The sequence below is a fragment of the Leuresthes tenuis genome, unplaced genomic scaffold (genome assembly GCF_036924035.1).
Source record: "Leuresthes tenuis unplaced genomic scaffold, fLeuTen1.0.hap1 SCAF_2, whole genome shotgun sequence".
Lineage (NCBI taxonomy): Eukaryota > Metazoa > Chordata > Actinopteri > Atheriniformes > Atherinopsidae > Leuresthes > Leuresthes tenuis.
This window is the reverse complement of record NW_027325356.1, coordinates 27,152,942-27,224,167: the sequence shown is the minus strand read 5'-3', so window position 1 is coordinate 27,224,167 and position 71,226 is coordinate 27,152,942. Positions and strand designations below refer to the sequence as shown.

At 39.9% G+C, this 71,226-nt stretch overlaps 5 protein-coding genes across 6 annotated transcripts in view; 3 read left to right on the top strand and 2 right to left on the bottom strand.

Annotated features, from left to right (window-relative positions):
- tnfaip8l3 (tumor necrosis factor, alpha-induced protein 8-like 3) overlaps positions 1-7,715 on the top strand; it is a 21,675-nt gene extending 13,960 nt beyond the window's left edge. Inside the window, exon 2 of the mRNA XM_072381280.1 lies at positions 6,585-7,715. Coding sequence (XP_072237381.1) covers positions 6,585-7,147 — 563 coding nt within the window. The 3' untranslated portion in view covers positions 7,148-7,715. The remainder of the gene's footprint in view (positions 1-6,584) is intronic.
- Positions 7,716-15,782: 8,067 nt separating this feature from the next.
- scg3 (secretogranin III) lies at positions 15,783-28,487 on the top strand. Of its 2 annotated transcripts, none has more exons than XM_072380896.1 (12): positions 15,783-16,350; positions 16,963-17,015; positions 17,187-17,229; positions 17,408-17,635; positions 18,848-18,990; positions 19,310-19,462; positions 19,545-19,767; positions 20,048-20,164; positions 23,670-23,753; positions 24,593-24,703; positions 25,812-25,901; positions 27,978-28,487. In XM_072380896.1, the coding sequence occupies exons 1-12, from the start codon at positions 16,248-16,250 to the stop codon at positions 28,094-28,096; spliced, it is 1,467 nt and encodes a 488-aa protein (XP_072236997.1). In that variant the 5' UTR covers positions 15,783-16,247; the 3' UTR covers positions 28,097-28,487. The 2 variants fall into 2 exon arrangements, with proteins under 2 accessions (XP_072236997.1, XP_072236998.1); XM_072380897.1 differs by having other exon boundaries at positions 15,795-16,350; positions 17,408-17,623.
- Positions 28,488-29,896: 1,409 nt separating this feature from the next.
- Positions 29,897-37,225, bottom strand: lysmd2 (LysM, putative peptidoglycan-binding, domain containing 2). Its single transcript, XM_072380895.1, has 3 exons — positions 36,577-37,225; positions 35,305-35,657; positions 29,897-30,582 (listed from the first exon to the last, which is right to left on the bottom strand). The coding sequence occupies exons 1-3, from the start codon at positions 36,820-36,822 to the stop codon at positions 30,531-30,533; spliced, it is 651 nt and encodes a 216-aa protein (XP_072236996.1). The 5' UTR covers positions 36,823-37,225; the 3' UTR covers positions 29,897-30,530.
- A 6,144-nt stretch (positions 37,226-43,369) lies between these two features.
- tmod2 (tropomodulin 2) lies at positions 43,370-58,227 on the bottom strand. The gene is made up of 10 exons (XM_072380894.1): positions 58,119-58,227; positions 53,791-54,006; positions 52,549-52,705; positions 48,699-48,821; positions 48,309-48,383; positions 48,098-48,228; positions 47,907-48,014; positions 47,678-47,821; positions 45,895-46,039; positions 43,370-45,284 (listed from the first exon to the last, which is right to left on the bottom strand). The coding sequence occupies exons 2-10, from the start codon at positions 53,914-53,916 to the stop codon at positions 45,253-45,255; spliced, it is 1,041 nt and encodes a 346-aa protein (XP_072236995.1). The 5' UTR covers positions 53,917-54,006; positions 58,119-58,227; the 3' UTR covers positions 43,370-45,252.
- A 2,103-nt stretch (positions 58,228-60,330) lies between these two features.
- On the top strand, positions 60,331-70,298 carry leo1 (LEO1 homolog, Paf1/RNA polymerase II complex component). Its single transcript, XM_072380893.1, has 14 exons — positions 60,331-60,425; positions 61,462-61,610; positions 62,788-63,077; positions 63,741-63,949; positions 64,218-64,322; positions 64,412-64,506; positions 64,691-64,839; positions 65,025-65,109; positions 65,227-65,321; positions 65,410-65,544; positions 66,943-67,078; positions 69,341-69,533; positions 69,628-69,725; positions 69,999-70,298. The coding sequence occupies exons 1-14, from the start codon at positions 60,368-60,370 to the stop codon at positions 70,110-70,112; spliced, it is 1,911 nt and encodes a 636-aa protein (XP_072236994.1). The 5' UTR covers positions 60,331-60,367; the 3' UTR covers positions 70,113-70,298.
- Positions 70,299-71,226: the final 928 nt, after the last annotated feature.

Sequence of the window (71,226 nt, the reverse complement as noted above, 5' to 3'; positions counted from 1 at the left end):
TTGTCTTTGTATTCTTATTTTATTTGTGTGTGTACCTGTTTCATGATTTAAACTTTTTTCCTCTGTGAAAGGTGCTATATTAATAAATTTGACTTACTGACTTACTTACTTACCTATTATATGTTTTCTGGTAAGACTGGGCTTGAAGTAGACTTAGACACTTGACAGTGTATGTGTACATGCTTGAGATACTTGTTGTGGTCAGGATGTTGATCACTGCAGAAGCTCTGAATAGTTCAGATTACGCAAAAAACTATCCACAAATTTGGAAAAACAGCTACAAAAAACAGTTCAAGTCAGTTACCGTGTATCATATGTATTTTTTCCTCTGGAAACCCACCCTTAGTCTAATTCTGCAAAAAAATGGTAAATGGTCTATAGTTATGTAATGCCTTTTAAACCCTGCCTAGGTTCTACAAAGAACTTTGCATGTGTTTGTCATCCGCCCATTTGCACAAACACTCAATAATGCATATATATATGTATATATACATATCCATATACACACATATACGCATTTGGAAGATGGCCGATCTACCAGCTGTGCCAGAGTCGCCCCCGATATCATAGATCATCACGTTAAATAAGAAGTCTTTCTTTGGCTGGTGATGATGGCTGTGCTCAACATTCAGTGAATTACATATTATTTTTTTCTGCTCTCAACTAAGAAACCTAACATACACAAAGAAATACACATGCTCGCACTGTTGCCTTAGTTAGGCATGTGCGCTCTGTAGCGTTCCGGCTGTTAGGTGCCTCCAGCGTTGACTCAGTAAAGACCAGTTTGTGTTAGCTGCTGGCCCCCGCTAAAGGCTCATTCTTCTGGTTACTCTGGAATAAGACCAGCACAAGCCTCTGGACCCTTGTCTCACAGTCAGTATGCCACATAAATGTCCAGATTAGTCAGTAATTTTTTGTTGAGCTTTATCACTTTACACAAATAAGAAGTCTGCCAAGGTGCCAGAATCAACTCACTTTATATCCAAAGAAAGCCTAGTTATTTTTGTGGATTAACTGCATAACTGATTGAGTGCATAGTACACAGAGGTTTTACTGAATGCTGACTCTTGCTTTCTTTGAAAGATCCAATTCTAAGACTGAGCAGCACAGAGCACAACATTGCTTCAAGAACGACACAGCAGTCACACTTTTTTGTCATTAAGTAACATTCATACAGATTTGCAGCGCAGTCATTACAACCACAAAGCAAAGCTGCAGCTCAGTCCATCCCCAAAGTCACTTTCACTATGAGGAATAAGCCTCAGGGTCAGTATGAAGAATAAGAACAATTGCAACTCATGGAGGCCCACATATGGACACACCAACAATAGTTTGAAACGAACTTGAAAAATCTGAAACGTATACATTTAGATTTAATTTTAGGTGCTTATTAAAGTGAAAGTTAGACTCTGATGTGACTTATTCATGAAGATATGCATAATTTTCATTGGCAGTTAGCTAAGCTTGGCACAAAACCTCTAAACCCACAAGTTAACAGTTTATGCAATTCTCATCACAAAACTCAACATGGGTAATTCTTCAGCCATTAGCAATAACATTTCTAAAATGGAAATTAATCAGAGCAGAGATTTTAAGCTGAACACCTCCTTCAGCAGAGTAGGTTTGGCTGGTCTCCATGTTCCATACTGGATGTATGTTCTGACGCAACGCAGCAGAAAATGTTGACTCAGCCCTCTAAAAACATCAGGCGGAACAAAGAGAGACTGTCTGGTCAACAGCCACAGCCAGAGAGCAGCAAGCACCTTACTAATCCTGATGTTAAAAGTAAACTTTACCAACTCCCAAAACACTCTTATGTAACCACTTTGATGGCCAGTGCTTCGGTGACTCGCCCTACATCGGTGGTTTGTTTTCAGTAAATTATTCTCCCCATGCCACACAGAGTACCCACTTTACTTTGTGAAAACATAACACTTGAAGACAAGTTAGGCGGAGAAAATAATGAGCAGGTAGCAGAGAAAGTGCAAGAGCAGGAGGAAGATGAAGATCGGGCTAGACAGTTTTCTGGCCATCTCTCTCCTGACAGCTTGAGTCTTCTCTAACTCATTCTGACAGTCTGGTTCATCCATGTCATTCATCACAGCCTCTGGGTGACAGGCTGTATGGAAGTGTGTGAGAAAGTTTGGACTTCTCAGTGCCTTTGTGTGCACTTCCCATAATCATCTACCCTCACTTACCCTGTGTGCTAATATTTCTTGCCAGACTCTGAATCACCCACCTCCTCTACCGATGGACTGACTCATACTTACTTGTCCCCCCCTACACACTCCTTAATTTTTGCTTAAATTCTTCATCCCTCTGGGATGTGCAAACAGACTTGAGTCGAGCTCAAAGCGAATAAGTCAATAGCCACCTGCTGGTCCTCAGAAACAGACCCGAGGCTGAGTGTTGAGGGTGGCAGGAGAAAAATTGGCCAGCTTATCTTCTGTACTTAAAATATAAAAGGTTCCATCCATTTCAATATTGGTTATAATAATTAAGGTAATTGGCTTTTTAAATGGACAATAGAAAAATTCATTTAGACAGTGAGTTGTAACACAAATTGGTCTAAATCCAAATTGTCTGCATGACCATTGGACTGACAAGGCCTGCTTTATGGAGCAAGCTGTCACCTTTATCAGTGTGCCAGGGTTTCAGAAATCCATCCAATTGGGTTTCTGAATATCAGAGGCTCAGTGGAACAAAGAGTTGCTTGAGAGAAACAGGAAATGACAGTGACAAAGAGAGCCTGTTGATGAGAGCTGCAGATCTGCCTAATGAAAACCAGTAATATATCCTGCTGCTGCTACTCAAATATAATGGAAACTATCATGTTTTTGTTGTGCCACTTATTTGCATGTGATCTACTAATACATTTCACCTAAACTTATATGAAATGTCCTTGAATTGTTTAAAGTAGTCTCATAAGCTGGCTGTGGATAAAAGCATATTATAAAACAGATTGTAAAACAGAATGCAAGGATTTGCAAATCTTAAACCTTGAAAGTGAGACATTTTACTATATCATGAAAAGTATTGGCCCATCTTGAATTTGATGGCAGAAACATGTCTCAGAAAAGCTGGTATGATGTCAACAAAAGCCTGGCAAAATAAGTGGTAGTGAAAAAATGCAACTGGAGAGACATCTTGCAGCTAACTACGTTAATTGAAAACAGATCAGTAACATGACTGGGTAGAAAAAGATGTAGTAAAAACAAGACACTACCATCCTGGATCCAAGATACTACAGTCATACAGCACTGTCAGAAAATCAGAAAAATTCAGAGATCGTGTGATATATAACATAAATGACATAGCTATTTTCGCAGTAAAGCAGAACATAGAATAATGTAGCATAAAGAAAATGTTTATAAAATGAGCATCTTGAAAGTGCATCTTGAAAGTGTTTCTACCTACCATGGAACACGGAACACAGCACAGTAACTTGGAGATATGTTTGCTTTTTTCGTAGGTGCTGTTATCTTCAGTAGTTAGATAACACTGACAACTTCTGCATGTGCGATATCTTCATACTATTTAATCACACTTTTATCTAACATAAAATAGGTCTCACCACTCCTCTCATGAAGCTGCATGAAAGGGGGAGAAACATTGGATTTTCTGTATCAGGGGAAAAACTGTAGACAAAGGAATTAGCCTTATTTGCTGTTAAATGTCATGTTGGGCTAATTATATTACATGAAATGTCATTTTGCTTCAGACCAACGCATGAAATGTCACTTCTCTACATTTATGCGAAATGCCACGGATTGAGTTTCCCCAGTTGTGACGCAGTATTCAAGCTCTTTGTGTGCGTGTATTTGAATAACAAACAACCAGATGAAGCGATGATGGTGTGAATTCTAAACAGTCAAATATCTGTCCATTTTAATGAAATTATAATGACAACACAGCAGGTGTTCTTCCCTGAATTTGGGCTCACTGCGGCTCTGTGCTAAACCCACTTGGTGATGACACCCCCTTCCACTGTCTTCCAACTCTTTCTGCATTTACATGAACATGTGGAGGAGGAGGAGGTTGACAGTGTGCCTGGGGAGCGGGAGGGAAAAATGAAGCCTCTTTCCTTTGCTTTATCATAATAGGACTTATCTGGTGTGTAATTTGAAGCTGGGTGGCACCTAAATAAAAAAACCTTGTCCACCCTCCCACTCCTCACATTCACAGAGGCGTATGTCATGTCAGGCTACTGGCTTCGCTGTATGAGGACACAAGGAGCCTTTCATGTTCGCCTCCATGATAAATTGTGACTTCAGTGGGACACAACATAAAACAGTGCTTATTCTGGACTTGTAGAGAGACAGTGTTTAAAGAGGTTCTTATCATAGTACAGCTGTTTGATGTTATCCAGAGGAGATATTAATTCCTCCCTTAGCCAACAAGCTGAGCTACAGTTAGCTCAAGGAAGGCCGTCGCCCTGCTATAGAATGTGCTTGCACTTCATTTTCAATACTCCTCAGCATTTGCATGTTCAGATTGTTCTGTGTTTGTTTTTTCAAGTCTGTTATTAACCATGGGTGCAGATCCCAGGGGGGACAGGGGGGCACATTTCACCCTCAATTTCTGAAAAACAGGAATTGTCCCCCACAATAAAAATACCCCAATTTATTCAAAATTGAACAAATGTCCCCCCCAGTCTTGACATCGGAGCCGCACCCCTGGTTATTTTACACCCCTGGTGAGTAAAATAAATAGTTGAATATCCAACACTATCCTGAAATTGATACGATTTTGCCTTCGTTTATGCCAAAATTTTAATCGTCCAAGAGGAGTTTGCCTCAGCGCTGTGTTGTCATATTTACTGAAACCACAATATTCTGCTACCAATTTTCCTGTTACACAACACTAAGTTGTGCAACGCAGACTGACAAAGACAGAAACAAAGACATAGGTCTGTGTCTTCACATAAACCACATAAACCTTTTTATCACATAGAGTTTTGAATGGAGGGCCAATGTCATGCTTGTGAAAACTGGGGAAGGGAAGGATGCTTGCATTGTTTTCATTACCGTGGCTCGACTGAGCTGCAAAAGCTTGTTTGTTCAGATTTGTCCAGCTGTTAAATGCAAATGTCCTGAACACTAAGGGCATTGGTTAAAGACCATAATGAAATCATGTCGATACAGAGATGCACTGTTAAACCTGTTGCATTTTTGCATTTTATTTTATTATTTTTCATATAGATATTATCAAAAAGCACCAGAGCTGATAAATTCACACGCAACCATCCTTCAAATGTGCCACGCCTTTTAATGTGATAATTCACATAAAATCTAAAGTCCCAAGCCCAGCAGCTATTACTTAACTAAAAACTCATCTTTGTTTTTCAAAATCATACCCTGAGAAAAATTGTTATGAGCTTAAATTGGCTCGGGTCTGGCTCTACACCTTTTTCCTTATTTAATGAATGGGAATCTATGAATACTGCATTTCCTTAAATAGAGGCCGAGGCAAACTGTTTAGGGTACCAGGCCTTTGATAGAGACAGGCCTTTTTCTAATTACTATGGTTATTTTTAGGACTTGTCATGTTTTTTTTTAAATGCCAGATTTGAATGCCTTAACTAATCTGGAACAGTGCACATAAAACCTTGCACTTCTTTCCAGATACCTTAGTGTTTATATGCCAGACCCATTATTCCATTAATTCCTCCGTAATCGCAGCAGATGTGCAAAAGCTACACAGTCAGTTTTTTCCTACTTTACAATTTGTCTTAAGTACAATGAAATAGTTTAAATTCTGCAGAGAGACATAGCATTCTGAATTTAATCAGATAGAAACCTTTTATTGTGCAACAGCTTACTGGATTGATCCAGAGTGGTTTGAGATGAAATAATTGAATGGTCACAAATGTTTAATCAATACAACAGACTGTTGAAAAAAATGTGACTATTTAATTGAACTGTTTAGAAAAAAGTGGTATGAAATTAAATTTGTCGTCTTTGATAGGCACATTGTAATGATAAGCATGTTTGGCCAGCCTCTGTTTATCTTTGTCAGTCTCACCCATGGCCATTATACGAGGCAAAGGTTGAAATTGAGTTCCAGTTTTCACTTAAGGAAATGTGGTATGCCAAGTTTTGGCTGCTTAATGGCTAGCGCTGGGACTGGTAGCAACCAGCGCAGACGGGCCTCGGCCCAGGACGAGTGGCTGCTAGTCCCTTGTTTACTCACAGTTCATGCAAATTAGCTGTATAGTCCCACACCACCAGAGCTTCATTCCAACAATCTATGTTGAATATACAGGCTGTGTGACCTTGCCAGCAATAGCACTGACTGATGATTTAGCTCGTGATATATTATATCTTAAAGCACAAAATAAATGGACATGTTAACATGGTTAAAAACTTGATTTTGGGGGGACAATTACAAGTTAATAATAAGTTGCAAAAGAATTGAGTTTAAATTTTGGATTGATTTTCCGTTTTCGCAGGATCCTCAACAACAGGATAAACTCAGAAATTAATTATCATTTTGTAAATGTGATGTTCTGTTCCTGTAATGTATGTTGCAGTGACCTTAAGGTCTGAGCTCACAATGTTTCCTTATATTTTCTCTTCCTTCAGGACAGGAGAGCTTTAACTCTCGCTCCCTGGCCCTGCAGGCCCAGAAGAAAATTCTGAGTAAAATGGCGACCATGGCAGTAGCCAACATGCTGACAGATGATACCAGCAGTGAGATCCTGGATGAGCTCTACAAGGTGAGCCGGGAGTTCACCAAGAGCAAGAAAGAAGCCCACAAGATCATCAAGGACGTCATCAAGATTGCCCTGAAGATTGGCATCTTATACCGCAACCACCAGTTCAGCCAGGACGAGCTGGACACAGTGGAGCGGTTCAAGAAGAAGATGAACCAGGCGGCCATGACAGCAGTGTCATTCTATGAGGTGGAGTACACCTTTGACAGGAATATTCTGTCAGAGCTCCTGCTGGAGTGCAGGGACCTGCTTCATACCCTGGTTGAGCAGCACCTGACCGCACGCTCACACGCACGCATTGATCATGTTTTCAACCATTTTGCCCATGGGGAGTTCTTGGCTGAGCTGTATGGGGATGGAGAGGAGTACAGACTCTCTCTGAGGAAGATCTGCAATGGCATAAACAAACTGCTGGATGAGGGTACGCTTTAACCTCTTGCACTTCACCTTTTTCACCTCTAGCTCCTTTTCTTGCTGGTGTCTCCTGTCTCCTTCCATTTCCTTTTCACTTGCTCACCCCTGACATCTACATCCTCTATCTTCTTATTGCTCTTGTCTTCCTGTTTCTTCCATATCCCTTTCCATGGAGGTTGTTGTGACATCCTGCTGCTGTGGTTAAATGAGGGATTTTTTTTAGACTGTCCTTCCACTCAGTGGATCATTGCTGCATACCAGGACTCCCTGTTTCACATTGTAAGCATTGTACAAACCCTTTGTGTGCAAAAGTGTACTGTACCAATGGCCAAAAAAATATAAAGTAGGATGTTTGGAAATGGAAGATAATCACTTATAGTAATCAGTCTATGTGTGTGTGTGTGTGTGTGTGTGTGTGTGCGCGCGCGTGTGTGTGCACATTTGTCTCTATGGGATTTGCTTGAATAATCTTGTGTAGTGTTCGTACATAAGACCAACAATGCCATGGTGAGTGTGTCATGTTTCTGTGTCAATCTGCTCAATAAAGGTGTAAGACCTGTCTTTTATTAAAGATTTCTTAAAATCATTTTTGTGCAGTTCTTCTGACGGCTCCATTTGAAATGGAAAATTCATAACACGAGGGATTTTCTTCCCTCTTGTTTGCTGTCGTAACAATCATTTTCTCCTATGATTATGATTTCCTTGTCAAAACAAAAAGGAAGACTTGTTTTTTTATCTTTAAATCCCATGAACACAGTGCTTAATCACAATTCTCAATCTGCCTCAAGGAAAAACAAAAAACAAGTTTTTTTGTGTTTTGTACATATACTTTCAGTATGGATGCATAGGGAAATACACATAAAACAGAAATAAGAAAGACAGCAGCCAAACAACAGTAGGCATGTTTTTAAAGAGTTGAAATTATATGACTGCCAGCTGATAATTTGAGACTTTGGTTCAACTGTGTTAGTATGCATGTGCTGCTAAATACTAACATTGGATTAACTGTGGTCCTGATTTCTCGCTTAAAAAGCCCCGCTCAGCAAGGTGATATGACTGGTTCCTTTGGTTAGATATACAGTATATGAAAACCTGGCAGTTGTATTCATGGTTTTGAGACTGGCGTCTTTATTCTGAGAGTTTCAAGGGAGAAAAACTCAGATGCATTGTTGACAAAACCGGTGATGTGAAAGATTTGGAAAATAAGTCACAAATGATGCATAAAGCTGCCTCTTTCCTGTTCATTTGACCCATATGCACAGGAAAAGATTTGCTAGCACATGTTTTGAAATGAGCAGGAAAATGAGTGATTTCTGGTTCATTAGATGCCCTCTGCTCTGCTCCCAGCTCCCAGAAAACATATTACTTTGGTTTGGTGAGACTCCAGCTGAATAACTTTGGCAGCCAGAAGAGAAGACGTCCAGTTTTATGTCTCTGTCTCATGTAGAAACACAGAACAGACAGACCACCCACTTTCTGAGCACCCATTAGAACACACAAACACACACATTAATACACATATTGAGTCAGTTACACAGATTAAATTTGTTAATGTTTCTAGACAATGACACTGATGTCATTAACCATTAGTTTAATTTACTTTCAACCACTAGTCTTCTTGTCTCCAACTTAATGAGACAGTCTGGATATCAGGGCAATAAAAGTATGTCAAAGACACAATATCTTCTTCATAACAACAACACTTTAAACTGCTTTGATCATGGATTTGATTGCATAGGATTTTTTTCCAGTTAATTATGTAAAAACATGATAGTGCAGTGGACAGTGAAACAATTATAGGTTTTATCTTTCTGTATGGAGTGTGCCTGTTCTCCCTTTGCTTTTGTGGGTTTTCTATAGGTGACTTGCATTCCTCCGACAATCCACAGGTATATTTCTTAGGTTATTTGGGGATTCTGAATTGGCTATGTGTTAATGTGAACATGAATATGTTTGAGTTTGGTGATGGATCACATGTCCAAGACGTACCGTGCCTCTAGACTGTCAGGATAGGCTCCAGCTTCCCTCTGCAGCATGAGGTAGGTATTACTACTGGATGCAAGTCACCAATGTTGTGGGAACGAATTGCTGCCTATGTCCAGAGTTCAAAACTGTCACCTCCAAAGCCCATTACCAACTGAAGCTTCATACTTAAAAATGCATCATGTGATATTGTTAATTTGGTATATGACTTGAAAATATATTAACAAATAAATAAATATCAATCATGATTAATGTTTTGCAGAGATCTCTTCTCCTGTTTGCATTGCTAACCATCAGGAAGTGGTAACCTAATACCACTCAAGATGGGATATGAGGCAATTAAACATCCAGTGAGTCTAATATGAGGTGAATAAGAAGTAGCTCTGCCCAACATTTTTTTTTTCTTTTTATATGTTCAGTGGTTCCCTCTTCTTGCCAATTTCATTTAAATTACACACAAACAATAACTGAAGCTACGTTTTGCGCAGAAGCCTGACATAGCTATAAAACTGTCTTGAGTAAGACTGCATTACCTCATCATATTTACGACGTCCCCTGCCTAAGGCCAAGAGCACTGGCAACAGCAGGCTCATCCCCTTGCTTGTTGATTTTTGGTAATTTTCTACTCATTCAAAAGCATTATTATTACACAAATATGTGTAAATTAACATGAAAGTGGTTCTAAAATCTTAGTGTACTTTAGAAGAAACAAAAGTAACCCCTTCCACCAACCATTTTTTACAAAAAGAAATAAATTGACAAGGATCGTCAAAACTGGAGCAGCACGGCCGGTTAGGGGCCTATGGGGTCAAGGTCAAAAAACATCAGATACCACAGTTCCCAGGTTGCAATCAATAATCAATTTCTTCAAACCAAACTGACACAAACTCAAATCTTATAAATTCCTTGGCCCCTAAATTTGTAACACAGGCTCATGCCAAGGCGAAAATAACCTGCACAACATCATTGGAGGTCATTTTCTCAGAGTTGACAAAGCTCCTCCCAAAGCCATTACATAACCGTTTCAGAATGCTTGTATCAAAAAGTTTGTTAAATCATTAAAATTTTCATTTGATTATCAATACCCCTCGAACCCACCAAGATATCATAAATGTATAAGGTAAAAATGACCAGAAGAAAACCTCAATGAGACCGAACACACAACCCACCAACAAAACTAATACATTATTTAGAAAAAGCATATTTCCATCATAGAGTAGGATTGGGTGTCTAAATTGCCCTGGAGCATTTTGAACTTCCAAAGCTACCCCCAAAGGATCAGAGAGTGAGGAAGAAGTCAGCAGTCATCGTTACTTAATGTCAGCTGATGAAAGAGAGGCTGGACTGTTTATAACACCCCTGTAAGGTCACATGTTGGATCTCCACTGCAGGACATGTGACCTTTCAAAATATTCAAGAATGCTGGCTCATTTACTGCAACAGCCTACAGGTGGTATAATATTTAAATAGTACAGCTAGCAAAACTTAAAAAGGTTATATTAATCCTTGATTGGGCTGTGTCATGTAATGTATGTACAGTGGCATTTCACCCACAATTAAGCCTCATTAAGAGAGGTTGGCTGAGATTTTTGCACTCTCTAACCTCTCTTTGTACCTCTACTGTGGACTTCTGTAGTTGAGAGGAAAGCCTTGGCATCTGGTGAAGTGAGTCAGTGTTTTACAGAGGATGAAATATTAAAAAAAAGCTAAACACAATTGATAATTAGAAATAAGTTGCTCATGAAATGGTGTAATCAGTGTGATTTTATAGTAGCGTAACAGTTTGCTCTGTCAAAACTGCTGTCAAAATGGTACAAAGAAAGCACTTCGGATGGAATGTGTTTGCACAGGCCTGCTGACCACAGATATGAATCTGACTGAAATAAATAAAGCCTGACCACACAATCGACTGTTTGTCCCAAATAACTGCAGGGTTTTTTTTCCTTTCTTACTGAATAAATTAAGTGTTTTCCAGCAAGCTGTCTAAAGAAAGTTTCAAATAGATGGCACATCAAAAGCACCCTCTTCCCTGAGGTTCTGCTGAAATGGAGTCTTTGAGGTCCAAACAGAATTCCCCAGAGTCTGCTATAAAGAGAAAACTCCTCTCCTTCCATTTCAGAGTTGTTCCCCAGAGAAGTCATCTCTTTTGGCCTTATCTAAAAAAGTTTTGGAAAGAAAAAGAAAAAAGACAAATAAATTCCATGTTGCTGGTTTGCCCCAATGCCCCTCCGCTGAAACACAAGTTCGGTTCACATGCACAAACAGCAACAATGATTCTCATATTTTGGTTTGAGTTTCTCATGAGTTTGGTTTATCCTCATTTTGGTGAAGTGTGCAGTGCATTCAGCACAAACAGGTCATGTAACTTCAAGTTAAATTTTGATCTTTAAAACAGCGATAAAAAAACATTTGTGAAAATGTGGCGGTGTAATGATTACACGGTGTAATGGAGGTTACGCTCTCCACCTGTATGTGTCGTAGTCCAAGCTCCTGTGTTGTGGGTACCACGTGCCATGTTAGCACATCTAAAAATGAAAAGACAGGAGTTGGCCTTGCTCTGGTTTTCAGTTAAATTGAGGTTGCAGTTTTGGTCTGACTTGGACTAAGATTCTTCAGCTCAAGTGCAACACCCAGTGGTTTTCTAAAGTTGTATATTATACATTTTTTCAGAGATGTTAAGCATTGTTCTAGCAGTGTCTTGAGGGTACTCAAAAGGAAAAATGTATTTCATACATACATACATACATACAAAGTGTATGAAGAAATCGCTGGCAGTATGTAACATGAACAAGGTTGTAGATAGTAGCGTACAGCCTTGTGTAGCCCTGATTAATAGCCTTAACAAAACCTTAAGTTCACTCCACAGGGACGTATTCCTTCAGGGAAAACATTACAGCTGAATTGCCTAATAAGCCTTGTTGGTGGTCAATTTTTTCTTTTGTTGCATGTGTGTGTAACTATGGAAAACATCTACATTACGCCTGCTTTCTAGGTATTTGGGTAACACCCTTAAACAAATAGGAACAAATGTTCGCCATCTATTTTAAACTCTGAAATGAGACACAAGCAAAGCATGCCACATGTTCTTTTTTTGACTGCAGTGAAATTCAGATAAGAAAATCCTGATTGCTAGAATGTTGATCAGCCAATGTGGCAGTTAGTTTAAATTGTAGTCTACCCTGACAAGCTATTTCAATATCCTGAAGGACAATCAAAAATTATGAAAACTTAAAGATCAAAGTCTGGGAGAGTTTGGATGCGTTTCCAGCAGAAATATGTTTCTGCTTGTTTGTTTTATTGCGGGTGGTGCTCTAATAAATCAGAAGTGGTGACAGTCTCTGCATTTTATGAGCACCAATCCAATCTAATACGCCTAAAAGCAAACTGAAGTGGTGGAGAACAGCTGCCACTAAATAGCATTGAAAATATTTAAAGGACGTGAAACCAAGAGTTCACCCTTTAAACATGAGTACTGGGACTTGAAATGACTCTTCTGAAAGAGGATTTGTCCAATTACTGCCAAAGATGCCCTTTGGTGCATCAGAACAGTAACAGTGACATACCACTTAATCTAAATAATCTCCTTAAGGCTTTTCAGAACATCTGATTAGAATTGATTTAACATTCTCTTTTTGCACCCACTCAGAAACTTAAAAAAAAAAATTCAAAGACACTTTTTCTTCCATTTTCTACACCACAAATAATGTCATGATAAAGTATGAAAAGACCCTGTATTATTTCGTTGAAATTAATTAAAGTTTAACTGTGTAAATTTCAAATAAATAAAGGGTTTCACTATAATGCATCAAACATGCCCCCACCATTCCTCCTCCATCACATTAAGTGTGTGCTGAGTCCCAACCAATATTCCCTTTACAGTCATGACTGTGCACCAGTTCAGTTCACTCTTTCAAAACACCAATTATATTTGCTGACAAGACAACCGTCGTCTGGTTTATCACAAGATGAGTCAGTTGGCAGAAACTCTCATAGAGGTGTTAACTTAACAACGTGACACTGAACACCACAAAGATCAAGCAGTTAATACTGCACTTCAGGAAGAAGTATAAGATCTCCCCCCTCTGGGCTTGAGTGGAAAGAATGCAGACTTTCAAGCTCTTTGGGGTCTTCATATTGGAAGATTTCCCCTTGTTGGCCAACATTCCTGCAGCTTTTCCCATCAACCAATTTACAAATTAAACAAGAAAGAAACTAAGTAAGAAAGAAAGTATTTCCGTCCATCCTGCTATCTGCCCTCACTTTACTTGATTATGTGCAATACTTATTCTTATTCTGTTCGTTATCTGGTGATATTTATATTTTGTGTCCTATTTTTTAGACAGTTCCCTCTGTTTCTGTGATTAGACCATCGAGTAACAATGCACTTAAAATGGCAAAAAAGGCTATTCTGATTTAAATTTGCATTCTGCTCTTGTGCAGCCACGAGAGCGGAGCACAAATGTGCGGAGAGAGCAGTATATGGTGTAGGAATTTGTTGTGTGTTTCTGTTCCCAGGTCTATGGCTAAGATCTAATCACCACTGCATTATGTGCATTTGTATGTGATATATATTTTACAAACTTAGCAGGCAAAAGTCTTGTCACTACACAAGCTGTGATGCATTCAGTGAACACATGATGGCAGCACATTCACTAACTGACCAATGTGGATATGATTTTGAAATCATCTCTAAAAATCTACACAGGTCGGTCATGATTTTGTTGAGAAAATGAAAGTATCAAGTGTTGCCGTTTCACCAGTAAGCAGGAAGTAAAATTGAGTAAAATGTTCTGATGGCTTATAAAAGAGACCTCTGTCCAAGAATACATGTTAGATATCAGAACTTAGATCTGCCAAATGTTTCTGTGCAGACTTATTCTTTTGGGAGTGCATCACAAGTTATAACTTTTTTTAGTATTCATCTCTGTGGTTGCAGCTGGTAGATTAACTCTTTAATCTCCCATTTACTTTCCTCCTATATTTCCTTTTTCTGTTTATTTCGTCAGGATGCCTCTGACTGAAACAAAGAAAATGAGTGTAACTACACACATTACACACCAGGTGTCAGTGGTGCACTACGCTTTGCAGCTCACACAGATACTGTAGAATAAATAAGAAAACTCAAATATGAGGGATTAGCAGTGAAGTAATCAAATTAATCAAACATAAAGAAAAGGAGCAGTGCTTCACATTTATGATCCTTTTATCACCACTTCTAGATGATTGCTTGATCTTCCTTGGAGGTGTCTATTAGTGATCTTTCTAGACTGAGCATCTGCTGGTGTACTTCAATTTTGTGTAGAGCTTTCTGCTGTTGGCAAGACTCCTGTCTTTTTAGACTGCTGAGGCAAGCAGAGAGCAGGAAGTACAGTCATCCAACAGAGTGTGGCATACATCCCATCCTGCACTGCTCAGAGTGCAGTGACAGAGCAGCATTCATTTGACTTTTCTTTTAAAGCCTCTGCATAACCTATGATGTCTAATAATGATGGATGATGTATTTGGAGGAAACAAACGTAGAATTCATATATATTGCATTGGAATCCAACATAACATCTGAGCAGAACAGTGATATAAACAAGAAGTTTGTGGTGCTGTACTGAGAAAGGACCTTTGGACCATCTTTATGGTCATTTTTCACACATCACACAGTCTAGTGGCAGGAACCTGTTGTATTGTTTCCAGTACAATAGAAGATCGAGCAGAACTGCGACAATGGGACACACACACACAGATATACACATTAATGGCACAAAATCCAGTCAACAATGAGACTCAATTTCAACTCTCTAAGTCTGTGTGATGAGAGGATCACCTGCTAGTACACAGCACTGAAATATTTACTCTGCATCCAGTGGACATGAAGAGAAAAAATTATCTTAGTTTATTCAAAATAACAGATATGACTGCTGTGAAATTCTCTGAAAGAGAAATTGTCTAACTACTGACCAATGTGCACTTTAATCTCTCGTAAAACCTTCATCTGAAATGCATCATATTGAATTTCTAAAGGATCACTACTTGAAGATGTTTTCTATATTAAAAGACTTTAAGAATTTAAGAGATTATTCCTTTGAATCTTCCTCTTTTTTTTAAAGTCGAATGAAAGAACGTTCAAATCAAATGACTTGATTCTCAATTTGGGGAGTTGAGTAAGCCATTTGAAATTGAACATAAAAACGAACAGATTTATCCTTTGGAGACAATCACCCACGCCTATATCAGATGAACAACAGGCTGAGGTTGTGAAAGCAAAGCACTCATAAAACAGGGCCCATATCTTCCCTTTATTTAAGTGCTTAATTGCTGTTTTAATGAAGGTTGCTGTTGACTGGGCAGTGGAAGATCCACAAACATGACGCAGGTTTTGTGTGACGCACGAAATGGGCGTTTTTTTCTTCTCAAACGCTGCAAAAAAATCTAACTCGGTATTTTCTTTTGGATCTCCTTGTAATTTGATATTTAGTGGGTTGACTAGTAAGGCAATGATCCAACATGTTTGATTCCAATGCATCCTCTGATTTTTTCAGGATTTTTCTACAAACAAACTTTTTGAATATTTACTAACTATTTCAATTCAGCTTTGTATTTAAAGCTTTTATATTCAAAGAGAGATTACAATTTAGGCTTTTTCAAAATAGTATGGCGATAATCTTCCTATGAAGTTTTTTCCTGGTCATAAATGAAGAAATTCTACATAGCGTCTGCAAAACGTGGACACTTCTTACAGTGTTCACATACTCCCCCCTCCTCTATATTGACAGAGGGGGTCGGTCTTGTTGTAGTATGCTCTATTACTGCTTCAGCAGGTGATGTTGTAGCTCACACGGGGCTTGAAGAGCCTCCTTACTTATCTGGTTTTAATTAGAGAGGTGACCTGGTTTCAGCACCGCGGCGCGTCAACAGCTCCAGAGTACAGCGGAGATTTGCCCAGCCCCTCCCCGTCCGGTACGTCTGACAGAGCGGGTGCCCAAGGCGCAGCCTTCACGGCAGTTTCAGCACCAGTGGCCAGCCGGAGCGGAGCTGTCCACACATTCAGCACTCTTTTCTCTCTGGAGGGGGGAACCGGACGACGGTCAGTAAGAAAGACGGAAGATAACTTACTCCTGAGCGCTCCGAAACATCTTGTTTCAGTATGGCGGCAAAATACGTTGCCCGTTTCGTTCTTCTCTGTCTTCTTGCTCTGAATGTAGTGAGCCAGATATCTGCCTACCCCACACCTACAACCTCAACGGATGGTGAGTTGAAATTAATGATGGCAAGATAGCATAAAGCATCTGCATGAAAACTGTCTTTGGAAAAGAACAAATATATTTTAGTGTCCATAAAATATGTTAACACAAGGTCTCAAAACGCTGGTTTCAGCAGACGTAATTCTAAAGTTGAACAACAAAAAGTAATAATTTGTGTAAAATGTATATGTTTTATATGCTGCTTTAGTTACTCCAGTTTTAATCCAGCTATAACGTGTTTAGAGCGAAAACACCATAGAGCAAAAAAGCAGTGGCTTTAAAGTTCAGCTCCCGGCGACTGGTGGTGCTTTTAACTGCGCCTGGTCGCTTAAGGCCGCTGGTTGTCTATTTTCGCAACAGTTTAATCTTTTGTTTGGTAATCCGATTAAGCTTTGCCTCTGGTGGAGAGTTAGGACAGCAGAAACACATAATTTCACATCAATCTGAAAGCTCAAATGTAATCAAATGACTTTAATTCAAATACAGATTTTTTTTTTTAAATTGAATTTGAAATACTAACTGTAGTTTATTTGAATTGTTATTTGTCATTAACCTTAAACATCTATCTTACTTTGGGCCACAATTTACATAATTGCAAGCATTTTTTTTCTGTTGCAGATAAAACTGTGTACAATAGACAGCTGACAGAAGAAAGACCACTACAAGAGCAGGTGAGCTCCACTGTCTCTATGCCTCATAGCTAAATTTCTCATCCAATATCCGGACAAACAGGCTTTATGGTCACTTGTCAAATAACCTGGCTATTATCCTAGCAAACATTATTAATCAGAGCTTATATCCTGAGTGGAAATTATGTGTTTGATATTTGTCATTTCCCCCAGATTGCTGAGGCAGTCAGCGTGAAGGCTGCGGTGCAGTCAGCTGGTAAGAGGAAACCCCATTGCCAATCAATTGATGACTTTATTTCCTCCTACTGAGCAGATTCGGGTTGCAGCCTTTCCAGTAAAACAGACCTCAACTGTACTGAGAGCTAGCTAGAATTGTGGAAATGTGAGATGTGTCCATCGTCAACATTAGTGTGTTTGTTTCCGCTGCCTTGCAGAGAGCAAGCGTCCCACTGCCTCAAAGGATGTAGAATCAGAGCAGGACAGCGATGACTTTACCATGCTCAAGTCTCTGGCTGATGGCCAGAAGTCAAAAGAGACCTCTAAGGCTCTCGTCAACAAAGAGGATCAATACCTTCCTGATGAATCAGATTCCACGAAGAGTCGACGTCTTGCTGACGACTACGACTCCACCAAGAACGGGATGGACTATGGTGTGTACCAAGGTACACACTCTCAACATGCACATTTCCCTTAAGTAGATGTAATGGGGTCTGAGTCCCCCTGCTTGTTTACTCCTATCAACAAGCACAGGAATCGTGCTTTTTGCTTCTGTCTGTGGATGGCAGGTCACCAGGCAGACATTTTAAGAAAGAATAGGCAGAGGATACACGTGTGATGGGGATAAGCACAGACAGATAGAAAGAGTCAAAGACAGAACACGTGAATCCAGGAGAAAAAGATTATCTACTCCCTCCCTGGCACTGAGGTTGTAAAAGCTAATGCTCTGCTACAGTATCACCTCCTTCTTTAATCACTTCACAGGAGAGTTTTAAATGTCATACTGGCCATGACTATCTCGTCTCCGGCCTATATGGAATGATGAGGAAGACTGCTGCTGAATTTATTCAAGAAGCCACATTACAACCATTTTCTACCAATGCCCAGGCCAAAGTACAGTCCTTCAGGTATTTTAGAGTTCATACCCTAAACAATCATTTCTGCAGCTTTGTCTCAGTAGATTTTATCAAATGTGCAGACGTTTTACTGCATGTAATTTGATCATCAGCATGAAGCTCTCTCTGAGGTGAGGTGACTCAGGCACAAACCGCTGAGTGCTACACTTCCTTGACTCATGCAGTCATACCGGCAATGACACAAAGCCTTTCAGATTACGCTTCATCTCCATTTGGCAAGTGCCACCTAGATTACATTTCAAATTGTCTCAAGTAAGGCAAAAATAGATGGAGGTTAAAGTATACAGCTCATGAATCAATCTGCCAACACAGGCAAATATACTCTACTTATTCTTTTTGTGTTTGAAAAAGCTGCGGGGGCTGTTATATAAGCTGTTGCAGTTGTACATTTCTAATTCAGTAGTGCAGATAAAGTAGGCTGAATATGAGAAGTATTGAAAGACGGACTTCATGCACAGATAGATTTAGCATTTTATTGTTCAATGAATAAACAAAGAAACAGTGACAGTGTAGAAAAGAGTGCCAAATGCTGTGCTGAAAGGGTTTTCTATCATCTTTTAGACAGTGTTAATAATAGAGGTAGAAAAAATATTAAGTATATTCATGGGAACTGACAATGTGACACAAATCAAAAAGCATGTTCAGTCAAGTAGATAAAGAATTCAAACAATACTCCACAAAGGCACAAAGCTTGCAAGCTTGTGAGGGAGAGTATTAATGAGATTTGTGATTTCCTTGCAGATGACCCAGAAACCTTCCGCCAGATTGATGGTACTCCACTGACAGCTGAAGATATCGTGCAGAAGATTGCCAACAAAATCTATGAGGAAGACGACAGAGGGGTGTTTGACAGGATCGTTTCCAAACTGCTCAAACTGGGGCTGGTAAGCTCTGAGCTTGCGCTCTCCCCCGATACTCATATTGAATTCAACCCAGCATGTTGCATGACATTTTCTCTACAGGACCTCTCTCTGTCTCCCTCTGCACACCCTTTTTCCTCACTGGGAGATACAGAGATGTGTAAATCGTTTTTTGTTCCATCATTTCAACTGTGAATGACTTTTTTGACACTCAATAAGTAGTTTGGTGTTGCAGATCCCCTGGTTACAGTGATCAGTATGTAGCACCGAGAGTTTTATACTGTCTTCAAGTTGTTCTGTTACATCATAAACAAACTTTTTCTGTCTCTGTGCCTTTCCGTAGATCACAGAAAATCAGGCAGATACTCTGGAATACCAGGTGGCTGAAGCTCTGCAGGATCTCATCACCAAAAATGCCAAAAACAATGAAATTGAGGACATTGAAAGCAATGACGAAGATGTCAGAGGAGAGCAGGACGACCAGGGTTCAGACAAGGTACAGCCTGTAAAGTTATGATAACAGTGATTCAAAAATTAATAAAGATAGGAGCAAAAAGCAAAAGCTCTGTCCTTTCCAGGACACATGGGAGCCACCAAGGCGGCGCTACAATGAGGAGGACGAGGAAGGAGATGATGAGATTGAGGACGAGGTGGACAGGGATGTAGAGGAAGACATGGACAAGGCTGACAACACCTGGGAGACAGATACGGGGGAGGGCAATGAGGTGAGCCCTGAAGATGGGCTCCAGGACCTGCAGTATTTCCCAAACTTCTACCGACTGCTCAAAAGCCTTGATTCAGGTGGAAACACACACACATTGAGGTCACTGTGACATTTTAAATCACAACCCAACATCTTTTATCCAAACACAGTTGCTCCTCAGAATAAAGAGCAGGGCTAGATTGAAATTGTTGTCATGGTAATGTTGTTTTCAAGGATGAGTCAGCGCTTTTTTCCTTCTTTGTTTCCTACACATCTTGGAAAGTGCAGATGAACAACACTCACATACACACGCACACATTTACTATTGACTACTGTCAGATAATGATCTTAAATGTATCCTTTGCTTTGCTTTTGCAGATCAGGACACACAGGAGAGGGAGACACTGATTACCATCATGAAGACGCTGATTGATTTTGTGAAGATGATGGTGAAGTACGGCACCATCACGCCAGAGGAGGGGGTGTCATATCTGGGTAAGACATGATAGAATATCAGCACATTCTGCTATCAGGGTAATGATCCAATAATGTTATAGATCTTCAGCTTGGCAGGCCATCCTTGTTCTTGAGTTTTTCCCCAGACATTCCCAGAAAAGTGGTAGCTAAGCAACTCACTTCTATGGAGCATACAACATTTTTGCAAATTTCATCCTGCCGCTGAGACTGCTTTACTTTAGGGAAATTATGATGGGAGCAGATACCTAGAAAGTTTAGATTTTAATTTTATTAGACAGTATTTCTACTTTTAGTTATATACAGAATCTTAATTGATATTCTTGAGTTATTGTCATCCTAGATTTGTGCACATTTCTGGATTCCTCTCAGACTGTTCTGAATTACATTATATTTTATTACTGTTATTATAAAGTGGTTTTGTAAATCAGATCATGCCAGAGACACCAGTCTCGTCACGTGGAGTGCCTCAGGGTTCTGTTTTGGGCGCTGTGCAGTTCCTTTTTAAGCAAACAATTTAGATTGTGAACTCTTCCTCTGAGTTCACAAAACCTAACTCATGTTAACTTAACTTAACTCAGACTTAATCAGTCTGTAGTTAACCGATAGCAACCTTCAGGTCAGATAATACAGACTCTGATTATTGGCGCCAATAGTGTAATTTCTTACATCAGGCAGCTAACTGGCTCTTAAGGCTCCATAAAGCAGATAAACTTTAGAAGTGTTGTGTTTGAGCAGTCATGTCTTTAACTATCATTCCAAATGACTGTTTGAAACTATTTTGGAGTTAGAACGCTGGTGTGAAAGAAACCATTTTTATGTCTTAACAAGAAAGCCCATGACCATTTTTTGACTAAAACAGAATAAAACAGTAGAATAAAACACAATTCTCTTGTTTTATCATATCATCTTTGTTTGCCAGTCAATTCAAACAATAACTGCATACAGACCTCACAAAATAATGTCAGAATGATTTTAAACATATTGTGCAGGTTTGTGTATGTGTGGCTTAGATTGAGATAAGGGATTTAGGATTTAAGTATCAATACATCCACTGCTTTAACCACCATGTGTACACACATATCCTTATCTTGGGATGTTATATGAGTGTTGTTCGTATGTTGATATTGTGTTCTGCTGGGCTAACGTTCCCCCTCGTCTGATGCAGTGGAGTGTTAAGCCTGCACAGATAGATAAATATCAGGGGCCAGCTGTCACATCAGAAGTCAGTGGAAAGGTCAGCCACCTGTAAAGGACAGCTGTCATCTCTTTGTGTTAGCCTCAAGGAATCCCAGACCCATCATGTCCTCTGTGGATGATATGATCTTTCCTCTCTTGTTTAAATGACAACTAGTCTTAGACCAAAGATAAGAAAAAAGAGATGACATCCTCTTTCAGGATGAAATTGAGTTGTACTTAAAAATCAGATTAGTAGATGTGGTCCAATATTTTTTTAAAAAGGCCAGTTTATTAGTTTTTTTAACAAACCTCCCAGCTACATGTTACACGTCTTTATGATGTTATTCAAAGGTTGAGGGAAAAGTCCACTAAAGCTATAATTTTATAAATTAGGCTGAAGTGTTATTGTTGTAGTTGATTAATGTTTTAAGTATATAGTTCCGAGACTGCAGATCATAAGTCTCAAAAGTGTACAATGATGTCTTCATATTCCTTGTTTTTCCAATCTCTCATTTGGATTGATTGGATTGAAATGTATTGCATTTACATTGTCCTTTTCTAGTGTTGTCGACCACTCAAACTATTTTTCCACCACAAGCCACATTCACCCATTTAATCACACAGCACTTCTTAATCTATACAGCAGTTATCTAACTATATAGAATATATTACAATAAGTACATCCAGCTTCAAGAGCACAGTTCAGTGATTTGACTAAGGTAGACTTACTATATGTAGCTTATAAAGAAATCAGTCAATTCTCCCTCAAAAGATATCAGGAACTGGCCATTTTTGTCAGTCATAGTGGAGCGAATGACTATTCCTGCTATTACACACCGGAAATAACACCTGCCTATAACATTAAACAAGATGTAAGTTTCCATGGCAACCTCCCTGGCTTCACGTCGTGCAAGTTCTGAGGAAATAATCAAGTGGAATTCCGCCATCACCTAGCAACATGCTAAAGCCCTTTCCCCAGCCTCCACCCTCCCCGCAGTACGTCACTGAGATACACCACTGAATATAAAGAGCTGTCAATCAATTCTAATCTGCCAGTGGGTGATGCAGACCTCAAGACAGAGATACAGAGAAACGGAGCGGGGGAGGAAGAAATATGATGTACGTGTGAGTGGGCAGAGGAAGAGGACAGAATAATGGGCTTCCTCTGTGCTTCTACAGGTGTGAGGAGGTGTACTGTATACATAGAAAGTACAAGGGAGAGTGGGGTTGTTAGATAATAAGAAATAAAAGCCTGGGGTGAGCACATGCAAGAGAAGAAATTTCAAGGCTCCTTGATGCTCAGTTCAAGCAATTAAGTCAAGCCTTCCTGTTTGTCTTGTCTCTTTGTCCTTCTGTCCTAATATGCGGACTAGCATGCAAAGTTGGATTAACATCTGGACCAGATTTTGAAACCATCTGCCTCTCCAGTTCTATCTAAACACACATTTTCTCCTCCCAAAGCATTGTTTGACCACAATCTCTAAAGAATATGTTACAGTTTAAGGAATATCCATTTATACTACAGAATATTTGCTCATTTACTGTAGCTAGAGATGGGCTTCTTCACTATGTGAAGAAACATTCAACAAATGGTTTAGAAAACTAATTAATTAAGCGAACATAACTGTCCACATGAGAGGATGAGTTCATAATAACGTAAAAGGTTTTTGTAGCCGCATTACAGTGTGCTATGAACAATGTCTTAAATGCCTGTAAATAGGGGGAATAGGCTGAATGGGGGACAAGATGAAATTTGACTGACCAATTTGATGTGTGTATCCCCAGAACATCTGCATCCTTTAGTTTGAACATAATGTTTACCCCGTTTGTTAATCCAGAGAGGACTTGTTGTTCCATTGAGCCATGTGATCTCTTTGGTTCTCCTACATAATCCGCATGAAAACATAATGATAACCCCTTTAATCGTTAGAGCATGTCCTGGGGATTACCTAACAAATTCCCAAATAGATACAAAGATGTAAAATTAAAAGGTAACTCTTGTGTGCAGTTTAAGAGCAAATTATGGCAATTTTAGGGTAATGGCTCTGAAGAAGAAAAAAATGTATTTTGTGACAGTGAAAACTGAATTTGAAGCTAATATAATCACTGGAAATGAACAGTGGAAAACAGAAGATTATGTTGAGCATTATTGTGATACTCCTGAACCTTCTTTTCATTAATTAGATGGAAATCCCTTTTTAATGACAATAACCCTCTGAGTCACACAGGAACAGCGTGGGACTTTCAAATGGTCAAGAGGTTCTCATTCATCCTCTGCGGAGTGAACTGACAACACAATGCTAATTTAATCTGAAGTAACTGTTTGTCCTGCTTTTTCCACCTGCAGAGAACCTGGATGCTATGATAGCTATGCAGACCAAGAACAAGCTGGGCAAGTCCCTCGGGACTCCTGACCTTATTGAACTCAATGGTAAACTGCCTCCCAAGTTTTCCTTTGAACATGTCAAACATCAATAAAAATCGTGTTCTTTTAAAAAAAATGCATAGACAGGCTGAACAAGATATTCATGAAATGTAGTTTGATTGCATTTTTATTACATGTATATATGGGAATCATTTAATTTAGAATAATAAGTTTCAGCAAATTTTCAGGTCTTTTTCATTTATTGAGAAACACACTATCTGTACGCTATTGCAACATTTGGTTTGCCTTAAAAATCTGAATTCTGGGCAGGAAATGAATGGATTTCAGCCAAGTTGACCACGTTCCAGTTGCAATACCAGAAAACCAGTATGATTTTCTCATTGAGGAGCTCCCCTCCTATTATCAGCGATACAATCAGAATTTTGTGCACACAAACATGTAGCAGCATGTACACTGATAGAGATTTGACATTATTATGTGTGTGACAGATAAAAAGAGACAAACTAGCAGAAATGCTAAAACATTCATTACTTAAGCCATTTTGGATTTTGAATTTTCTCCAACTTTGTGATTTGGCAATGACTTGGGGAGGCTTTCCAATAAGGTTTTTCCAACAGGAAACTCAAAAACTTCAACTTCCAGGTTCAAAATTAACACACAAGAAATAGTCTTGAACACAGCCCTCCAGAAAGGAAATTTGCCATTTTTGAACATTTAACTGTCTGTGTGGATACGAAACTACACACAGTTTGTTTAATCTGAACTGAATTCATCTTAACTGCTCACCAGAGAGCAAATGCTGAACTATTGTTCAAAGTATCTTTACCCGCATCCAAAACAACCCTTTTTTAATTCTATATGCACTGTTTGTTTGTTTGTCATAGGGAGAAACTTTGACGAGGATGATAACACCAAAGCTGAAGCTGCTAAGATGCAGAAGGAATATGAGAATCTGAAAGACTCGACCAAAGAGGAGCAGCCATCAACTGAGACTAGTCAGTCCTCAACCAAATCCTGATGACCAGAAGAAACATGACATTTTGTGATTTGATAACCAGCTAAAATGATCTGATACAATTTTACCATTTTGCCCCCCACAAATGATAAGTTGTGCCCTTGTAAATGCATGATTCATTTTCATTTATATTTTTCATCGTTTTTTTTGTTTTGTTTTTTGCCAAATGTCCCAAATAAATACATGATTCACAAATCACTATAGCAAATTCTCACCCCATCACTTAAATGAAGCAAAAACATTTTTTAGTCTCCCTAAAAAAATGTGTAAATGCAGTGTAGCTGATACCATTTCAGAAATGTTGTTTTTACTCAGCATTGCTAATAGGAAGCAAACAGCACCCTGTAGTCCAGGCCAGTCATTAAGCCCCTGCTTGTCTCTGAACTAGGCCAGTCTAATAACACTCACCGGAAAGCTTGTTACAGCTTCTTTTATTCTGTGGCGCTGCCCACTGTACGGCACGTACTTACCAATATAATCCACCCACACAAACAAACACATACAAAGAGATACATTAAAATGGAAATGCAAAGTTAGACATAGCAGGATTAACACTAGACATCTTTTCCAACAATAGATGAGGGGAATACTAATAAAATCAACTGAGCTCTGGGTTATGTCTCTGTTAAAAGGTGGCATTGATTTGCACTATACAATACTTACAGAAACATTGGGGTATATATCAGAATAAAATTTTCATTTGTGATTAAACTATAGTCACAAACCTGATTCTCAAACAGTAGATATCAGATTTACGTTGTGCCTGCCATTTTTTCTTATACACTTCTTTTATTGAACCAGCAGCAATGTGCCTTATTGTGCCGTTGCTTTCAGATGAAGGTAAAGTTCCGGCTCCCAGTGCATTTTCATTGCTACTGTGGCTAAAAAAATAAGCATAAGTCTTGCTTTAGGAAAATTTTGTGGCATGAATAACTGATACATCTAAGATTGTGCTTTCTTACTAGTTGGTATAATCAAGGCTTTTGCAAGTGTTACAGTCCCTTAGAAAAAGTCTTTTTCAGACATACAATGATCTCTAAGGAGTAAAAATCTTGTGTTCTCCCATTTTCTCCCTCTGTTAACTTCAGATCAGCCTGGTAAGTCAGAGACTTATCTGGAGGCCATCAGGAAGAATATTGAGTGGCTGAAGAAACACAACAAAGAAGAAGGCAAAGATGGTGAGACATGTTCCCTTACTAAAAAACAGATGAGAGAAACAAGGTACAGGCCTGAATGTGTCATGCAGATATATAGCTTATTCATTCTGAACTAATCTTCCTTCCCAATTCTGCTGAGTTGTGAGACCTACATCCTCATTTGCAAACTTGGAAAATTTGAAGACTCTCCTCTTGGCCCCAATTTGCAATTTAAAAGAGAGGGGAACCGAGATAAATGTTTTACTTCAGATCTCATGAATATGGATCATTCTTAATTAGTCCGTCGCAATTGTTTGTAATACAGCTGCCTTGTTCCCAGACAGAGCTCGCTTGTACCTGGTTCTCATCATTATCATGTGTTGCTCTGTGAAAAAAGAGATGTAGCCACTGATGTAGCACAGAGAGCCAAAGTGGAGTTGTTTGTGTGTATTTACATTTGCTGCCTTTCCTATAGTGTAATTTTCAGTATGTGTAAAGAAGCAGCATGTGACCCAGAAAACTGCACCATACTGCAGAGCTGTGAAAACTAGTGTAGCTTCACACACAGCAGTGCACTCATCTAACTGGGGAGGCCTACAGTCAGGCTCTCCACAGTGTAAAATCAATGCCCAGTGGTGCTTAATTAAGCAGAGGAGAATGAAATGCTAATGAGTTCTCACCATCCAGGCCATTCATCTATTGGAGATGATCTCAGTAGGACAATCTTTATAACAAGAAAACAAAACAGTTCTATCTCGGTGAAATTTATGCTTAAAGTTAGCTGGCCCGATCTAATCCTAGCTGAACAATAGGATAAGAAGTTATAGACAGATGGATTACAGATAAAAACAAACTCTGACCCAGATTCTTGTTTGTATCTTAAACGCAGAAGAAGAAAACAACAACATTAACAGACTGACACTCAGAATATAGTGCTGAAGAGTGGAGGGGAGTAGAAGGCCAGATCAGCAGGGAAGTTTTGTTCGGAGCTCATCTTTAACCTTGCCCTATAAAGGACACCTCATTAGCATTCAAGTGTGGAACGGTTGTCCGGGACAACAGGGGGCTATCCGCCTGCCTGTCAGGGAAATGAGACAGGGAGATAATGGTGCTAGAACAGACGCACAGTGTCATCCAGTTTTCCCATAATCTGACACCATGTAACAAAAATAAAACATTAGGATTCTCTTTTCTAAATCACCTTGTAGTACATTAAACTCCTCTTAAAGTCCTCGTCCTTGCTCTCTTTCTCTTTCCTGAGAAAAGTACAGCTGGAGGAAAACAAAAGCCTTTTCAACTGAAAACAGTCTCATAGAAACAGAAAGGGAGATGGGCCATTTATTGTGTTTACTCTACCAGAAGAACCCATTAGGATGATCTCAGCAGACTGCGTGTCTGTGTGTTAATGAGTTCATATAAGTGTGTGTATGTGTGTGTGTGTACGCCTACACACCACAAAGATTAGCCAGAGGAGCAGATGGACACAGAGGCGACACCCTGGTTTTGGATCTTGGCCTCTCACAGTCGAGAGATTGCAGGAAGTGGTGTTGCTTGTGATCACATTCTGTTAATCCCTCACGTCATGTGTGGCAGCAGCACAGCAACTGTATTCTCAGACTATGAAATGAACTGCACAGCTATAAATGTTGCCACTACAGTCAGCTAGAGCACAGAAAGGAGTTGCTGCAGCTTTTTGCCTGCTCTGAAACTAATATTCTACAATGATTAATAACACAGTGCTCTCGTCTAAATATAGCCGCATCACGCTGGTGTCCAATGACAGTGGCTTGTCAAGGGCAAGGTGAATACAAATAGCACTTCAAAATGGAAATGTACTGTATAAAAATGTTTTATTTGGGACTTGTCTTTGAAAGAACTATAACTGTTATTATGTTTCTCTATGACCTTCTTATCGCATGATTGAATACTGAAAGTTCTCAGCATCAGACAAACACGCTCTGACCTTAATCCTTCTTGGAGCTTGTTTGGGTGTGCCATCTTCAGAGGATAGTGCATCAAGAGTTTAACATCTGCTTTTTCCTAGCCATAAAATCCTCATGTCCATCCTGTCTGAACTTCAAAGAATAAACCTATCATTTTCTGTGCCTGTACCTCCAGATTATGACCTATCCAAGCTGAAGGATTTCATGGACCAGCAGGTTGACTCGTATATCGAGAAGGGCATCATCGCCAAAGATGAAGGCGACACCATCAAGAGGATCTACAGCAGCCTGTAATAAGACCTCCCATTCCCTTGCCTAAAACACAGGACTGAATCTGACACTACAAAACCATGACTGCTTCGATTACTTCCCATAGGATGATAAATGATTTTACCCTCTGAAAGACTCCCAAAATGTACCAAGAAATAGAATCAAATAATACTGCTGACAAAATTCAAAAGTATTCCCTAAATGATTCCTTACTCAACTGATTATAATTGTACACCAAGATCGAAGAGTAAGAATATCTAAACTATTATCGTGAGGTATCAGACTACTTTATGTAACATAGGCCTCATCAAACATGTTACCAATTACTCCAACCTGACTCCAGAGGGAAATGAATGTTATGGGAGTATGATGCTAGAGCTTTGTTATAATCATTCTTTCCAGTACATGTTTTTGCCAGTACAACACTTTTGTCAAATTCTACTCATTATATGTAATGTCTTAGCTTATTATATTTTTCCCAGTGTTTATGTAAGATCTTAATATATTCTTGCTTTTTACTTCAACAAAAAAATACAGTATATTTGTGGTGTATCACGTCTGTGCACCTTGTACTCCGCTCTTCCGTTCTGCTGTAACTCACCTGTAGCCCACTAGGGGGCGGTGTCTGAAAATCAACACTGCATGTCTCTTCTGTGCGAGTTATACATTTCCATCTCTGTAGAGGCAAAAGATGAAGTATTTTTAATTGTAAATATTTGTGAGTTTTTCCTAAAGTTGTAAGAGAAATTAAAGCATTGCCTTTTCTTTACTTGTGGTCTGAACTTTGACAACAAAACAGGGCTTAAAATAACATTAATTACTGACATCTAAGCTATTGTGCAGAAATCATGAACCACTCCTCATTGGTTTATTTATGTTTTGCTTTCAAACAGTCATATTTTATCGTAATTTTCCTACAGTGGTCTTGAGCAATAGTTCTCCAGGCTTTCTGAAGGTCTTTCAAAGTTTTAATTTAGACATTGGCAGCTTTTTCATTCGTTTTCAATCCAGTTGTTGTACCAGATTATTCTCAGTTTTTTTTTAAGTCACTTAACACTGACTTATGAATCAATCACTTAGCAAAGAACCAATTCTAAATGATATCTTAAGGAAGTTTGTTATACACATAAATTATTCTCATTTCTTTAGTTCAGTCTATAAAAAAGAAAGATTACACAGTTCGTAAAATAGTATTAGACATGAAATAGCATTTTGGCTCCAACAAGGTGCTTCCCAAAGAGATAATAGATGAAAATGTAGAATATCTCAGCATGGTGTGCAGCGTGTCCTTAAAAATCTGTGGAAACTGGACATGTGAAGGACAAAAGAAGAAGTGGCAGACCTGAAAACTATCTACATCTAAAACTATCTTAAGAAACAGGGAAAAGAATCCTACAAAGACTTGACCTGGGTACTGAGAGGTGCATCTGCCCCTTTGGTTCACCCATTTACTGTTCACTGAAGCCTCATCAGAAATGCTCTTCATGGAAGGACTACTGCCAAGAAGCCATTCTTAAGGAAGGGAAACAGAAGAAAAAGCTGAGGTATGCCAAATGACACAAGAAGTGGACTGAAAATCAGTGGCAACAGGTCTTATGGAGGGATGAATCCTCCCCAGAGCCTGGACCTCAATATTACTGAAGCAGCTGGGGTTCACCTTGAGAGAGAAAGGAATAAAAGAGCCATTATCTAAAGAAGAGCTTTGAAATGTCCTTCAAGAAGCCTGGAGAACTTACGGCAGTGGCTCAAGTCTTTTATGCAGTAATGTACTCGCTGAAGGAGATGTGCGTTATGATAAAACAGACTTGAGATCTTTGTGTCTGGCTTAAATACATATTTATTCATACCAAATAAAACAAACAGAATTTTAAAGCACAATTACAGTTCTCCACTCCCCACACACAAATGAAACATTCACACTTTAAAAATAGAGCTCTCTGCCTGCTGTTTCTAAGGGTTAGGGCTACAAATGAGACATGTTCCAAAGCTTGAGTCCATCCACCGCCTCAGTTTGGGCTTTTGTTTAAACGGGGTAAACACTGATGAAGAAGGCCTGAATATATACGTTCCAATGGGCCTATTCTAGGAGGAGATTTAGAACATCACCGGCAGTTAGCAACAAGCTAATCCTTCTGGAAATGCTTAGCGTTGTGTGCGAGTGTAAGCGAGTGAGTGTGACTAAACATAAGCAGCAGGTGTGTTCTGTACAGCAGCTTCGCAAGCATATGCTGAGTGGATCTGCAGTCGTGAGAAGATTGCCCAGTAAAACTGTACAAAACAGAAGTAAGAAAATACATCATATCATAGCATTTCAATAAATAAGAAGGCAAACATGACACTCGTTCAACATGGTAAATGCAAGAAAAGAAAGAAAACAACAAAAGCAATGAGGTTGAGGTGGTGGTTGTGTATGTGGGTTTGTTTCCGAGTCAGGGCTTCGGGTAAGTGGACCACGTCTTTATATCTCCTGGTATGAAGTTTTGGGGGCCGTGTAGTTCTCCTCATTGGTCCTGCAAAGGTGGAAAATAAACAAACTTCAGTGGGAAGTTCATCACAGCAGCAACACTTCCAATGTAACAGCACGCACACATTGTTTTGACTTTTTTTTTTCTCTCATCCTGCCACTGTTTTTCTGGTCAACACAGAGTCTACGTCCACGTGTGTTGATCCCAGTCATAGCACGAGGCTAATCTATCCAGAAAAGGAACATCAAAATGCATCAGAAAGTCAACACACCACCAGAGAAAAGCCACTTCTGATATACAAACCATCTATTTACAAAATAAGATGTTAAAATCACTATAAAAAATGTCAATTAAGGTTTTACAATTTAACTTTTAGGGCAAAAGATAAAAATAAAATAAAAACTGCTGCTATAGAGAGTATGGAGAGAATATGAATATTATTAGACTCACTCAGATCTTATTATGGAAAAAAAAACAAGAAACCTGAAAGTCTCCTGCTCACTGAAATTTAGTCTCCTAATGACCCCTCCCCAGGCGAAATATGCTGACCCTGCAAATTCAAAAGTTATCTATTTATTCCAATGATGCAGTGAGAGGAAAGCTTACCTAATCCCACATAAATCCACAGTTTAAACTTCCAGTGCGTAACAATAACAAAGGCCTGTGAGAAGAAAACTGAAGATTTTACTAAACATTGTTTAAGTTTCTATCTAATCAGGTTAGACTGGCCATAACACCGGCTTAAAAAGCACAGACGAATACTGTAATATGAGAAAATACTTATTGCGTAATGCAAGAACAGGCTACAACGCGTCAGTCGACCTTGTAAAAGGAAAAAGAAACGTTTAGAGGTGAAAGGATTTCAGGATAGACGCGGACAGAAAACAAGAGTAAACATGCTCCTTCGTTTTCTTTTACCCACCTTATCTGTCCACAGGAGATCTCAGCTGCGCATGCAATTTGAAACTGAAGTCTTGAATAAAACAGTATTTCCTATAACCTGTTAAACTACTTCCTTTCATGTGCACGTTGTCCTTGGATAGTTAAATACCTCACATCACACAAAGTTGATTCAAACTTGTTCTTCTTTAACAAACACTCGGTCTGACTCGTAAATTTCCTTTTATTCCAATTTCCTCTATAATTTGTCATGTGTGTGGCAATTATTGCTGTAAGGCATGTCAGGTGTGTCAGAGGTCCCTGAGTCATCATTTGATAAACTAAATGTATATGTCAAAGGACCCGTTTACAGATTTTTGCCTGTGATGATGCATAAATGTGTTACATGTTGACTGTTTCCCATGTTTTATCTTTGCATGTTAAGACCACTGGGCTTATGTGCGATGAAATCGTTATATAAATAAAACTGCCGCTGTCACTAAGCTTCATAAATCAAATACAGAGGATGATCCGATGGTACACATTTTATGTGAAACTGCGAGAGAAAGCATTTAACTTGAAGGCAAAGTCTAAGTCAGGTGTTAGCAACACGCGGGGTGACCATAAAGTGTGAGGTTTGGAAGTGCTCACCCTGTACGAATCATACAACAGCAGCCTGTCAAAGCCTGATCTTCATAAAGTGCATCATGGCACCAACAAAGACAATTTTTGAGAAGCTCGCAACAATTTCTGAAGAGCTACCGATTTTCTACAAATGGAGGGAATTCTAAACGACGGTCATCCCTCCCAGGAGGAGGTGAGCAACAGATTATTCCAGAAGCGAGGTGCGTCAGGTCACAAAAGGAGCCAGGTGAATGTTTGCACAGCGGGGTTGCAAGGAGAAGGCAGCTGCTCACCAAAAAGAACATCGATTGTTTGCTAACGACGTGAACGAGCCAGATGGCTCGTGAAAATGACACTTGTTGCTGAAATGAGAACCGCTTTGTCTCCTATAAGGGAGCGACTGTATTCAAGCGAAAGAATCTTATCCCATCTGTGGTGATAGTATTATCACAGTTTATGCTTGTTTTGCTGCAAGTGGGTCAGGGACGTTTGCCATCATTTATGAATCATACCAGCAAATATCAAAGGAGGACATCGGGATATCTATCCATGAAGTGAACGCTAACGGCCCACACCAATGACCCGAAGCAAACGTTTGTTTTCTAAAGAAAGGCTAAAGATGAAATAGTTCATCAGGAGTGGCCTGATTTAATCTGAGCATTTCATGTTAGGAAACTCTCCAAAATCCCATGGTTGCAGCTTTTTCTCTAAGTTGAAATGAGCTCAAATCCTTAAAGCTAATGTGCAAGACTGATTTGACAACATGTTCTGGAAACTTGCAGTTATTGCAACACATGGAGGTCAAACTATATACTGACAGCACAGGTTTACATACGAGGGTTAGGGTTTTGCCCCGTAGACAAATAATATTGTCAGTTTGTTTAATTAAGTTCTCTTTATTGACTTTCAGCACTTGTTTAAAGCTCTAAGGACACACAAACTCTAAAGCACTTCTATAATCTTGACTTTCTTAGTCATTTCTTTTATCACCCTACTGTCATTGACCTACCATAACCTTTGAACTCCTCTTTTCTTGCTATGATTATAAATTCAAGTGAAAGGAGGCATGTTTTAAGAACTAAAAGAAAGTTGAGTTTTTGGAATAAGGAGCCAAGAACCAGGTACTGATCAGTCTGCTTATTCCCTGCAGTTCAGCTTTGGAGGTTTGTGGCTGGTTTGATCACATGCAGGACGTCGGACAGGCCGCGTTTACCCTGAGACTGAGTGGAAACAACGGAGTGACGCATGTCATCCCATCATGTGCACCAACTGCTGCACATGATGGGATTCTTCCAATTCCGTCTTAAGCATTTGCTATCTTAAAGTTCCACGACATGTGTTCATACTGGGTCTGCGCAATGTATTGAAAAATTATTGAAACATTAATATCACAAAGACATTTTGAGTTGAAAAAGGGCAAGCACAGGTGTAGTAATGAGGGCTGCATTCCAATCTTTTGTGCATGTTCTACAACTCACACTGACAGTGGCAGAAGTAGAATGCAGCCCTTGTAGATACATCTGAGATTAGAACCACATATATAAGTCATATAAGTCATATTGTAATAGAAATATTCAACGATGGCATCGGGTGTTGCATGTTTTCCTAATATCCTGCAGCACTAGTTTATATCATCTTTTATACAAGCGGATATAATGAAAGCAGAAACTGGTGGAACTGCCAGAACAGTCAGTTGATGTTCTCAAAGGAAGGGAAATAATATTGCAGCTGCTACGGAGGGCACAATTTCCACTCTGAAAATAACAAAATGAGCCAAACAGAATGAGCCTGAGGTGGGAAAAAAAACAGTTGGTGTCTGATGAGGTATCAGCTGCAGTGTGACTCAGTCCTCCCTAAACTGATAGCACCAACAAGGCTTTTTTTCTATATGAATGGGTGCATGCCAGGCATCCACTTCTACTTCATTACTGAGCAGGCATGAGAGCGTTCTCTGTCTCAACAAGCTGTGTGAGGAGGACAAGCACAGGCCAGCTTCAGCAAGCCAAATCTGCTAAATACCTGAATGTTGCGTAACATGGCATCTGACGACTACAGCAGACTGGCACAACCCTGAATCTTATCTCAAATCCTCTCATCTGAGAGAATATTTTCACACTCGAATTCCCGCTGACTGGGACTTCTGACAATCACCCACTGAGCTCAGAGAGGACAGCCGGGGCCACATTTTCTACAAATGGTGCAAGGCTGGGATTATCTTAATGGTAGCCTGAGTCTTCGAGCTGTGATCATCAACTTTTGGGCAAAGAAGCTGTAACAGCAGCCCCAGCATAGCGTGCAAAACACACACGAGCTTTACCAAGACACTTACCTGCCTCGATTAGTTTTAAGAAAAAAAAAAGTAATTTTACTTAGCAGATAGCTGAGGGCCCCACGCTGAAAAAGTATTTTCAGGTTACATGAAGTTATTAAACCCCAACTGATGCTGTGGGTAGCTTCTAATTCCATGTTGGAACACATCCTGTGGTCATGGAAAAGTTATTACTCAGAAGGGTCAAATCAGGACATTACAGGAACTACTAGAATTGGTTTTAAAACTGTCCAACACATTTTCAAAGCCTAGAAAGATAGTGCTAAACCATCCTCTTCAGGGAAGAAATGTGGTTGGAAGAAATTTGGATGTTCGGTGAGATCAAAGTGAAGAGAATCAAAAGAAGAATTTGCAGCTATGTTAAAATACTGAAAGTTAAAGCATTTCCAAAAGCACAATGTTAAGAGATCTCACAGCATTTTTGACCGAGCAGCCTTAAGAATAGCTACGAATCATTTAGGATAATTGGGGGGAAAAAAAAGAAGCTTGAAATCTCTAGGATGGAGATTAGACGCTGGATCAGTGTAAAAAAAAGGTCTAATGAGTGCAGATTTACCCTGATCCAGAGTGATGGGAGCCTCAGGGTAAGAAGAGCAAAAGTAAGGTTTTCCATCAAAAGATTTGCTCCTCCCTGATGATGACAGTGCCAGGACGCACACAGAGTCCTGGCATTTCTTTTTTTTCATTAAAGGTATCCGTCTACAGATAAGCACTACCATCAGTTGTAAAGATGGCAGGTGGTAACATTACTAAGCCTTTAGGATCCTCAATTTGCCCAAATTCGAACAAGAAGAAATTGGAGAGTAGGTGATCTGGGTGACATTCTGATGTCAAATTTAAAAAGAAATGTTTAGCAATTACTGCACAGTGTGGTCTGAAAGAGTTTACACACAGTAAAGTGGCAGCCACTGGCTGCGAGTCGCACCGCGCCTCACCTTTCTTCCTCTTCTTTCAGCCTGCGGGCAGCCTGCTTTGACTGTTTAATTTGCAAGTCCAGTCTGTGTAAGAAGTCTTTGGCTGACAGCTCCTCTGGCTGAGTCTGGTGTTGGGGTGGTTTGGAGTCCTCAGGGGGAGGAGAAGAAGATGGCGAGGGTCCCTCAATATCCTGCGTCATAATACAGGGCATATCTGCCTCCTGGCATGTTGTTTCACCTTCCCCGTCTGGAGATTCCAGAGACAGTCCATTAAAGATGTAGCGCTTCTCCGACACCACAGGGATGTTGAGGCTGTTCCTCAAGAAGATACAGTCATTGCTGAACAGCTTATTGGCTCTCTTGATTTGCTCCATCTGGCATATTGGGGTGACAGCAAAAAGAGCAGCGTTTAAGTGTTTCTCTTCTATACGAAGTCACCTTTCTTGTTCTTGAAGCGTTTACTTCTTCTTAGACCCAAGGAATTAAAATGATGTTTTAAGCCCTTATTTACGTGTGATGTTTGTTTTTTTTTATCTATGGCTTTCAATGTTTTCACTCCTGACCGGTGAGAAATCCAGTTAGAAAGGCTGCATCTAAAACATCTGCAGAAAGTCTGTTAATCTGTTCCTTATGATTATGAGCATGATAGATGTGGATGTGCCGAGTGTGCACGAGGGATGTGTTCAGAGTGGATTCTCCTGGAAATCAAAAGTGGGGATACTAGATTTGTGCTTTCCAGACTTGGAGAGTTGCTGCGAGTTTGGTGTGGCAAAAGCTTGTCTTTATGTTGTAATGTGCAATTCATCAAAGTAATAATCCAACTGACACATCCAGCTGTGGACCCTGTCACCGTGACACTGTAACCTTAAGATAGATGCCTATTTTACCCAACTGATAAGCTTTGATATGCAAATGCTAAACTGATAAACTCCTTTGGACTGCCTTGCCTTTGAGAGTAGTGCACAAGGGCATGACAGGTAAATTCCCACACATGCTTGTCTCTAAATCATAAGTATCCTGCTGAATTTCTGTGCGCTTCCAGCTGAGTATTTGTAGGCTTTATTGCTACATTTCTGTGTCCAGGTCAACTGACTATAAAGAAGAATCAGAGGAGGATTAGGTGACAGCTCAATGAATACAAATTAAATGTGTCCACATAAAAGTGTGGAAGTATGATGTTGTGGTTAGCTCCTTTTATAATTCAGAATGCAGTCTTTACAAGTGATATCACATCTCTTATCATGGTAAACACTAAAAGCACAGAGTGCTGTTGTGGCAGAGAAGCAACCTTACCGTCACACCGTATTTGAGAGCAATCCCTTGCAGAGTATCACTGTCTGTAACCCGATGCTCTATGTATTTCTCCCCCAAAGAGGCCGTGACACTGGCCGTGCTTCCGTACGAGCGGATTTTGGTCCGGGCCAGGCTCTGGGACAGTTCGCTTTCGGACTCGGAACCGGACCTGGACCGGGGGAAGATGGGCTGGGCAAATCGTCCTCCTCCATCCCGCATCGGCAGGACGGGTGAGAACTCCGCCATCTTCTCTTGAATAAATAAAGAGCCTGATTACCTCTGTTTGTTTCACCGCTCCAGCTGACACGAAGCAATGCAACTAAAGCACTAATTCAGGCGGCGGGAAGTATTCCATCCCGGGACATATTTAGCGCGTCAGCCCAGGAAAAAGACGCATGTTTAGGGACCATTACCTCACAGCTTGCTTTTGTCATACATCCGCCACTTTGACGTAAAAACGTAGCTAACGTTCAAACGCCCGCAAACAACGACAACATTTTCCGGTTACGCTTTCAAAATGTTTCACAGGCGAACACCACAGGCTAACATGAAAAATACAAAATTTGCTCAGAACAGTTTAAAAACTCCAAATCTACGAGAGTTCAAAATAACCTGGAGTGAACTCAGACCTGCTTCATGTTTTTAATCGAAGATTCAATCGTTGTGATTTACTGATCAAATAAAGTGTCTTACTTCCGGTAACAGGCAGCAAACCCTTTTTAAAAAAACTTTATTAACAACACATTCAATATAAATTACAATGTTACAATACAAATTAAACAGCTAACTGATTGAGATGATTATACATGGCATACAAAGTTGAAAATAAAGGGAATAAACTGAAATAAAATGACACTAAAAAGCAAGCAAGTAAAGATACATTCAAATACCATTACATTATACCATGTCTCACATAATAATACGCGGTACCAGTTGAGGGTAAGTTTTAAACAAAGAAGTATTAATATCCTAATATTCTATGGTGCCTTTATCTATTCATAATATACTAATACAATCATAGAATATTTCAAACTCATCATAAAACAAGCTTTTACTTGGAGGAAACTGAAAAAAATGACCTTGTTGAAAGAATTGTCTACAAGTAAGATCATTTGATTCAGTATCAATTTTATTGTGAGATTGTCTCCAGATAAGCACTTTTTCTGCAATACGGACCAAACATCCAAGATTGACAAAGAAATTTGAGTCCAAAAATTAGCTGTATGGGGGAAAATACAATTCAATTCAAAAGGAACTCATCCCCACCTTTGTAGATGAAACAATAGAGTATGGAAAACAGCTCATCTAAAATTTAAACTGGATTTTAATGAGAAAAAGGAAATAGGAGGTGAACAAACCTAACCATGAAACAATTTTTCAACTAGTGTTGATAATATTGTTGCAACATATATGTTTAAATTTCTCAGTCAGTCTTAGGTTATAGTCAGTAGCTCATTTTCAACAGCTCCATTGAGCTAATAGCCAGTGATTATATGCTTAACCCTTAAATATCCCTTCACTTTTTCAAATTTTGATACATTTACAGTGAAATGATATCTCAAGCATGAAGAAAAATGTAAGAAAATAATTTTCTCTTGTTTTTTGGAGTGAAGGGGTGGACATTAAAGGGCAAATAAAATCATATACGACTATAATTTAGCGTTTTTGCACTCTGATTATTGAGATGAAATGATAAAACGGATTAGCACCTCTGGTCCCCAGGAGAAATCTGGTCCACTAACAAATGACTGATAACAAAATAACTGCAAATGTTTCTCAATCACTAATATTGTTTGACTGAAGGTACACTGTGATGAGTTGTTTTTCTTCCAGTCCTCATTGTTCTTAAAGGGGCATTTTATCAAATAAGCTTCTGTGTAACCAAAATAGACCAAATAATGGTCATTGATTTTTGACCAGGTGCATGATTTTGGACTAGTCCATATGGGATTGAACTCTAATAAAATACTCTGATTGTTAAATAATTAATACATATATAATACACCAGAAGAAGACAAGAGCAGACCAAACACATGATGAGGAAGAAGAAGTGGAGTCTGAACTTCACACTAGGTGGAAACATTTAGCTGGTGTCTGTGAACAATAACCATGGCACTGTGATGTATGAAGTTAATGCTTTGAGAGGTGCCCGTGAGATGAGAGTGGTTAACAGTCCCATGACCAACCATGCATGAAAACAATGGGTTTTCCACCATTATCACATTTCAAAAACTATAGAGGTATATGGGGGTTTTCCTTATCTGGAAATTCCAAAATTCTGCCAAATGAGGAAGGGACTTTTTATAAAAAGAGGGGGAAAAACATCCATATTCCCTGTAATCATACTGACATCAGCTACACAAGTAACACGTTTAACTTTATTTTCAGAATGAAAAGTAAGAAAATGGTGGTGCAGTAACAATAAAAGGGTTTAGATATAGAAAAACAAAGAATTTTATCTCCATACCCAAACATACTGAATGATGCACATGTTTGAATTCTTTTGGAAAACATTTGTCTTAATATTAAACTTGTAGTGATAGTCAATAATTCTCCAGTTCCTATGTTTTTGTTTATTGCTTTGTTTTCTGAACTGGTTTGGCTGTTTTTTACAAAAAAGGAAGGAAGTGCAGGATGAACCAGATGTTTGGTTCGAGAAGTGCTCCTTAGTGGGGCTGTTAAAAGTATGATGAAAAGAGATCAAGGCAGATCAGTCTTCGGGCGATGTACTTTTTTGTTCTTTGAGTCTATATGTGTTGAATTTTTGTACTTGACTGTGTTGTTTTCCACTGAAATGATCCAAATATGGTTCATTTACACACAATTTCATTTAAAATGTCATCTTTTCAAGTATGTAATGTTTTCACAATATGATTTTTCTACACCCTGATGTGTGTAGTTTCATCATACGTTGCAACATGTGAAAAGAAAAAAACCTTTACAGTTTTTGCATTATTACTATTATTATTAATAGTATAAAAACAGCATCCTGTCTATTAGGATGCTGTAAACACAGGAGCATCATGTCATTTTGTCATTACAGTTTGGCAAAAGGTTAATTACGAGTTTAATACAACATTTATGTGACAGCCAATCTGAGAACTTGTGAAGAACAGATCTCTTCTCATCATGTATTCATTATTGGATGGTGGTGAGTGGAAAATTTCACTGCCTCCTGTCACTGCCGTCTGTGCTCTCCCTATTGTTAATGGTTATTCAGAAAGCGGTGGTGAACACTCTAAGGTTGTTTGGAGTTAAAGAAACTAGTTCATTTACTTCAACAAATAAAATATACTACGCACTATACTATAGCATGCACACTGGTTCATATCTTAGATGATCTTAATATAGTGTTAGTGAAAGATAATGTGCTCTTGGCCCTTTTCAGCTGGAATACGAAGGCTGCAGGTGCCACTTTGTGATGCATGAAACCTGATTAATTGAACAACAAATGCTGGGAAGAAACAAGTGGACGCATGATCTCTGAATGCTTTATTTATTCAATCAGTCTCTCATGGTTATAGATGGTGCCTTGCTAATCTTGCTGTCTGACATTTTATAATGGAAATCAGGTCATTAAACTTATGTAAAAGTACAAAGAAAGACCGAGATGAGGGAGCTCGCATGCATTAATGATACATGATGTTCTCAATGTGAGATTACACCCTTTAGACTGAACTACAAATCAGTCCAGTATTCATGTAATATTTAGTCCACATCTTTGGCCTTGACTATTTTTTTTTGCATATAGGGGGACAAAAATTTCATGGTCATCTGTCCCAGTGTAACCATGACAACAATCATCTTCCTGAAAGCTGCACATTTTATAATGCAAGCACTTCTATATCGCTCTTTCCATTAGTTTTGCTATAAGGAGGCTCGAGGCCATATCTGATTTATTCTGCTTAACCTTATGCTATCTGTAGATAGCAGTCAACGAAGTAGATAAGAGGTGAACACTTTTACCTAACTTTTACATAGATAGTTTAAAAGTCTCTGGAGATACGCATCAGATAATTTTTTCATAAAAAAAACATGTCTAACACATCCAGGTTCTGCTCCAACAGTGTAATGTATAAATTAGTTTGTTTCTGACCCCTAGTGGACCTTTTTGGTGCCGCATCTTTTTCAAGTGAATAATTTCACCCAGCAGATGGTGCAAGTTTATCACCAGTCTATAAAGAAACCTTCAGAAAAAGTTAAGTTAAATGAGCCTGTGAGACACAGCTTACATACTGACTTGTAAGTAGATATTTTCTTTCAGAAAAGTGTACTCACTCTTAAAGAATAGCTGCCTCTTTGTTAAAGGGAAGTGATTTGGTTGATTTGATCTGGTTGTACAAAAACTCTTTGGAGGTTTGTTTTTCCATAAATAGTTACCAGCCACAGCTAAAGGAATCCCAGATAAGTAGAATAAAATCTCCACAGTGATATCCCCCTTTTTTCCAGGTGGTTCTTTGACACCATTAGCTTTTTTTCACTGCCAAGTCGGTTCTTTGCATTACTGCCAATAATTGTTTTTCCACTCTGCACTGGCAGCTTCCATCAGCAAAATGTGCTTTACATTATGAGGCTGAGGTAGCTTTCCATTTTTAACACAAAAAGGGGGCAAATGAGCTATGACAAAGATGGCTGTTACTTCTATAAAGCTGACAGGACAGGATGTACATTTTACTCATTAGACCTATTTCTGCACACCCCAAGAGATTAATAAGAATATGTCCAACATTGCCTACCACATAAAAAGCGATCTGTCTGCTTTCCCAATGGTTAAACCAAACAGCCCTGTAGGTTGAAGATTAGACTGATTCACCTAAATGTACACTTGCAGATGTTGCTTATTTCTCCACAGTCGCCTCACTGTTTTTCAGTTATGATGTAACCCTCTCAGGTATGAGGCAGTGTTTGGAGGACATCATCAATACCCTCATTGTCCTGATAACGAGCCAGCTCGAGCCCTGAGAGGTTTCGTCAGTGGAAATTAATAGGAGTAGACTGAGTTCAGCTGAATGTCGCTGATGTATTTTACCCTTTCTTAAAACAGAGGCACAAGTTCAGTACAAACACAATGTGGTGTGCACAGTGCTACAGTGCTTCAGTCAGTGAGTGCATCACTACATTTGGCTTTGCTGTTTTTGTAAACTGTGCTGTATAAGCGACCTTCTTATTCTCTCATCTCTGTTGTAATCAGTCGACCTTTGTTTAACGTTCATGAGGTCATGATACAGAAGGACCCCACTGAAACTCATTCTGATGGGAAATCAAATACAAAACTACTGGTGAACACACCTGTTTCAGAACAAAACCTCTGTGTGAAAGGTGGCTCTGAGAGAGCAGAAAGGGAAGCGTAGGAGTGCACCATTTGGGCTGAATTGAATTTCAGATAAGGTGGCTGTATTTTGTTTTTTTACATACATATATTCCAGGAAGAACATTTTTGGATGAGACAGACACTGAAATACCATTTGCTGTCATTTCCCTCAACATCACCTATATCAACTTCCTGACATGTACAAAAGCAGTGGAAACGTGCTGTGGAGAATATCATCCAAGCGATCGTTAGTCGCGGATGACTTTGTGTTTTTTTTCTTTACATTATGAGATGTAGCCCATGATTTTCCAAGCTTAGATTTCTATGCTCAGTTCAACAAGTCTCCGTTCTGTGATGACATGGATTCATAAGTACTGCAAGATTGTAAGCTAAGCTTCTGATGAGCAGTAAACATCTGATTTAAGACCACCCTCCCACTCCTTATTTAAAATAAAACATAGCTTCCCATTTATGAAAGGGCTCTCTGAACATAAACCTCAAATAAAGACAGAATAGAAGCTAAAGTCCATTTTTTCCACATGCGGAGGCAGTACTTAAAGGAACAGTTATACTGTACTTACATAAGAGCGCAGCTGTGTATTTTACTGAGATTCTCATTTTAGGTTTGCATCTTTCTTTTGAAATGAAGCCATCTTGTGTGATTAGGAGACATGACATAAACCTACTGTTCTTGTTCTTTCTGCTCTCACAGAGTGGAAAGACTTGAGTCATTCAACACCACCACCCCACCCCACCAACCCCCACAGGGCCACAGTTCGCTGCCAGCAGTGCAGAGTTTGCTCTGACAGCATCTCACCGCAACGCTCTGGCAAAGGAAACCCAGAGAGGGATAGAGTCATATACATTACATCATCTCTCAGGCATGTACAAACAATCTGAAAACTGGATCTAATTAAAGGCTGAATACGAGCACCACCCAGAGATCGTTCAAAACCCAAAAGGCCCAGATGTCAGTCTGACATTGCTATCTGAACAGGAAATTTGGGATGTCAGCTTGGGATCTGCAATTCACTGGTTACACACAGATTGGCGGTTTTGTTAAAACACCAGCATCAGGCTGCAAACCATTATGTTCCCCATGATCCAGTGACTCCTTCTGCTAGTCATAACATCAGGTTTTCATTTTTTGATTTGATCTCAGGTCTCATTAAGTAATGAATTAATGGCCATGTTATCTTGTGTATTCATGTCTAAGAAAAGAAGGTCAGCGATTCCTGCACCTTCCCTTTCATACCGTAATCAGGTCAAACTTACAAAAGCGACGACATGCAAATCAGCCGCAGCTGTTTAAAAATGAGCTGCAGCTTTTAGAAGATTTTACACCCGATTTTATCACGGCCTGTGGACTTATACACATGTGGACGTATGCACAAGGCAATTCATATATACTTTTCTGATGAAGTTATTCATTCTGTTAGTGTTTGAAGGGGTTATTTAAAAAAAAGCACAACACAAAAGGTGTTCATTTAGAGTATGTAAAAACATTTATTGTTGAGGACGTCTTATATTCTGCAGTGCTTTTTACCAGTTTTGTGGTTTTATAATACATATGTCTTGTGTTAACACCTGGGACTTGATTTAAGGTACAAAAACAAAACTCTCAGCATTGACTTGTAGAGTTATGAGATACACATGGTGTGCATCCATGTGCACACTTTAAACTTGAGATGGCATTCTACAGTTAATATACATAAGATCCACAACAGAATACCAACAAGCCCAAGCAAAGAAGCTTTCCACTTTAGTCAACTGTCCATGAGAAAAACAGGAATATAAAAACAAAGTTTCATGGGTAAATACTAGCAGATATGAAAAAAAGTGCACAGATATAAAAGCCCACAGTACAGCTCTTTTCTAACAAACTGATGAAAAAGCCTTTTTGGTCAACGGAAACATGATGTTCACAGGTGTGTGCTTCGTGCCAGCATATTGTTCCTATAAACAGTATGTACAAGGTTCAAGTAACTCCTGAATATCTTCTGTTAGAACCATCCGAAGCAGACTAACAGAGTTACATTTGATGCACAAACGGAATGTTGTCATGCGTTACAGTATGAATAACAGGCTACTGCTGAGAACCAAATTAAGGGATAATAAGAGGAAGAGCCTAATTTAAAACTCATCTGGGAGAATTAGTTCAAAGAATCGTTTCACAAGCAGTCACAGCCTGGGAAGTAAGTTTCAAACACGCTTCCAACTTTTCTTCGTGCCTCACTGAACTACCTGATGAATATACTTGCTATGAACGACCAGCAAACAAGAGTGGATCAAAGAAAATTGGGAGTGGTGTAATCTAAAAAATTTTAAGCAATTTTTAATTTAAGCACTGCTTGTCTTTGGCATGGTTGAGCATCAGAGGAGCAGAGTGTGTTGAGCTGAACAAAACTGGAATTATTTTCATCCTTTGCCATCTAATCCCACTTTTGTTTTTGATCCAGAACATCATAGTTATATTTCAACTCTAGAGGCAGAGCCATCAAAATAACCTACATCAGAATTTTATGTATCAAAACAAGAGACTTAGTTAGAACAGCAAAGCAATCTTGAAACTGCACATTAATGATTACAGTACATTTTTTTTTGAGCCAAAATTATGTGAGTTCACACTAACTGTTACAACATACCCAACAGTCCTTATCAGCTATACAAGGCAATTCCACCTTGCTCATGCAATGTACAACTCTGAACTGCTCGGCAACATTAGACCCAAGAGTCATTCCTGCATTAAGCAGCTGGTTGTTATGTGGTAACAGACAGCTGAACAATAAGGTCTGCAGGCTAATAGTCATGGCTTAGCTATAACATCCTGTGCTCATTAGATGGGCCTAAAGATGAAGAAGATGTGAGCATCAAATTCTGCTAATTAAATACATAAATTCCAAGTGAAAGTTTGACCTCAATAGCAAACTAACAGAGTACAGCATACAGGGCTCTCTCAATGTTAGTTGTTTTTTGTTCAAAACTGTTAGTCAATGTTCATGATTAGATCACATGGTTATAGTACTGTATAAAAGGAACAAAGTGAGTAAAAAGTCAGGACAGGTACTATAAAGGCTCAAAAAAAGAGCAGCTGAAATGAAGACACTAAAAACTAATGAGATTTACACCTTCAAAGACAACATAATGACAAACATAAGAATGAACAGGTGAAGAGCAGAGGGTAATTCCAGTTATTTCCCTTCTTCTCATATGCATGCTCTGGTTTAGCGTGCCTTGCCCCGCAGTTTGGCACAAGACTAAAGTTTTCACACAGTGAGATGAGACCAGGGCATTGGCTGAAATTATTCCACACGATGAGATGAAAAGCAGGATTGGCTGGCTGGCAGACAGGTTGCGCTCGGTCTCTACATGTCCCCTTCCACTCGCCTCTTGCGGACTAGAAAGGAACACAACATTTTTTTTTTTTTTAAATTTCTTTTCAAACATGTAATTCAAAAAGGTTTAACAGAATTAAAAAAAAAATAAAACCAGTTTTAACAAAAGTGAACATGCTGTCACAGGCCTGTTAGTTTCTCCTTGAAGAAACAAAGAGTCATCATGAACTATGTGGTCAATGTTTACACGCATTGCAACAGCATGTCAGAGTGTAAAGAAATAAAGAAGTGAGATGTCGTCACTCTTAAAGCAGTCACACGGTGGCAGTTTTTAAACTGTTAATGTAGTGAACACTCTTTTCAAACACTGTGAAAGAAATCAGAGTTATCACTGATGCGTCGACACACCCATGCATCAGACCTGTGCTATCGCAGCTCTGACAGGGGGAGGGGCTAAAAGAAAGAGCAGAGGTCATCACTGCAGACTGACGTCTTACGGAAGAAGAAACTGAACAGATGTCTGGTATGCCACACCAATTTGTCATGACAATCCTGTCTAAACAGATGCCAGGTGATAACTCACCCAGTTTTTGCACGTTGAAACAAATCCCAAACTGCCTTGTGTGTGTGTGTGTGTGTGTGTGTGTGTGTGTGTGTGTGTGTGTGTTATACCTAGATCGTTGTTCTTGGTGATAGCTGCAGCAGCCCTGGAACGAGGCCCTTGCTGAGTGAAGTGGTAGCCAAACTTCACTATGCTGTTGTTCTCTTCCAACATTTTAGCTATCTCCATCTCTGCAGTGGTACCCAGCTGCTGCCTCTGAGGAACACACAAACAAACCTGAGGTCAACACCGATACATCAGAGCCAGAACTTAACTCTTCTTCTATGGCAGGAAAGACAAACTGATGGCACTACAGTTCAACTTCCTTTCTACAACAGGAAACTGTAAGCTACACATTTATTTTATTTGGGCAGTGGCTTGTGCTGGTTGGCATTTTTTTAAAACCACAATACACCGTGTAAAAGCATCTTAACCTATTCAGATCTAATCTTGGAAACTACCCAATAACCTAAGTGTTGCATCAGGTCTTAATCGTTAAAGGAGAGCAAAGACTTCCTTCCTAATGGCAAATGTCACCCCTCCTCCCCTTCACTGCAGAGTAATGTTGCATTCAAAGTGTGTCAGAAGTGAGACAGCTTTTGTTTTGTTGTTCCTTTAAATTGGGAAAATTACCCAAGTTTTAATTAAGAAATCTGACCTTTTTTGGTTCGCCGATGTGCCGTTCAGAGCATAAAAATGACATCATCATGACAATGACAACAGCGGTCTGTTGCCTTTTCTATCGCTGGCATAAGAGCCAGCTAAGAGTCAACTGCAGGATACAATACGCAGCCACAATGATGCAGAGCAACACGGACATTTTTTGGTGAGAAAAACAACAATCTGATGCTAAAAGGCCATGGTGCAAAATAATTCATTTATGGCAGTCACTCAGTCTGCTATGACTTTTAATAGCTTCAAGTAATTTTTTGATAGAAAAATGAACCGGCTTTAAGCTTCAGCTCAACTGCAGATTCACCGCCTTTATTTGTCATTTAAGACCATGTTGCTGCTTGGCACTAAAACAACCCTACTTTTTATTCTTATCAGATGCATAGCTGAGGTGGTTGTTTGTGCTGCTGAAAACTAACAGAGCAACTGGTTGCTACACAGTTTAAATGACATGCTGACATCACCTCTGGTGCACCAGTAGCATATGCTGGCCTGGTTTGGGCCTGCAGACCCAATGTTTGAGGAAATGAGAAACAGAGCATCTGTCACAGAATAAGTAATACGCCAGAAAATTAGAGCTTAAACAGGGGAAACAGGCAGGATCGGATTATACCAGTATAAACAGCAATGTAATGTAATCTTAACTGAAAAAAGAAGATTTTATTTGTGTATATGTGTACGAATTGTGCTCTACAAATAAACTTGCCTTGCCTAAATCAGCATAAACACCAGAGTGCAGGACAAGTTATTAACATTTTAAAGTGAATATTGGTCTATAAGTGACATAAAACAAGCCATGTCATAGAAAACATTTAAACATCAAATCTGATTTTAATGGGGATTTTAAAGTATATGTCCTACCAGCTGAGCGTGTTTGTGTGTCAGCGATTTAAATTATTGCTTTGTTTTTAGTCTTCACGCCTCAACACCATTGTTAGCAGCGAGCTACACAACCTCCACCCTCAGGCTGTAGGGAGACCATCCCAAAAGTAGTAACATGAGAAGAACCCAGCAGAGCTTTGTCTCTCTTTAAAGACATCAACACATAAGACACTAATGAGAGGAGTTACTGCAGTATGTGCGTATATGTTTGAAGAATATACTGCGTTGTACGTCTTTCGGGTCCCTGTAATGACGACAACAATCAAAGTGTTGATTGTACACCGTTTACACTGTTTGTACCTGGTTGTCTATCTTGATCTCTGTGAGTGTGTCATTATCTCGCAACGCATCGACCAAAGCCTGCACCCCTGCCCCGGTGATGAAGTTGGACTCCAAGTTCAAACTTTTCAACGTCTTGTTCTCCCGCAGCATGTCACCGAATGCCTGAAAGCAGCAAAGGAAAGGTGTGAATGTGCAGCCACCATGTGTCAACAAAAACATTAAAAGCCCATAAACCACTGCATCTTACCACAGCAATCGGGTCATTACTCCGTGTTGCTGCCAGGCTGAACTTTTTAACAACAGTGTTCTTCTCCATGGCTTTTGCGAAGTCTTTCAGCGTTGGAATAGGAATGTTCTAGGAAACCATCAAAGACATACTGCCATTGGTCGAGGGTTCACAAGCACGAACGCACTCTGAAATCTTACATTTCTGTGTACCTTAAGGTTGTTGAGGTTAACCTCTGTTAAGGAGCTGTCATTGCTCTTTATCCTCTGCAGAGTTTCTTCTACATTAGTGGGGTTGGGAGGCTCATCAAACACTGGGTTCATCTTCTCTCCTTTGATCACATCTGACAAAGTCATACAGGCAGAAGTCAATATATTGATCTTTGAGGGACTTTTTACAGAGCTTCATTCTTACTGTACTCACTGTTATAACCCTCTTTGGTTCCAGTCCCATCATAAGTCTGATTACTGGTGACCAGAGTGTGAACACCCAGGATCGCTACAAACAAAAGCAGATCAGAAATTCAGTGGCTGTGGCGAGCATGTGGTCATGGATGACACAGCAGAGGAGTGGTTTTATGTTGCTCGCTTTCCTTTCATCCATCAACACACCCGGTAAATGACAGCCAAGTGAAAAGCTAAGTGAAAGGAGCTTGTGTTTTCCAGTTCCAGCTAAAGCTTGGCTCAGGCAGACTGAAGCGTCTCACAGCTATAAAAAGCTTCCTTCTCAATGACACCCTCATTCAGAATTATGCTTCAGAGGCCGTTCAACAAAGACATCAAAACTTTCTCTGAAGTTTTCCTTCAATCTTACCTGCTAGATCACACAGTTCTGTATCTGTGGCACTGGACAGAGCTTCTTCAAGTTCTGGATCAAGGGTTGTGACCTCTTCCTGGCGCGTCTCTATCGGTTTCTGCTTAGGGACAAATACTTTACCTGTGGAGAAAGGACATGGACGTGTTAATCTAACTGTGAATTTATAGGTGATATTTCATAACAATTGACAGGCAATATCACCTTCACATCTGCAAACAAAGATGAAACGCATACATGTAGGCACAGATTCACATGTTGCTTCATGTCACTCATTATGAGACAGTTGTGAGGGTGATGGTCTACCAGTAAATGGATTCTAACCCTGATAATCTGACTGTCAGACAGCAGGATTTACAGATACACTGCTGTCCCACTTGTCTATTCAATGTTTCCTTCTTATCATAACAAAATGTGAGAAATCTATACAGATAAAAGTTGTCAAGTCTCGCTTTCTCTGAAGTTTTACTGTGCTTAATTTGTGTAAAAAAAATAAATACAAATGTATTTACAGTTTGTTAGAAATGTACATTTAAACAGGGTTCTCCTGCTGTTTCACACAACATTCTCCAAACATCAAGCCAAGCTGAATTCAGTCCAGCGGTGACTGTCTGACAACTACGATATTGCCATGGCAACCTAAACGAGGGAAGAAACGGAAAGTGCAAAGGAAGTCATGGAACAATGACTTGAGTCTAATCTAAAGAGCGCTGCTGGGGCAACAAGCACATGCAGCTGACACAAAGAGCATACAGTGGGTGCCATTTGCTGTCTCTCCATATGCCCGTCTCCTTAAACAAAACCCCCAAAGAACAGGCCCTTCCTCTTTACCCTCCTTCCAAGTCACTCAAGCTACTCAAATTGTTCAAACTGGTCCCCAGTGGGGGCTCTGGCACTTCCTGAAAGCCAGTAAACAGTAAATACAGTCATTAAGGGGCCTTCAGAGCCAGTCCCTTTGGAGCGACATTTAACTTGCTGAGGAGTCGAGAAAGAACAGGGCCAGGAGACGGGCAACCCAAAAGCATGTTCATCTGTATTATTCTGCAGGAACATGCACCAGTGAGGCACGGCCTAGCAGCGCAATCTGACAGCAAAAATCACTTTTTCAGGTCATACCGCACAAAAATGTGTTTTTTCTATTGAATGAGAAAAAGGAAGGTAGGTAGGGAAAACCGACATGGGACAAGCTTTACTGATTTACAGCAAAGGAACTTTCACCGCTAAAAATACTCCATAAGGCTGAACTGAATGAACCAGTGCGCGTGTGTTAACACCAATGAATTCCTGATAGCGTAGTTCCCTTGGACAGACCTAAAGAAAACCTAAAAAGAAGATAATCAGCACATTGTCATTTTTATGTCAATTTCTTTAGGAGATCAGAGCAACTACGTGGTGAGAAATTAAGCAATAAACTAGAAACAATAAATAAGAAAATTAACTATCAAACAGAGTTTATCAGACCTTAAGGTAAGCTTCCACTCCACTGTATGAACAAGCAAGTATCCACATCTTTCAAATGAGCAATGGCACAGCATTTCCCTTTTACTGTAAATAATCGGCTTCAGTCAGCAGAACTCTGTTAGTAAGGCAGACAGACCCTGAAGGAAACCAAAGAGAAACTAAAGGAATACAATAAAGACTGGCCCACGATGACTTTAAGTGGTAACAGGCCTGCAACAGTTGCCATGGAAATTAAGCACACCGTTTTCCACTGACATTATGTGCATTATTAAAACTAGAGACAAACACTCATGATCGCATTGTTTGTCAGCAGGGGGTGAGCATTACAAGGGAAGAGATTCAACTGTATTCCACAGAACTATCACACTCATTGGAGTTGTCCCAGAGGGTAAGCACACACACCGGCAGCATCATTTCTAACAGACCCTGGTTGGGTTAGGGGTTGTCAGTTCCATATTTCCTCTCCAGTGAGGGAGTAGCTTTTGGATCTCTGGAGACCTCTACAAATGAAATTCCTTCCTCTGGAAAAAAAAAAAATCTCCCCTGTAATGTTGCTGCTCCAACTCGTGTTTTCTACCATGTTGTCACATGAGAAATCCCACCCTCCTCTCTTTTAGAGAGTGACTGTGATTACCACAAAACAGGTCTTTTTAAGATTAGATGTTTTTCAGTTTATACAGCAAAAATAATCCTCCTCGTTCAGCGGTGGGTGTTTGTTTTACCTTTTTGAAAACAAAGCCCTGTCACAAGCATCTACTGCGTTCTGACAGAAAGTGCAGTCTCATCTGAGCCGACAAGTCTCATAATATTACAGACTGGAGGGACGATGCGTCTCACATACAGTGCCTCCTGTCTCTTCCCCAATGACAACACTATAGAAACAGCCGTCTGCCTAAAAGCTTGATTACACAGCTGAAAAGTTCATATACCCAATTTCATTGGCTTTAATACGGAAAATCATTTCATAGCAGAAAGAAATTTTGCAGTTAAGCAACATGTCCACAGCTAGAGATAAACTTATCACAATAAATGATAAAAGCAACATCGTGAGAATTCGCTCTTAAATGAGGCTTTATTCTTAGCTCTGCATAGCTGCTTCTGGGAAAATGAATAACCAGTGAGTCATCCTTCATCTAATCAAGTTGTGATTTGGACGTATAAAATAATAAACAAATAAAGTGACGAACATCAATAAAAACATGGCTTCAAGACATTTAATCCTAAACTCGCCTCCCGGACACTCCCTACCCTCCCATTCCTCGGTACAAACACTCCTCCCCCACACTGCTGTACATTGCGTAAGAGCAGACATGCATTAATAATACCTGCAAAGACAGCAGAACAGCAATTACTACTGTGTGCGTCCTGCTGATACACACACATACTGAGTCCATATCTCCATATCTTAACATGCGATAACAACTCATTTCCAAGGCAGGGGAGATAAAATCCTGCAAAGTGTCATGACTGCATTCTTTGCAACAAAACAGGACGGTTGCTGCTTTTCTCACTTGAAGTCATTATCTTCTACAGCATCTAAAAACACTGCGATTCACTGCAATAATACAACGAAATTAAAGCAAGTTTAGATTATAAACTCCGACATTATAAGTCAGAAATCTTTCTTAAAGGGTTTGTAAATATTTATCACGTGCAGCATTGTCCTATCGTCAGAACTCAGACAGGATGAGAGAAGAGGAACTCTTTCAAGTTTAGCTTCATCGCTAATTCTAAAAATTCAGATTAAAATATACTGCATTACCCAACAATCTTACATTTTCATGTTGTAAAGGCTCTCGCTGTCTTGGAACATTTTGGTTGTGTTGCGAAGATCCCACCTGAACTGAAGGAACTCTACGCACAAACTCTCAGGATAGTGTTCTGCTCTCTGGAATTCACTTTCAATCAATTTCTACTAAATATACTCAGCGGCTTAAAGTAAAATGTGTTTTTAACAAATTCCAAGACTTTAGCAAACCGTTATGAACAATATTGTGACTGATTTTTAAAAAAAGGCCGATGACTCAGTATAATGAAAACATAGCTGAGTGTTTTCGGAAATCATATAATTGCTTTACTTTAATAAATGGGTAAAAAAAATGTGGTTGGATCCCGCAGAAGATAAATGTTCGGCACAGCGCCATCTTGCACCAAGCCACAGCAAAAGCATGAGTTTGCTTGCATTGGTCAGCTTTTAAACCTACACAAAGAGGATCATCTCAGTCCAACAACTTAACTTGCAACATGAGCAGAGACAGTGCATCGGGTTAGAAACCTAGTCCGGCGTATGAATCCTTGTCGTTTACTCCTTGGTGGCATGATTCAGCTCCTCCTGGTAAGGTGCACGGACTGTTTTTTTAAAACTCAAACAAAAGATACAGACACACACCTTTTTTCTCCCCGGTAAATGGCACCACATCCTCTCTGTCCTTGTACTCCATGGCTTCCTTCTCCAGGTATTTCAGCAGACCATCCCTATTGAATTGGCCTGTAGCCGTCTTAAGCGTTTGGTCTTTTTGACGCAAGCCGGCTGGGAGGAGAGCATTCTGAGAAGAGAAGACAAGGGGGAGTAAGACCATATATTGTTCTTCAACTCTACGTGCATTTGTTTTCTTCTGAAAACACTAATAAATGCAATTCTTTGAACATTTTCAAGAAAGTATCTCACACTAAAAAAAAGGGGAAAAAAATATCAGAGATAAGACATTTAGTTGCACTGCTTTGCTGCTCTTCCACATACCAACATACAAAGTAAGATTATCTCTATCGAGGTACCCTCGTCATGATGGTATCACATTTTCTTTAGGCGCACTGCGCTGCTTTAAAAAGCGTTTTTGTGAAATTTGTTGACCTACTTCTGTCAGATACAGCGCAGCGAGCAAATGCCAATATATATAGTGGCAGACGCATGAGTTTGACAGTCACATGAAAAAGGCATTACGTGAACCAGTTTAATGTAATCCATGGCTTAAACCACAAATGGAACCGGTTTTGGACCATTTGTTGTAGATTAGTGAAAAATCTGGCAAAGGTAAACAAGTGAGAACCCCTGAAGTGTTTGTCGCCTCAGCCGGCGAGCTCTGCAGCTACAGAGCTGAGATGCTGCACTTCCTTTGTGTTGGCAAATTTTGTTTTGTCTATTTTTCCACTGATGGTGCGCATTTCCTGTTTGTCTTTTACGGTAATTTGTCTCAGCCAGTTTAGATAAAAAAAATAAATAAAAACCCCTCAGAAATAAACATAGAAACACTTGGAAACCTGCTGACAGAGCTGCAGCAGCTTTAACTTATTTTTCCAATCACAGAGGCTTTGGAGTGGGAGGTGCAGCTGGAGCACAAGGGGGAAGAAAACAAAACACTCTTGGATTTGAATGTTTGAAACTCAAAAGCATTCCATGAAAAGGGACAATATTGCTTTTCCATCACCATGTCTAAACCATGTTCACTGTCTGCAGTTCAACACACTTACAAGATGATATTGGGTCAACTTAGGATCATTTTCACATTAAATATTGGCTCTAAAATGGTAATTGTGTCCTTTAATTGAGAAAATGAAGAACATTTTCCAATGAATTCCCTCGCCACAGCAACTTCCTCCCATTTAAGAGCCCTGGAGCTCATCCAACCCTGACCTCAGGATCCATCTCCTCAAGGGCCGTCTCCAGCTGTTTGAGCTCCTCCGCTGACAGTTTGTTGAGGATTTCATCTTCATCCAGATCTTTGTACTTGTCAAGATCCTTCTTGTACGACAGCGCCATGATGGCTATAGCTTACTAGGCAACACCGAACAGCTAACCGTAGCCACACTGTTCCTGCGGAGGCTTTCTGCTCGAGGCCAGGGGGGCAACCTGAAAGAAAAACAGAAGGAACATACAAGTTCATAATGAAAGAACAATGAATTCTAATGAAGTATTCTAAACTGAGATAAACATTGTTTGTGTCATCCGTGTGAACAATAGCTGACCACAGCTGGGCTGGGTAACAGCCTCGCAGTGATGCAATACACACACACAGCTGGAACAAAGGAGGAACTTTCTCAGGCTCAAATCATCCGACTACTCCCATAAGGATCCCAAACAGCTCCTCGTGTGCAAAATGTTGTCGACTACAAAGAAGAAACAACAAAAGCTTCTAAAGGATATGGAAATTGTTAAGTATATTTTTCTTTGGGACTGAAAGCCTGAACATAACGATAGCTGAGATTAAATGAGATCCAGATAAGCGGTGAGTTAGAGCCTTAATGTGTACACCGTCAAACATGATGAGGAGTCCTCACACTACGGTTCCCTCTCCCACGCCATCGTCCGAACACAAAGTGACCTCATCGTTTCCAGATGCCCGGCAGGACTCCCCATATGCTCTTCCCCTTATCACTCATGTACACTTCACTGCACAAACACGTCGACGTGTATTTTTATTCAAACAACTGTCTCGTCTCACAATGAAAACTGTTATTTGCACAGGCAATATAACGCTGTGTTTGAGAATGGACAGAATTTGTGCTTTGAATCAGATAATCATCAATGAAGCTAAAGTAAAAAAGCTTTGCAGATGAGACCTGAAGTCAAACAACAAAGGAATGCCATCAACTCGAGTCACTGATGTTGGCTGTACCATACAGCAACATCTCTGAACTCCAAGACCACACGGGAAAAGGAAAAAAAGAAAAGAAACACCACCCAACTATGTGGTTTAGCAAAGGATTCTTCGTCCATGTCATGCCAGTTCCTTGGAGCTTCTTGAGTGATTTCTCCACTCCAGAGAATTCCCAGAGGACAATGTCTGTGTCTTTACAATGTTCAGTTCCTTTTCTACACAATCCAGGCTCTGTCCTGGACTAATTCTTCCCTCGTCTTCTGCTTTAGTCCACTGCACACATGCATTTCTAACATGAGGAGAGTCGTAATGGGGCATTTGCAAAGCTGATTGCCCAGAGATGACGATGAGCTCAAATGTCACTCATAACTTTAATCAAAGCATGTGAATATAATGATCTACAACAATAATCCCTAATGTTCTGCTGGACAAAAGCGTAATCAGTCCCAGGAAAACAAGAGTCAGTACAGTTCTATTAGGTATAATCAAAATGCAATAATGTCATTACTGCGAACAGTGAGGAAGAAAATCATCCATTCAAACTGAGAGGAAGCTAAAGTTTACAGTGCTTCACAAGTTTATTGTTCACAAGGCAGTGAACAATACAAATTAACAATAATTCTGGCCAAGATTGTAAAATTAAATATAACCCTGGAATATATACATATATACACACACAATGGAGAGTATCCTCAAAATCACAAGGTGAAAACAGGATTTATGAATAATCGCACAGTTCATAGAATAATGCCTTGCTGACTAAAATATAAAAAGCATCCAAACAGCGTTAATATCACTTTGCCTGCCACAAACTCCAGAGCAGTCACCTGCACCGTGTTCACGGAGCGCCGCCAGGATGCGTTTCTCCTGATATCTCACGCCTTTGCTAGCCTGTTTGTCTGAGATGTAAAATGGAAATGATGTGACACAGGATGTGGAAAAACAGACTACTACAGTGTGGGATAAACATATAATGCTCATATGGTGGGATTACCTTAATAACATCATTTACACATTTTCACTGACAACGTCCACTGTCGTCAGCGAGGCTACGAACTTTTAAGTGTGCAGACAGAAGAGTAATGCAGACAGGGATAATGATGGCGATAGGTGGGCTCAGATCAAGGTGGAGACACAGAGGATATACGAGCCCAGTCTGATCAATTCCTTTCTCCTTCTCTTCACTGCTAATCCTTCATGACAACAACAGATGGCTCAAAGCCAATAATGCTGAAAACCAGTGCGTACTCGACACTCACCTTGAGCTTTCCTTCACTGACCTGGGCACTCAGGCAACTGGACGCAGCCACAAACAACAACTTAACTTCCCCTGACAGGCTAGGTTTTATGAGCTTGTTTTTTTGCCACCCAACTGCAATTATAAACCATCTGAAATGGCAAGCAGACGTATGGGCCATATGGAGATATTAACAGTCAAATCAGCAGTCTTTCTTTAAGAAAATAACTCAGAGATAGTGGGCTGAATACGGACTACATTCTTCTACAAAAACAGGGTGAAACATTCCATTTCATATTACATGACCCTTGTCAAACAACCCTTTCGGTTTTAACTCTAAGGTATTAACCCTGCAAGTAATATCCAGATTGCCTGAGCTACTTAGATCTCAGAGGCAGAAGCTGGAGGAATAGTAATTTGCAGCTCTAAGATGACACAGAAAGTGGTGACTGGTGTTACATTATTATAGAACAACGCCCCACCAACATCCAAAAATACTATAGTTAGAATGACCCAGCTATTCTACCCTTGGGACAAGAGTCTGTACTTCCTCCTCCCACCTACTCTCCTCCACTTTTACTCTGTCTCATTTGTTTCTCCACCTTGTTGTTACTCTTCTTGAAGGTTTCTCTGTTCAGCCTCCGTAACTGTCTGTAAGTGTGCTAGAAATGATAGAAGACATATAGCTACAGAGGACCTGATCGTGTGAATACTGAAATGCACAGGAAAGTTAAATGAGAATGTGTGGTTACTTTTTATTTGCACAGATGCTGACACAAACATCTATGTCCCTTTAAATCCTGCAAAATCGTGGCCAGAGCCATACAGGAAGTGGGTTGTTTTTCCAACAAACACACAAGATTTGTATATTTCCTTGTTGCGCACACCCACTTCAAACCCACACACACTACATTATCCTATAATGAGAACACATTTCAAGAAGTGCCTGGTCACATATGGGTCCCTGTAAGGGACAGTATGGGAATAATGCGGGATTGAGAAAGCGTGCCACTTTCACAGCTATGTTAAAACCAATGACACGTTTCACCTCTGTGGCTCAAATCCAGGTTTCGCTATTAAGTGAAAAGGTGATAATAACAAAACCTGTTTATCTGCAATACTATTCTGAAGAAGGTTATATAAAGACCAGTATCAACCAAAATTGCCATGTCAGCAGCCACCACAGCACTCCACCTAATCACAATATCTGACTCAAAGCCTCAGTTAAAGGAAAACCACATGTTTCTGAGCAGATTCTTTCTTAAGACTCGGACCACACCCTTCATTCACAACTGAGCCCTGCTGGTGAAACCGCTTTTTGTGACCACAAACAAGTCGTCACATTAATTCTTGCACTAGGGGTGTGTCAGAAGGACTGTGACACAGGCACAATGAGCTCACACTTCACTAACATGCAGTTTATCTACTAAAGCCACAGCCTCTACCTGAGCGAGACATTCCACCAAAGGCATGTCCTGTCGTCCTCTTGTCTTAGTCAAACAACAACACAGAGGGTACTCATGACCGTCTTTAAATGCATTGTCTGGCTGACAGGGTTGGGCAGCAGATTTTAATCAACAGCCTGCGTTCAATCAACAACATCTAGTATACATCAAGTATAATACACCAAGCAACAATTCAATATAAAACTTAGCACCGGCTTTGAGTGATAAAACAGAGAGGACAACTAAACGCGTACTCATTTTAGTATGTTACCTGGGTGGTAACTTAGCTTCCATCATCTTCTGTAGATAGCGGGCTGTCGAAAGGCGTTAGCTAACCCGTTCTTGGCATGTTTATGATCATCACCTGACAATTAACACTTTGACTGTAATTATCGCCTCCTGGAGAAGGCTTCTCAGCATTAGTTGAGTTACAATTAAAGTCAAACGAAGCCGTTTATAACAACTTAACTCTGGTAACTTAACCGGATTTGACGGATGCGGTACACCATGGATGAGATGCAGAGGCTAACACGCTAACCTTTACAGATGACTCAAGTCGCTAGCCGTTAAGCTAAAGCAGACAGCTACAGGGAACACTGACAGTGTTTAAAACTATGCAGCTGCTCATGCCACAGGGTTGGTGTTCTAATTTCAAAGAAAGTTATAATACCCACTTCCCTACCTGAGGTTATTGTGACCTCACAATTGGATTTCCGAATAACACCAGTCCTCCCAGTGACTGCGGTAGTTGCTGTGCTGGGTTTTTCACTGAGTCCAACGAAGGGCGGTAACACAGGAAAAGGGAAGCGAAGCCTTCTCTGAGTGACGTTTAACTGAACCAATAGGCAGAGAGAATTTGAGGCGTGAACAAATTATATCGTTTGGCCCGCCCATGTATCTACAAAAACAATCCGAGGAGAGATAGGGAAATATGAAATAAAATTAAATAAAATAAAATAAAATACAGCGGTTGTCAAAGAAAATGATTTAATATGTGCTTACGTGCTACTTTAAAACTCCACATTTACATTGTTTTTATCCAAATAAAAAGAAAACACAGAACACATTTATTTATTTAGGGTTGTATTGTAATCTGTTGAAGCAACTTTTTTTTAGGTTCTGGGTTTGGATAAGATAAACTGATTATAAAACTGATTACATCCATAGAATGAAACATCTACATCTACACAGATGTTCAGTCCTGTGTCTGGCTGCACCTGAAGTGAAAACCTTCCATGATCTAATTGACATGCACAATTAAAGATAATCTCTTTGTGCCTTTCTCTCTGTCTTTCTTACAAATACATGGATTTATTTGTGCCTTACATTTCTCTTCAACTGTAACAATCAGGGAGAGTTAATCTCTCTTTCCTACTGCATCGTGATACACAATAGTGGATATAGAATTTCACGTGTTCCCCCCTCTGCAGTTCAAACAAATGTGTACTGTAACAAGATCCCTTGCTGGTATCACAGAAACTTTGAGAGGACACGTTAGTGCTGATTTAAAACACACAAATCAGACGAGTGGTGGTGATCAGCTAAAAGACATAGAAATGAGCTTAGAGAAGGACCATGCAAGTGCATTTTTTAATTTGTTGTTTACCAGACAAGCATGTACATTTAGATGATCTTTTTTAACTAAACAAATTAAGAACATAGCATAAGATACTGATAAGATTAGTAAATAAAGACTATCTGGCAACTAACTGTGTGAGACTCTTGTATCTCTCTCTTTGACAAATCGTTCATGGACTAATTTCTTATGTAATTTTTCACATATGATTCCTACTGTTGATCAGAGTATAACATTACACAGCTGGTTCTGATTCACAAAAAGACATATTATACATGTATCATATAACTAATGACGAGCAAGAGAAAGCCATTGAAATTGTTGTCAGAACCAAGTGTTGTCAACAGAAAACAAAATGAGTCCTTGGGTACTTAGAAACGGTCATATCAGGTAAAGCCACTCAGAAATGAGTGAGCTATTTGAGCTATTCTGCTTCTATAACATATATTTGATACGTACAGAAAGAAAACATATAAGACGCATATCCAGATGTTTATTTAGTCTATTAGACACTTATATAGATCAGTAAACATTAATCTAGATAATACATCATTATCACATGTTAACATAAATGATTATGTTGATTATACTAATTTATCATATAATTGATGCATTTCAGAAAACTTGCAGTACAAAGAATTACTGAGTTACAACAAATAATCAAATGGAACCATATTAGTGAGTACATGTATTTGTTAAAAATGTCACTGGTTCATAATCTGAACCAGAAATCTCCACATCACTTTCACTATGCACAAACAACTTTATACCTTTATTCCTACTTATATAATAGAGATTTTTTCACATGGATTTGTTCATTCATAACCAATTAAGCACAATATTTAATTCCTAAAAACATGGCAACAACTTATTCTTCCTTATCTCTGGCTGTTGACAGTATTATTTGATTTATGGACTGATGATTTATGGACTGATTGATGTGTCACCATCCACTTATGCAAAAACCTTCGAGTCTGTACGTGGACACAGCGTAAAAACTATGTGACGTCTAAACTTCAAATCTCATCTCTGCAGGTAGATACACAAGAGCTCATTTTGAATGGCCAAACAAAGATAATACAAGTATCTAACAGCTCACGTTCCACTGTTATCTGTTACAAACTGTACCCTCTTCAACTGTAGTGAACTCCCTTAAATAATTAAGAGATAAAACAATCTGTAAATGGGAAAGGTTCAATTTGCATAAACGTACAGAAACTTTATCGTGTCGTATACCGCCCCCTGGTGGCTAATGTGGCTCAGTATATATCCAGGAACTTGACCCGGAAGCAAAAACTTTGCTTAAGCCGGGTGACCACTTCCTGCAGATCACCTTTTACAACAGTTTGGAAGAAATGGCGGACATGGACGAGTTGTTCGGGAGTGATGGAGACAGCGACAATGATCAGAGAGGTAATGAGGTCTTACAGCCGCAGATTTCCCTGATCGATTATAAAGTTTGCTTATTTGGACTTTCTTGTTTTTTCTATGGAGCAAAACAGGAAGTGGATTTTCCCGAGAGACGATCGGTAGAAGAGACACCAGAATGTTGCATTGAAACGATAAAGACAATTTAAAAATAGCCGTTATTTTGATCATGTTTTAAACGCCCGCTTCGACAGAGGAAAATATCTTCTCTCCTGTAGTTAATCGGCTAAACATTTAGGTCTGCGTTGACAAATTAGAAATAGATGAAAGTCATTCTTTGTGTGAACTAATGCAAAGTCCCTAAGCTGGAAGTGGCTTAGAACTTAACTGGAATAACGGTCATTCACAGTATCGCAGTCTGCTCCAGGCTCTGATCATCCAGATGTGAAGCATTAACGTTGTGCTGCTGCACATCTTTCAGTTTAACCTGTAAATAGTCATTTTGAAATGAGAACAAAGCCCAAGATGTTTAAGTCAAGTGAAAATGTTTTATTTGACACGTTTCACGTTTCGGCTCGTATACAACACAGAATGCAGCATGCACGATGGGTAATACCTTTATTTGCATGGATATGTTGATTTTATTTATATTTTTTATTTATTTATTTTTAAATAGTTAATTGATACGATATTTAAACGTTATGTGAGAGAATTTGCTTCTGGCTGACCCAGATTTATTTAAAAAAGCTGATATTATTAGAAATACACAATATATCGAAATTGTAATGGCATCTGTACATGCATATAGACATGTATGATAGGAATATTATAAAAGAGTGCTTGGGTAGCGGTAAACAGTTGGTTATACACACCAGCAGACATTTCCACTCGACAGAAATCCTGCTTTCGTGCATGGTCTACAACAAACAAGGATGCACAGCTGTAGAACTGGAATCCAGCCGCTGAGCTTAACGCCATATACTGAAGCATTTGTTGATAAATCCCGGGTCGTAGCTTTTCGAAAGGCACTGAATGCCACCTGTGTTGTGTGAGAGAAACAGTCTCCTCTGCTCCTTTGCAGAGTCTGGCTCTGGCTCCGGTTCAGACTCGGAGCAGGAGAGACCTCGGTCAGCCAGCAACGCGTCGGGCAGTGGCAGCGACAGTGAAAGGGAACGGGATGAAGATGACGACGATGAAGGCCAGGAGACGGGGAAGCCCAGCATAAATAAGGTTGGTCTATTTGTTTTTAGATCCAGCAAACATCAGTCCGTCACATCCTGCCTGCTGGGATGATCATAACCCAAGAATCACCCAGTCAGCCTTCGAGTTTAATTAGATCAAATTAATTGCTCTGATGTCACTATGTGAGTTGAAGCTGCTTCAGCTCTTTAAATGAGTGCCATGTCTTTGGGCTGTACAGGCAAGAAATGAATGAATATTCCTATCATCTGTTATTATGTTAGGATGGAAATCTGCCCAATGACGCAAAGACCCCAGAACATATAGACTCACGTCCTGTGATCCATGTTTACACATTGAATATATTATCTTAATCAAGAACAACGTGATAAACAACAAATAATGATGAGTTCAGTTTTTACATGATGTGTAAGCAGAAAAATGGAACTGCAAAGCAACATGTGCCATCAGGTGCAAAGTGATCAAAAAACTGTAAACGGCCAAACAACAGATGTACTGAGATCACAGAGATGGTAAAAGTGCCTGTTGCTGTACTAAATGATCAGTTAAACCTCAATCTAGATCCATTTTAGCTTTTAAAGTTGCCTCCAAAACTATTGATACACCTCAACGTTTACAGCCCACCTACTGTTTAGTCCGTGTCACGGGTTCACAAACACCCACTTTTAACATGCAGAGCAGCATTTGGCGTTTGAGAGCATTCCTCTAAACAGATACCTTAAATGTTGACTCTCGGCTGTCTTTTCATAATTGATGTTTGTTTTTGTCTTGTTAAGTGATTTAACAGCTTCGAAGGTGAGTGTCTACAGACAATACTGCTCTCATACTGCAAGGCGTTTTTAAAGGCATTCATAAATCATTTCAGATGAAAGAGAGAGAACATTTACAAGATACTGGACTGTCTTTCAAACTGTAGTTTGGAGACAGCGAGGATGAACCAATTCATTAAAAGAAAGCAAAATATTAATGGGTAAAGTTGCTGCCATCAAAGAGCACTTCATGTATGTTTGAAGGGTTTGGGGCTGATGTTGGAAAGTCTTTTGGAACAGTTCATCCGTTCAGTGGAACTAAACCTATTCTCTCAAAACACTGAGCAGCTTGCAGAAAATAGCCAAGATGACTTGTGTCTGTAATTGCAGCATTGTTTTGGTGTTTGTGTGGTAATGATTTTGTTCTAAACTTTCTTACTTTTCCTTCTGCCAAACAGGAGCTGTTTGGCGACGACAGTGAGGACGAGCAGCGAAGTCCACACAGCGGCAGTGACAACCAGTCCGAAAGGTCGGGGAACCAGTCAGACGCCAGCATGCACTCGGACCAGGGGGAAAACGATCACTCTGATGCAGAGCAGCACAGCGGATCAGACCACGACCAGCGAGACGACGATGATGACGAGGATGATGGGGGCCACCGGTCGGATGTGGGAAGCCCGGCAGGCAGTGGGATGTCCGGTGCTGGAAGCCCGCGTTCTGAGAGGGGCAGTGTTCGTTCAGACAGAAGGTATGACTGTAGTGGGATGCTTCAGTTACAAGATGCGCTGTTTTTATTCAAATCCCATGGAAAAGGGTGAAAAAAAACAGCAACAATAGGAGGGGTTTACTTGTGCAAAGCCAGATATTGCTGACAGGTGAAATGAATGCCGTCAACCATCTCATCACAAAGATTTCGTAAGATATTAGTTGATGTGTTGGAAGAACTTAAACATAAAGACTTTAACAGGTTCTGGCATTCAGATGGAGGCTATTTGGACAGGAATGATTTCAGTTGAACTGACCTTTAAATGCCTCAGAGTGTAATGGGCGGTAAAAACAGCACCGCTCCCTAGAGGTCCCCACTAAACCAGGACTGTAAGTATCTTCTGCTAACATGGTCATTACCCGACAGCACAGGATATATTTTTAGGGAGGCAAGGGGGGGACCTTAAACAAATTTGGCCAGGTGTTTTAATGCTATGCCTGATGGATACGTGAGAGTTTTTGAAAACAACTAATATATTTGAGGTTTGACCTAAAGATCGGCTGTTAAAATATCAAGTATAAGTTGTTTAAAAGCTAACCTAAACATTAATTTGTGTAATATGGTTTTCTTCTTCTTATAGAACCAGATATTCTTCATTTATTTCCGTCTGTGTATTTGTTTTGTGTTTTTTTTTTTTTAACCCAGTGTGCGCAGCGATCCTGGGACTCCACAGTCAGGGCTGGGCACCCCTCACTCTGACGTGGAAGGTTCTGGCAGGGAGAATCAATCGGATGATGACAAGTGGGTTGGAGGAGCTAAAAGCGACCAGTCAGAAGATGAAGAGGAGAAGCGCCACTATTCTGATGAAGATAGGGAGAACTCTGATGATGAGGGGCAGAGGAACAGAGAAGCAGGTACTCCCACGGTGTGCCGTTAAGGATGGAAGGAATGCCGCACATGGACTGGATCATGAGGCTCACGATTAATCTTTAAACATAAAACTTTTACGGATTAGTGCTATATGTGCACATTTCATCCCGAGCTCTGGGGTTAATGGCAGATTAACTAATGAGCCATCTTCTCCTCTGTGATATGCACTCATGCGTATCACTTTTAACTTGAAGCATACCGTTATATGGAAGCTGCACTGTTTTAATCACCCGCTGCGGTGTTATTTTTCAGAGTCGGCAAAGGGCAGCGACAGTGAAGATGATTTCATCAGGCAAAAAACCAAAGCGAAGGCCGCCTCCGATTCAGACTCAGACAGTGATGGGGAAACATCAAACAGTAAGTAGCGTTTTGCTTCTGTTGTGTGTGACATTTTAATTGCTTCCGTGTGCTTCAAAGAAGGCTTTGTTTTCACACTATTCACGCAGCAAAGAAGACCGCAGCAGACGATCTGTTTGGAGAAGCTGACGACATCTCTTCAGACAGCGATGCAGAGAAGCCTCCAACCCCAGGACAGCCCCTGGTATCTGCCTGTCCTCTTGCTCTCTGTGTCTTTACTACATTGATCATCGTCGCCTCCTTTTTTTCAAGGAATCTCCTTTTCCCAGAGCCTCTCGCTAAGCCTTATTGAGCTGATACCCAATACCGCAGGTCTTTAAATCCTTCAGTGTTTTTTAATTTAACGATCTCTATTTTTATTTGTCCAGGATGGCGAAGATGGGATGGAGGGGGACCATGCGGAAGAGGAACCTGCGCCCGAAACTCGTATCGAAGTAGAGATACCAAAAGTCAGCACAGATCTGGGAGCTGACCTTTATTTTGTTAAGCTGCCTAACTTCCTGTCTGTGGAGCCCAGGTCAGAACCCGAGCACTGTAGAAACATAGAATATATAACATACAATATAATGATCTCTGAAGTTCAGAAACTACAAAAAATGGAAGAGACAAGGGAATGTTAATGGAGGGTGGATGTTAATGAGCATAAAAACTTCCCTGTAACTAGTGTATTTATTTAGATTTTTACTGACTCTTTCTTTATAGACCCTTTGATCCCCAGTACTATGAGGATGAATTTGAGGATGAAGAAATGCTGGATGAGGAGGGACGGACCAGGCTTAAACTGAAGGCATGTGGTTGCCTTGTTTGGCCTAGAATAAACGCACCGTCAGTTAACAACAGTTAACTGTTTTTGGGGTTTTTTTTGTCATCAGATGTCATCAGAGTTTGTTCTTTCCTCAAACAGGTGGAAAACACAATCCGGTGGAGGGTCAAGAGAGATGAGGAGGGAATTGAAACACGGGAGAGCAATGCACGTATTGTCAAATGGTCTGATGGCAGGTGTGTATGACATCAGGCTTGATTCTGGGGTTGTGACTTGATGTGCTCTGCATGTGGCGTGCTTTTAAACTTCCCTTTCTTGTCGCAGCATGTCGCTCCATCTGGGGAACGAGGTGTTTGATGTTTACAAAGCTCCTCTCCAAGGAGACCACAACCACCTGTTCATCCGACAGGGTACTGGACTGCAGGGGCAGGCTGTGTTCAAAACCAAGCTCACATTCAGGTAATGCACGAACATGCTGTTGTTGTTTTGATGATAGGCTGCGGTTTGGAACAGACCCCCACACAGAGACACATTTATTTAGGCTTACACGTTTGCTAGGGATAGTCCTCCTCCTGTCTGGCTCCCTGACAGCTGAACATGCACAGCAAGCCCCAGGCTACCTGTAATACCAAACAACAACAATAAAACGCTTGATTCAGGCTCCATTCAGAAGTGTTCTTTTTGCTCTAAGTCGCTGGATCACCTTGTACAAGTTTCCCAGGTTTCTCCCTGTAAGAACTGTGTAAGCCTCTTAGTGCCCCCAAGTCCACCTGAATGTTTTAAGTCTCATAGAACAGTGTCCAAACCTGCCTGAATGAACAACAGCCCTCCAGGCTCCCAGACAGAACATTACAGTTTGTTCCGATTGAGTATTATCATCTGAGCACAGAATTAAGATTAGGGGCTGCTCAGAGTAGAAATGATGAGGTTACAGCTTAAAAGGAGCTTTAAATAAAGAATTAATGCAACAGAAGCCTTTGAGGGAGATGGAACCAGGCTTTAGGCTTAGTTTTTGGGTTTCCAGGCCTTCTCTTTGTAAAGAAAAGTCTAAAGCACTTTTCACACAGTTTGTTTCAAGGCAGGACTGATGGGCCTTTGTTGCACACTGTGTCCTATGTGAAAGCACAGAGGTGGAGTCTGCGTTAAACTGATTCGCCTGTCGGGTAGATACAGAGCCACACCTGTTTGTGTGTGTCAGCACACACTGATGCGGCGCTGAGCGAGACTTTTGTCTGTGCAATTTAAGCAACAGGGGCCAGTCAGTGAGGACATCTTTTTTTTGCGCCGATAAGCTATGACTTAAATATGCAGTAGCTCTTGGGTGGAAACCTTGTATCTCCTTTTTTTTTTTTTGTTCAAAGCCATTATTGGTTGATGTCCAGGAGTGAACAAATCTCCTGTTCATCACGAAGACACTAGAAAATAACATGAAAATTTATGGAGCTGCATCTCTAGTCTTACTCTTTCTTTCCTGAAACGTCATTGTAAATCCAATAGGAATCTAGAGTGCAAACATCACATGTATCCACATTTCTGAGAATATCAAAATCAACATCCATACCATAGTGACCTCCAGCAGGATTTTAAGCAACTATGAAAGCAGATTCTTTGGGCTTAGTGCACTCACTGAAATGTCAGCCGAGGAGAATGAAAATGTTGGCAGTTTTCTTTCTTTTGTCCTGTGTGCAAAGAGCATACAGAGCATTTTATTCACGGTTTGACCAAAAACACCACTTTTGATTAATGGTTACACATTGTTTTTATTCTTACCGTTCATTTCTTCTTGATGGAATATATATTTAGGAAAAGGTCATTAATAATGCTGACATTCACTGTGTGCTTCTTTTCCATTTCCAGGCCGCACTCCACAGACAGCGCCACCCACAGGAAGATGACCCTTTCTCTGGCCGATCGCTGCTCCAAAACACAAAAGATCAGAATACTTCCCATGGCTGGAAGAGATCCTGAGTCGCATCGCAACGAAATGATCAAAGTAATTTTCACTGGCTCTCTTTGTATCTGTGCTGTTCTGTTTGTCTCTCCTCCACCCTGTCCAAAAATGCTTTGTTTGCTTGAGGTCAGTTGTTGACGAGCATCATGCCCGGTTACATAAAGGCACAAACTAACATGCTTACGTAATGAGGGCAAGCAGTTGTCAGTGAAATGGAAACGGTGTTTTGGATTGCTGTCAACCCAAACAAGGACTACTGATAGCATCCTTTATAATTTTACTGCGCCCACCTTAGAGGGCATGTACCTCCTGAAGTTGTGTAATGTGGGGCAGCTGATGTGGTCGGAGCCATAAACTCTGAAAGTTACAAAGTTCTTAATAATCAACACTACACGTCACTCTTGCCAGTTGTTTGTTTTTCGGTAAAGAGCTTAATTACAGTTGCATAGAGCCAGTAAAGCAGCGTTTTTTTTTCTTTTGCAAAAGTACAGCTTATACAAGGCGAGGGGATGCCTGAGAAGGGCTTTGGCCAACAAACACTTTCTGATAGGCAGCCAAATCTGAAGGGTGGAGGGAGGGGCAAATATTGAAGAAAACAATTTCCCTTTCTCCTTTATATCCTTTTGTCCTTGGGATATTTATGTAATATTGATAGAGCACTTTATTAGTCTCTGTGGGGAACTGAAATGTTACAGCAAGGTGGGGACTACTCAAGGGTGTTGATTGGAAAAATGTAAAAAGGGAAACAAAACAACAACGTGCAGCAAATAACATATGGTTAGGTCGGAATTTTGTGTTTGTCGAACCTGTTAAATTTACAATTATTTAATGAAAATGGGCTTTAAAAACGGACTCAGCTTAATCTAGTGCGTAATAGAGATCTGTCAGGCTTTATTTACGTACATTTGACACCATTTCCTGAGGTCCTAATGGCATATCTGTGATGCCTTTGGTCATCATGCCACAGGATTACGGCACTGCAGCTCTCTTCTCTTTACATGTCTGTTCATAGGAGCCAGTTTTAGGAAGTAACTCCACAACTAATTCAGTGTGTTTGGTCTACCAAAGCATTAGGGGAACTATAGAATTCTTGGTGAGACATTGCTGTTAACAGCAAAACAAACAAGCAAAATAGATCTAACTTTCCACTTCTGAGGTGCAACGAGTGCAGTGTGTTGTCGAGATAAAGACTGGGAGGCTGGATTCCACACTCAAAAGCTCCCGGGTTGCTCTAATAGAATGTTGATGGCCCGTCTGTATTGTGACGTACAGCCCAGTTAACATTTGAATGAATCTGGGCAGACTCTGTCTGCTATCACATATTTGATTACCACAAGTCGTCCTGTGTTGCTGGAAGATGCATCTGCCTGTGCCATCACACTGTTTCTAAGTCTTTACAGAAAATGCTGCATGCTTAAAATGTCTCGGTCCTGCAGCCATCAGTTGTCTGCTGGCCTTTTTGTGTTGGCATTTGTTTCTTTCTTGGGACTGTTAATCTGGCCAGTCCTAATGTTCATGTTGTCTCTTTGATAAACTGTTTGTTTTGCAGCCCAGGAGTGACCTGTTTCACTTTGTGTTTAATGCTCTTTTGACTGAATGTTGTTAGTTGCATCTCATCAGTTTTCAAATGCAAATGGAAGCTGAAATCAACTCCAGACGTTTTACCTGTTAAATTTATAACAAAAGAATAAGCGACACTCTGGCCATGAAACAGCTTTTGAGTAGATTGTCCAGCTAAATTTGAGCCCCAGAAAAAGGATATTACATATCTTAAGAGCTTTAATTCTTGAACTTATCCTTAAATTTCAAACTGAGCAGCCTCAAATTAGAGTATTTTAGTCTTTAGACCATGTTGTTGATGAAAGGTTAAAGAGTGTATCAGTGGCTGCACTATCAACAAACCTAACTGTGAATAAGAAAACAAAATTTTCTCAACTCATTAGTTGAGTGTCAACTAATCAAATCCATACAATGACTTTTGATAAATTCATATTAAATCAATGACAATTTGACTAGCACAGGGTTATGATTTAGTACTTCATGTAAAAAATATCTGACACAAATGTATAAATTAAGGAAATCTGATAAACACCTGTAGAACTATTTGGAAATATATCTCCTTTGATAGAATGCAGTATTTGCTAATGGTTGAAAATGTATTTGCAGCCTGAAAAAGAAGCGCTGAACCTTTCCTCTAAAATGTGCCTGTATGAAAATATCAAAACAGCATGTCAGAGCTTATATCAGGCATAATTACTGAAGCTCTGAGCTCGAAATAATTCCAACTGGTGTCTCTCTTGGCAGAAAGAGGAGGAGCGTCTGCGAGCTTCTATCCGCAGAGAGTCCCAGCAGAGGAGGATGAGGGAGAAGCAGCATCAGAGGGGCTTGAGCAGCAGCTACCTGGAGCCCGACCGCTATGATGATGAGGAGGAGGGTGAGGAGGCCATCAGCTTGGCAGCCATCAAGAGCAAATACAAGGGAGGAGGCGGCCTGAGAGGTGACTGGATGTTCTACATTTACAGCACACTTTTTTTTTTTTCAACATTTCCAATGTCTCATGACCAATTTTATTTTTTCCATCCCCATTCCAGAGGAGCGAGCTAGGATCTACTCATCAGATAGCGACGAAGGCTCGGATGATGATAAAGCCCAGAGGCTGATGAAGGCCAAAAAGTTAGACAGCGATGAGGTAAGTGCAGTGCTCTGGTGGACAGACAGGGGGCAGTGTGAGGCTGGACAGTGGAGGTTAAAAAGCCAACTTCTCACACTATCCTAATGTGAATTGAACAGGACAGGAAGTACTAGTCACTCCAGAGGCAAGGATTTACATATGCTCTGACTGTTTGTGCTCAAGGCAGAAAATGTGCTGCTGTGTTTGACAAACTGGAAATCTTGAAGGAGTTTCCAGAATGTTTGCTGCTGTCAACACGACATCATCTAACTTCTCCTTTGTTGCGCACAGGAGGGCGAAGGTTCAGGCAAGAGAAAGGCAGAGGACGATGAAGAAATGGCCACCAAAAAGGCAAAGAAATATGTCATCAGCGACGAAGAGGAGGAGGAAGAGGACGATGAATAATTGACCTTTTTTTTTTTTTATCATTCCACTGTATTATCAGTGCTGAGCCCACATGGCATATAAACAGCCATATTTTGTTTTGTATATTTTTCTTATGACCTGTGTGTGGGTGATTGTGTGTTTGCTTGTTTATTTGTGTACAGCAGAGGTGAGAAATAAATGGTTGTCTTATGTAACCGGAGCTTATCTAGGACCCTGTTTTTTTTCTTTTCTCTTTTTTTTACATTATGAATCATGTATGAATCACACAATTGTTGTGAGATTATAAAACATCATGTTTAGTTCAGTTTCCAAACAATAACAGAACACTAATGAGGAATGAATGGTTCAGTTAAGATTAAATTAGGTTGAAGGAGAATGGAAAGGTGCAAATTCTACAGTATCACTCACAGATGTAACCAAGCAAGTCACCGTTTTACGAGTTTGTTTTTGCAGCTCATTGTTATGAAAAATGCCCTCGAGGAAAGAGCCGGAGAGTGCAGTTGGTGGGGGGTGGGGGTGGGGGGTGAAAGAGACAGCAAATCTCACCTGACTGGAAAGGCAAGAGATTAGAGGTTTTGGGAATTGAAACCGAGGACCTGTAGTAGTGAAAAAAGATGCTCCGCAGCCTTCCTGCCAAGCCAGAGGAAGAAGAGAGAGAAGGAGCACATCTGAGGATTAAACCCAGCAAAAATAACTGGTGTAGACGCATTTACACTCATGTTGACAATGGTAACTGCTTTTTCTAAACTATACTTTCACAACAAGTCCTTGTCTACTGAAAATCTGGCACTTGAGGACACTTCATGTTGATTAAATAGTGCTAGATTATCATAGTCTTCCTACTCTATTGTGTTTCTGGGTTGATGCATTTATCTTTAAATCAGACTATACACAGCACAAGTTCTAAAAATCCCACACAAAATACATGTGTGCTTTTAGATGTACATGTTTTCATCTATTATATGGACTCATACAAGACAAGTAACAGCCAGTATAGCAGTGGTGAGGTACGGACAGTCATTGCTTAGATTCAACCCTCTGTGTCAGTCAGATTTATGGAGCACATGACAAGGAAACATTCTAATTTTGCATATACATTCCCCCCACTTTATTTAGAAATATAGATAAATAA

What these genes read in the sequence shown, in the direction of transcription:
- scg3 (XM_072380896.1), top strand. Translation starts at nt 16,248, where the DNA reads ATGGCGGCAAAATACGTTGCCCGTTTCGTTCTTCTCTGTCTTCTTGCT. An exon ending in GGAGGGGGTGTCATATCTGG is followed by an intron (nt 20,165 to 23,669) that starts GTAAGACATGAT and finishes TTCCACCTGCAG; the next exon opens with AGAACCTGGATGCTATGATA. An exon ending in GCAGCCATCAACTGAGACTA is followed by an intron (nt 24,704 to 25,811) that starts GTCAGTCCTCAA and finishes TGTTAACTTCAG; the next exon opens with ATCAGCCTGGTAAGTCAGAG.
- lysmd2 (XM_072380895.1), bottom strand. Translation starts at nt 36,822, where the DNA reads ATGGCGGAGTTCTCACCCGTCCTGCCGATGCGGGATGGAGGAGGACGA. An exon ending in CTCTCAAATACGGTGTGACG is followed by an intron (nt 35,658 to 36,576) that starts GTAAGGTTGCTT and finishes CCAATATGCCAG; the next exon opens with ATGGAGCAAATCAAGAGAGC. An exon ending in CTGAAAGAAGAGGAAGAAAG is followed by an intron (nt 30,583 to 35,304) that starts GTGAGGCGCGGT and finishes CCACCTTTGCAG; the next exon opens with GACCAATGAGGAGAACTACA.
- tmod2 (XM_072380894.1), bottom strand. Translation starts at nt 53,916, where the DNA reads ATGGCGCTGTCGTACAAGAAGGATCTTGACAAGTACAAAGATCTGGAT. An exon ending in TTGAGGAGATGGATCCTGAG is followed by an intron (nt 52,706 to 53,790) that starts GTCAGGGTTGGA and finishes TTCTCTTCTCAG; the next exon opens with AATGCTCTCCTCCCAGCCGG. An exon ending in CACCAAGAACAACGATCTAG is followed by an intron (nt 45,285 to 45,894) that starts GTATAACACACA and finishes GTTCCTTTCTAG; the next exon opens with TCCGCAAGAGGCGAGTGGAA.
- leo1 (XM_072380893.1), top strand. Translation starts at nt 60,368, where the DNA reads ATGGCGGACATGGACGAGTTGTTCGGGAGTGATGGAGACAGCGACAAT. An exon ending in CAGCGACAATGATCAGAGAG is followed by an intron (nt 60,426 to 61,461) that starts GTAATGAGGTCT and finishes GCTCCTTTGCAG; the next exon opens with AGTCTGGCTCTGGCTCCGGT. An exon ending in GTCAAATGGTCTGATGGCAG is followed by an intron (nt 65,322 to 65,409) that starts GTGTGTATGACA and finishes TTCTTGTCGCAG; the next exon opens with CATGTCGCTCCATCTGGGGA.